This window comes from Lygodium microphyllum, chromosome 15, assembly GCF_053477565.2.
Source record: "Lygodium microphyllum isolate KBCC chromosome 15, Lygodium_microphyllum_v1.1.10, whole genome shotgun sequence".
NCBI lineage: Eukaryota > Viridiplantae > Streptophyta > Polypodiopsida > Schizaeales > Lygodiaceae > Lygodium > Lygodium microphyllum.
Window position 1 is genome coordinate 139,964,649 of NC_141149.1, and position 72,089 is coordinate 140,036,737.

Genomic DNA, 72,089 nt, shown 5'->3' on the forward strand with positions numbered 1-72,089 from the left:
ATATAACCTTTAATATTAATTAATATCTAATTATTTTAACTAATTATTTTCATGTAGAATTATCTTTCATGTATTAATTGTGTTGATGATTATTATAATACATACATTATAGTTATTAGTACTTCAATATAATTGATCATATGTATGATAATTAATATGTATAATGATAGAATAATGTAATTGCTTAAGTATCAATTATTAATTGTTCATACACCACTTAATTATTATTAAAAGATGTATAATTATATTTCAATTAACGTATTATACATATATATGATGTATACATGTTATTAATAATGAATTTTGAGAGAGAGAGAGAGAGAGAGAGAGAGAGAGAGAGAGAGAGAGAGAGAGAGGAGGAGGAGGAGGAGGAGGAGAGGAAGAAATTCTCAATCTAGTTTATGGGTTATCAAAAATTTGTCATGTTGTAGGCTCAATGTGTGAGGATATGCTCAATGTGAATAAAAATCATTATTAAATATGTTGGTATTTGAGAAATGGTTATAATGGTTCTTTGGAGATATAGCTTAGGCTTGAACTTGTTAATGTTGGTCTTCCACTCTCTATATATCAATGAGTGTTACATCCCTATCCCGGGGGGTCCACTAGGGTTTACTGTATGGTACCACATGAGTGTAAGGCAGGGGGTTATTTAAAGAAAGGATTGTACATTTTATAAGGTAAGGTCCCATAAATAGGGGGTAGATAAGGAGTATTTTTATATATTTTTTGCACGCAGTGTGACGTCTCCTTATTACTACTAGTGAATCCCTCGTGATCCCTATACATTGCATGTACAGGCATTTCATATTGTATTGGTCTAATTTGCCAATTGCTTTTAAAGTTCAGATTATGTTCCTTACATCAACCTCCCATGAATGCTCTTGGCCAATGAAACATGCTTTTGAATCACACCACAAGAATCTAGGAGTTAAGCACCTAGTATTCTTTATTTAGCCTTCAACCATAATCTTTTGAACCATTAAGGGTAGATGGTCGCAATGATGTAACTTATAAGGAGAGTCTCTCCCTCCCTCTCTCAATGCTAAGTGAGCAAAGTAGTATGAGTTTCACATTTTTAACCTTGCTAGTAGTGTTCACAAAAAACTAAGGAGTTGTTCCCGTGAGGGTGCGCTATTTAAAACAATTTTTAGATTGAGAACCAGCTTTTTAATTATTGTTAAGGCCACATGTGAGTTTATTAAAAATTCCATGATTTATTTTTTTAATGCATGTAATTTTCATTTTCGACGAAAAGACAATGGTGTATCTCTGCCATCCTGCATCACCACCTCCTTTCAAGCTGTTTGCTATTGCCTTCCCTTAGCCATACACATTGCAACTCTTAGCAAGCTTCACAAGTTGACATCACAAGCAAGTTTTGAGGTCCATTCCATAGGTCATAGCTACATGTTGAATGTCAAGCTCCACAACCATATGCTTGCATACACTTCCTTTGTTTTCATTCGTTTTCTTTTGAGATAAATGTAGTGGCAAAGATTATCATCGATTGTGAATCTTATTACTATATTATTTTAGCTATAGGTTCAGAAAGCTCCGAACCTCCAGAGGGCTTCCCAAACCTATCCCCTTTTCCAAACCTCCCTTTTTTAATCAAAACCCTCTCCCCTCTTCTCTTTCTCACGTGCAATATCTCATTTTCTCTTCCTCTTCCCTTTTTTCATAAAGCCTTTCGCCTCCCCCACCTCCATTTTTAAAATTAAAACCCATTCCCCTCTCTCTTGTTGGGGGTAAAGGCGCCTCCGCCGTGCCGCCCCGTGTATTACTATACTGACAGTACCCGCCACTGCACACTGCAGGTGGCGGGCGCCCGTCACGTCACTTTATTCTTTATCCTTTTAGTGACAGTTTGAATAAAGGAAGGCCCGGTCACACATTGTGACTGTTGGAGTTCCCATTTCTTGTCTCTCTCTTTCTTACTCTTGCTTTCCCGCCATAGCTCGCGTGCAAGCTTCGATCCTTCTCACCTTTCAACTGGTATCAGAGCTTGGCATTCTCTTGCTCGAGCTCGACTCGGTGCTTCCCGACCTTCGCATCGACTCGCTTCACGCATTGGGTCTCCATCCCGGCAGCCATATCCGATCTCCCCGAGCTCCCGTCACTCCCCGGCTTCCTGAGCACCTTCCCAGCCTATTGAGGCACCTTCAAGGCATTGATACTGAGGTATTTGATCATTCTTTCAGGGTTTTATTTCAGTCTACAGGTTGCAAACAGCAAGGGCAGCCATGGCTTCAAACCCTTGAAGCTTACTCCCCTCATATTGTGCCTTACATCTATCAAGGCTCAAAGAGGCTTGTCATAGGCCTTTGATAGGCCCTTCTTGAGCCCCCCATTACCCCCTTTTTAGCCCATGTGGAGCAGCAGCAAGTTCAGCACCAACATGGCAGATTGCATCATTTTTTTCCAGGTTGTTAGCACTCGTCTACTTCAGCTCCACACTTGGCCATTGCTTCTTGCTCTCTACCTTGATCAAGAGGGCTATAGACTTCATGTTTGATGTCATTCAAGCTTTGGGCATTGGTCTTGATCATTCGGGACTGATTTCTTCAGATTTGGGAATGTCATAAACTGTCATAACAGGCTGAAAACAGGGCAGCACCATTGGCATTAGCATTTGTTGCTTATACTCCATTCCGGTTGTGCTATTTGATGCCCGTATGCGGTCTACATGATGCCTAGTGCTTTGGGAATGTATGCACATGATTATGCCATGATTTTGGCCTGAAATATTGGCTGATTTGGGACTGTTATTTACTGTTATACAGTGCTGGAAACATGGCAGCCACACTTGGCATTGGCATTTGATGCTTATACTCTACTCCGGTTACCTTATTTGATGCACGTATGCGGTCTACTTCCTACCCGGATGTATTGGGGATGTATGCATTTGGTTTGACCATGATTTTGGCTTGAATTCGGGGCTGAATTCTACTGTTTAGAATAGTAAATACATGCTGGAATAACAGTGGGCTGAAGGTACTTTACATGCTTTGGCACTTACCTATCGATACCGGATGTATGCTTTGAGCTTTGGCATGATGTCTCTGACATTTGGGGACGGCTTGGAGCATATGTATGAGATTATGGGATGCTTTTGAGCTTCGCATTAGCTCCGTCTTCACTGGCATTTGGACCGACTTGGCATGCTCGTGGACCGCCTATGCCTCATGTCTCTGCTTGACAGTTAGGCTTTTGCATTACATGCTTTGGTTCGTGACATATGCTATTTGGTTCGTGTATGCCATACCGACATTTGGAGCTTGGATTTGGATGTATTTGAGCATTCCCAGCTTACTTGATCACTGATCTTGGTTGCTATTTGGATGTCATTGAGTTGACCGAGAGCTTATTTGGGCTTATGTATTGCTTCATGGTTAATACGACCGGTGCTTCATGTATGTCATGCTCTCTTGGATGCGCTTGATGCATTGGCAGGGTCACTTATCACTGGTGCTTTCTCTTGGGTTGTTTGAGCTTCTAAGCTCGCTTTGTACGCCTTTTGTGCCAGTGGGAGCATTTTACATGCTTGCTTGACCTTTGATAGTTGCATGCTATTGGAGCACTTACATGTATTTGGAGCAGTTTATGTCTTGAGCAGCTACATACGCATTGAGACTTTGGGATCATACTCCGATCTTTATGGATATGCATTGATGTAGTCTTGGTTCACAGGATGCTTATGAGCTGAGTCTCATATTTGGATCTTTCTCTTTGAGCAGACACCTATTTGTGTCAGGTTTTGGCAGTTACAGTAACACTTTGCCTAGAGTGTCTGGGGGTGTGCCTTTCACTGGCAGATGTTATTTTGACATGCTTCGGTGTTGAGCTCATGTTCTTTTCACTGTCATTGGCCTTGCTTATGTCCGTTTCATGCCGGCTTTGGACCTAGCATTGTTTGCTTGACATTGGATCCTATTTTTGGGACAGTTTGCTCTCTAGACTGCATACCTGCAATTTATTACAGCAAGCAGTTATTGGTGGACTGAGGTATACTTTTCATGCTGAAATATCCTGATTTGGTGTACCGCACCTAGTACTAAGTGGGCAGCAACTTTTGGCACACTCTGCTCGCCCTTTGGACCCCGTTTTGGTCATTTTTGGGCAATTTCTGCAGTAAAACAGCAAGCAGTCTTGGACTGTTTGGGCATTTCCAGCCTGCATAATGGTGTCATCTTCGCATGATAGTGCCATCTTTAACATTACAAAGTTGGATGGTACCAACTACTCTTACTTGAAGAGTCAAATTTGGCAGGTCTTGGTGCAGAAATCTTAGATTAAGCCATTTCGGTTGAGTGGGGAGCAGCCTGAAACTATGGACAATGACGACTGGCTTGAACTTGATGAGCTATGCAAGTCCACGATTGTATTGTCTCTCACTGAACATGTACATTATAATGTATTTGAGGAAGCATAGAGTGCATGGGATCTATGGAATAAGATCAAGAATCTTTATGATAAGAAAAGTCCGGCAAGTCAGATGTACTGGTTGAAGCAGCTTATGGATCTGCGTGCATGAAGGATAATGCGACTATGTCTGCTCACTTGAGCCAGTTCCATGCTATACTAAAGAACCTGACTTCGCAGGATATCACCTTTGGAGAGGAAGTAACTCCTCTTTTCTTGCTTGGGACTCTGAATGAGTCATGGAATGTTTTCCGTACTGCTCTTTGTGCCTCTAGTGCTACTCTAAAATTGGCAGATGTTGAGAGTGCTCTTCTTCAAGAAGAGGTGAATCGCAAAAACTTGGATGCCTCTCGTGGTAGTCATGCTTTGACAGTTAGAGGCAGGAATGACAGGTATGACCGTGGTAATGGCCGAGGCCGTGACTCGCAGAAGGGTCGGTCTAAATCTCGTGGAAAGTCGCGTGGGCGCAACGCTAATGTCACTTGTCATCATTGTGGGAAAAAGGGCCATATTAGACCACAGTGTCATGAGTTGCGCAATGAGAAGCGCAAGGATAAGGGGAAATATAAAGTGCAGGAGAAGTCCTCTGATCGCAGCATAGTACCTGCGAAGTCCAGTGTCAAGATTGAGGAAATTAATGTCACGCAGACTTAGGAGTCCGATGGTGGTGATGAGTTTATACTTGCAGCTAGTTTTTCTGATGCTTCACACTTGACTGAGACACCTAGTATGTATGCACAGTGCTGGTTATTGGATTCAGGTGCGTCCTTCCATGTGACGCCTTACCGTGAGTGGTTTCACTCTTACCGTACTGTATCTGGATCAGTCAGACTTGGAGATGATAGGTCTCTTGATATTGTGGGCTGTGGAGATATTCAGTTGCAGTTTTCCACTGGCAGTTCCTTTTTGCTCAGGGATGTACGTCATGTACCTGCGCTTACGCGCAGTCTTATGTCTGCAGGACAGTTGGATGATGCAGGGTTTCATGTCTGTTTTGGGGATTCTGCCTGGAAGATTACCAAAGGCAGACTTGTGCTTGCTAGAGGGGCCAAGGCTGGTAGCCTCTATCCTCTTGTTGTATCTGGGTCCTCTGTAGACCATGTTTTGGCAGTGGGCTCTATCTCACATGTATCACTTTGGCATGCCCGTTTGGGGCATATGTCTTTGAAGGGAATGAAAATGTTATCTGGTTTGCAGTATCTTCCGCCTTTGGACTATGCACGTTTTGACTCGTGTGATCATTGTCTTTATGGTAAGCAAAATAGGTCTATGCATAAGAAATCGAGTAGGCCATGCATGAGTGAGCCCTTGGCTTTGGTGCATTCAGATGTTTGTGGGCCCATGCGGTGTATGTCTATGGGTGGCGCGAAGTACTTTGTTACCTTCATTGATGATTTTTCTAGGAAAGTGTGGGCTTAGCCCATAAAGCAAAAGTCCGATGTCTTGGCAGTCTTTCAGCGTTGGCTTGCTCTTGTTGAGAACCAGACTGGGTATAGGCTGAAATGCCTTAGGACTGACAATGGGGGAGAATATGTCTCACGTGCTTTTGAGCAGTTTTGTGATGACAGGGGTATTAAGCGTCAGTTGACCGCCCCTTACACCCCCGCCCAGAATGGTTTGGCTGAGCGCATGAACAGGACTATTCAGGAGCGTGTCCGCTCTATGCTTAGCCATGCAGGCCTACCACAGAGCTTTTGGACTGAGGCAGTTAGTACGACAGTGCATGTCATAAACCGATCGCCTTCCAGTGGATTGGATTTCCAGGTTGCAGAGGAAGTTTGGGCTGGTAAGCCACCCTCTTATGCACATCTCCGTGTCTTTGGATGTGAGGCATTCTGCCATGTGCCCAAGGACAAGAGGAGTAAATTGGATCCAAAGAGCACTAAATGCATATTCCTTGGCTATGGTGAGTCAGGAGAGATGGGCTATCACCTATGGGATCCGCAGGCACGGAAAATAGTACGCAGCCATGATGTCGTCTTCCATGAAGACAAGATGCACAGGCAGCCTGAGAAGGTGGTTGAGATCCGCAGAGTGATCTTTCAGGAGGAGCCTAGAGCTCCAGCACAGCCAGTAGTACAGCCTGCAGCAGTTCCTCCACAGGGCCAGGGTGTTGGACAGGCAGTTAGACAGGCAGCAGAGCCTGCAGTGAGACGGTCTGCTAGAGACAGACGTCCACCTGACAGATTTCAGCCCTCTATGCATTATGTTTTGGTTACAGATGCAGGAGAGCCTTTCACTTATGATGAGGCTATGCGCAGGGGCGACAGTCACTCCTGGGAGAGGGCTATGCAGTCTGAGATAGACTCTGTGCATAAGAATGAGACTTGGGATTTGGTTGCCTTGCCTAAGGGCAAGAAGGCTTTGCCATGCAAGTGGGTGTACAAGCTGAAAAGTACCCCTGGACACCCCAAGCCGGAATACAAGGCTAGATTGGTAGCAAAGGGTTTTAAGCAGGAATATGGTGTGGACTTTGATGAGGTCTTCTCTCCTGTGGTTAAGATGACCACCCTGCGCTTGGTCTTGGCTTTGGTTGCACAGCTTGACTTAGATCTATATCAGATAGATATCAAGACGGCTTTTCTACATGGGGACTTGCATGATGAGATCTATATGGATCAGCCTAAGGGCTTTGCAGAACCTGGCAGGGAGCACCTAGTGTGTAAGTTGAAGAAGAGCTTGTATGGCTTGAAGCAGGCACCTAGGGAATGGTATCATAAGTTTGATGCCTTTATGCAATCACAGGGCTACAGTAGGAGTGCTATGGATCCGTGTCTTTACACGAAGAAAGCCCGTGATGGCAGTTTGCTTATCTTGGTACTCTATGTTGATGATATGCTGATAGCAGGGAAAGCTCATGATGAGCTAGATGCTCTTAAATCTCAGCTGAAGAAGAGCTTTGAGATGAAGGATTTGGGACAGGCCTCACATATACTTGGGATGCGCATTAAGCGCGATAGACATCAGGGGCTTTTGTATCTCTCACAGCGGGAGTACATTCATAAAGTCCTTGAGCGCTTCCGCATGCATGACGTAAAGCCTATTGGCTGTCCATTACCTTCTTATGTGAAGGTATCACAGGCCGATTGTCCGCAGACAGATGAGCAGAGGGCCGAGATGGCCAAGATCCCTTATGCTTTAGCCGTGGGCAGTTTTATGTATGCCATGATAGCCACTCGTCCAGATATTGCGCATGCAGTTGGTGTTATGGCACGCTATATGGCTACACCTGGCAACAGACATTGGGATGCCGTGAAGGGTATCATGAGGTACCTGAAGGGCACAGCAGATATGTGTATTTGCTATAGCAGCCAGGATACAGGGGTCGTGGGGTACACTGACTCCGATTATGCAGGACATGCAGATAGTAGAAAGTCCACTTCTGGCTATGTATTCACCTATGCTGGAGGGGCTGTCTCTTGGATGTCCAGGGTTCAGAAGTGTACGGCTTTGTCTACCACTGAGGCCGAGTATGTTGCAGCCACTGAGGCTTGCAAGGAGGCCATATGATTAGGCCGTCTAGTTGCTGACCTTGGGATTGATGCTACACCTACACTGCATTCGGATTCTATGAGTGCCATTCAGTTGGCTAAGAATCCGGTCTTCCATGCGAAGACGAAACACATTGAGGTGAGGTATCACTTCATACGTGGTGTCGTGGAGGACAGGTCTGTTGACCTTGTCAAGATCTCCACTGATGAGAATCCTGCAGATTTGCTCACGAAGAGCCTCACTACTGAGCGCTTTGCCTTCCTCAGGAGGTTGATGGGCATTGGATGAGATGTCGCCTTTCCTCATTCCTTGTACCTATGTACATTTGTACTGTCTTTTCTTTTTTCTTTTCTCTCTCACTAGGGCAGATTCGCCTTTAAGTGGGAGGTTGTTGGGGGTAAAGGCGCCTCCCCCGTGCCGCCCCGTGTATTACTACACTGACAGTACCCGCCACTGCACACTGCAGGTGGCGAGCGCCCGTCACGTCACTTTATTCTTTATTCTTTTAGTGACAGTTTGAATAAAGGAAGGCCCGGTCACACATTGTGACTGTTGGAGTTCCCATTTCTTGTCTCTCTCTTTCTTGCTCTTGCTTTCCCGCCATAGCTCGCGTGCAAGCTTCGATCCTTCTCACCTTTCATCTCTCACTTATAATCTCTCTCTCTTTTTTCCCCATCCCTTTTTTTCTTACTACTATATTATTTTAGCTATAGGTTCGAAAAGCCCCGAACCGCCAGAGGGCTTCCCGAACCTACCCCCTTTTCCAAACCTCCATTTTTTAATCAAAACCCCCTCCCCTCCTCTCTTTCTCACGTGCAATATCTCATTTTTTCTTCCCCTTTCCTTTTTCCATCAAAGCCTTCCCCCTCCTCCCCCCCACCTCCCTTTTTTAAATTAAAACCCATTCCCCTTTCTCTCACTTATAATCTCTCTCTTTCTTTTTCCCATCCCCTTTTTAATTAAATTCTTCCCCTCTCCCTCCTCTCTCTCTCATGTGTAAGGCCTAGGTTCACACACACACACACACATACACACACACACACAATTAGATTAAACGTTTTGATTTAATTTTTTAAATTAAATATTTTAAAAAAATTACTTTAAAGTTTTTCAAACATAGTTTTTTATACATTTTGAGAATGAGATAGAATAAAAGAGAGAGAGAGAGAGAGAGAGAGAGAGAGAGAGAGAGAAGAAGAAGAAGAAGAAGAAGAATGATAAAAATAAGAAGGGGGAGAAAGAGGAAAGAGAATAGTCTTTTTTAATTAAACATTTTTTTCTCCCTCTCCCCCCTCTCTCTCATGCGTAGGGCTTAGGTTCTCTCTCTCTCTCTCTCTCTCTCTCTCTCTCTCTCTCTCTCTCTTTGTTAGATTAAACTTTTTAATGTAAACGTTTTGTTTAATTAAAATAAAGAGAGAGAGAGATAGAGAGAAAGAGCAAAAAAAAAAGAGGAAAAGGAAGGTGGAAGAGAGAGGGGGAACAGAGAGAAAGAGAATTATAGAGAGGAAATATAAAATTTAAGAGAGAGAGAGGGGGGAAAAAAGGAAAAGAGAGGAGAGAGGGGGAGAGAGACAGAGAGAAGAAAATGAGAGAGAGAAAATAAGTAGAAAAAGAGAAAGAATTTGAACACAATGAGAGAATTATAGAGAGAGGAAATATAAAATTTAAGAGAGAGTGTGTGTGAAGAAAACAAAAAAGAAAAAGAGAGGAGAGAGGGGGGAGAGAGAGAAAGAAAAGAAAATGAGAGAGAGAAAATAAGAAGAAGAATTATAGAGAGAGAATTATAGAAAAAGAATTTGAACATAGAGAGAGAATTATAGAGAAAAAAATATAAAATAAAAAAAAGAAAGTTAAAAAAACTTTCTTTTTAATTAAAATAAGGAGAGAGAGAGAGAGGGGGGAATAGAGAGAAAGAGAATTATAGAGAGAGAAAATATAGAATTTAAGAGAGAGAGAGAGAGAGAGAAAATAAGAAAAAAGAAAAAGAGATGAGAGAGGGAGGACAGAGACAGAGAAGAAAATGAGAGAGAGAAAATAAGAAGAAGAAGAAGAGATAATATAGAGAGAGGAAAGATAAAATTTAAAAGAAAGAGAAAAGAAAAAAATTTAAAGAGAGAAAAAAAAGGAAAAAAGAGGAGCGAGAAGGAAAGGAGAGGGGAGGGGAGAGAGAGAGAGAAGAAGAAATAGGAAAAGAGGAAGAGAGATGGAAAAAAAGAGAAAAGAGAAAAAAATTTAAATTTTAAATATTTTTTGGGAGAGAGAGAGAAATGGAAAGAGGAGAGAGAATGTAAAATTTAAAAGAGAGAATGAGAGAAGAAAAAGATAAAATTTAAAAGGGAGAGAGGGAGAGAAAAAAAAGAAAAAATAGGAGAAAGGGGAGAAGAAGAAAAGGGGACGGAGAGAGAGGAGAAAAAGAGAGAGAATATAAACATAAAGAGAGAATTATATATAGGGAAAAGATAAAATTTACATACTTTAAGAGAGACTTTTGGGAGGGGGAGGGGGAGAAAGAAAGTCTTTCTCACATGCAATATCTCATTTTCTCTTCCCCTTCCCTTTTTTCATTAAAGCCTTCCCTCCCCTCACCTCCCTTTTTTAAATTAAAACCCCTTCCCCTCTCTCTCACTTATAATCTCTCTCTTTCTCTTTCCCATCCCTTTTTGTATTAAATTCTTCCCCCCTCCCCCCTCTCTCTCTCTTTCATGTGTAGGGCCTAGGTTCTCTCTCTCTCTCTCTCTCTCTCTCTCTCTCTCTCTCTCTCTCTCTCTCCCCTTTAATTAAATCAAACTTTTTTAAAATTAAAAGTCTCTCTCTCTCTCTCACAGTTAGATTAAACTTTTTAATTTAAATTTTCCTTTAATTAAATATTTTAAAAACTTTTTTTAATTTAAAGTTTTTCGAACATAGTTTTTCACACATTTTGAGGAGATAGAATGAGAGAGAGAGAGAGAGAGAAGAAGAAGAAGAAGAAAAAGAAAAAGAAAAAGGATAAAAAGAAGGGGGAGAAAGAGGAAAGAGAATAGTCTTTTTTAATTAAACATTTTTCTTCTACCTCTCCCTCCTCTCTCTTATGCGTAGGGCCTAGGTTCTCTCTCTCTCTCTCTCTCTCTCTATTAGATTAAACTTTTTAATGTAAACCTTTTGTTTAATTAAAATAAGGAGAGAGAGAGAGAGAAAGAGCAAAAAAGAAAAAGAGAAAAGGGAGAGAGGGAGAGAGAGGGGAACAAAGAGAAAGAGAATTACGGAGAGAGGAAATATAAAATTTAAGAGAGAGAGAGAGGGGGAAAAAAAGGAAAAGAGAGGAGAGGGGGGGAGAGAGACAAAGAGAAGAAAATGAGAGAGAGAAAATAAGGAGAAGAAAAGAAAGAATTTAAACATCCCCGAACCTCAGAGGGCTTCTCGAACCTACCCCCTTTTCCAAACGTTCCCTTTTTTAATCAAAACCCCCTCCCCTCCTCTCTTTCTCACGTGCAATATCTCATTTTCTCTTCCCCTTCCCTTTTTTCATTAAAGCCTTCTACCCCCCCTCCCCCCCCCCCCCCCTTTTTTAAATTAAAACCCCTTCCCCTCTCTCTCACTTATAATCTCTCTCTTTCTTTTCCCCATCTCCTTTTTAATTAAATTCTTCCCCTCTCCCTTCTCTCTCTCTCTCATGTGTAAGGCCTAGGTTTTTTCTCTCTCTCTCTCTCAGTTATATTAAAATTTTTAATTTAAAATTTTCAATTAAATATTTTAAAGCTTTTTTTAATTTAAAGTTTTTCAAACATAGTTTTTTATACATTTTGAGAAGGAGTTAGAATGGAGAGAGAGAGAGAGAGAGAGAGAGAGAGAGAGAGAGAGAGAGAGAGAGAGAGAGAGAGAGAGAGAGAGAAGAAGAAGAAGAAGAAGAAGAAGGATAAAAATAAGAAGGGGGAGAAAGAGGAAAGAGAATAGTCTTTTTTAATTAAACATTTTTCTTCTCCCTCTCCCCCCTCTCTCTCATGCGTAGGGCCTAGGTTCTCTCTCTCTCTCTCTCTCTCTCCTAGATTAAACTTTTTAATGTAAACATTTTGTTTAATTAAAAGAGAGAGAGAGAGAGAGAGAGAGAGAGAGAGAGAGAGAGAGAGAGAGAGAGAAAGAGAGAAAACAAGATGAAAGGGAGGGATGAACAGAGAGGGGGAATAGAGAGAAAGAGAATTATAGAGAGAGGAAATATAAAATTTAAGAGAGAGAGAGAGAGGGAAAAAAGGAAAAGAGAGGAGAGAGGGAGAGAGAGACAGAGAGAAGAAAATGAGAGAGAGAAAATAAGTAGAAAAAGAGAAAGAATTTAAACACAATGAGAGAATTATAGAGAGAGAAAATATAAAATTTAAAAGAGAGTGTGTGTGAAAAAAATAAAAAAGAAAACGAGAGGAGAGAGAGGGGAGAGAGACAAAGAGAAGAAAATGAGAGAGAGAAAATAAGAAGAAGAATTATAGAAAAAGAATTTGAACATAGAGAGAGAATTATAGAGAAAGAAATATAAAATTTAAAAGAAATAGAAAATAAAAAAGAGAAACTTTTTGTAAATTAAAATAGAGAGAGAGAGAGAGAGAGAGAGAGAGAGAGAGAGAGAGAGAGAAATATACCAAAGTGCAAAAAAGAAAAAATAGAAGAGGGAGGGAGAGAGAGGGGAAAATAGAGAGAAAGAGAATTATAGAGAGGAAATATAAAATTTAAGAGAGAAAGAGAGAAAAAGAAAAAAGGAAAAGAGATGAGAGAGGGGGAACAGAGATAGAGAGAAGAAAATAAGAGAGAGAAAATAAGAAGAATAGAGAAGTTAAAAACAGAGAGAATTATATAGAGAGGAAATATAAAATTTAAAAGAAAGATAAAAGAAAAAAATTAAAGAGAGAAAAAAGGAAAAAAGAGGAGAGAGAATGAAAGGAGAGGAGAGAGAGAGAGAGAGAGAGAGAAGAAGAAGAAGAAATAGGAAAAGAGGAAGAGAGATGTAGAAAAAGAGAAAAGAGAAAATTATTTTTAAAAGTTAAATATTTTTTGAGAGAGAGAGGAATGGAAAGAGAAGGAGAGAGAAGATAAATTTTAAAAGAGAGAGAACGAGAAGAAAAATATAAAATTTAAAAGGGAGAGAGGGAGAGAAGAAAAAAAGGAAAATTAAGAGAAAGGGGAGAAGAAGAAAACGGGGCGGAGAGAGAGGGAGAGAGAGAGAGAGAGAGAGAGAGAGAGAGAGAGAGGAGAAAAAGAGAGAGAATATAAACATAAAGAAATAATTATATATAGGGTAAAGATAAAATTTACATACTTTAAGAGAGACTTTGGGGGGGGGGGGGGAGAAAGAAAGTCTTTCTCATGTGCAATATCTCATTTTCCCTTCCCCTTCCCTTTTTTCATTAAAGCCTTCCCTCCCCCTCACCTCCCTTTTTTAAATTAAAACCCCTTCCCCTCTCTCTCACTTATAATCTCTCTCTTTCTTTTCCCCATCCCTTTTGTATTAAATTCTTTCCCCCTCCCCTCTCTCTCTCTCATGTGTAGGGCCTAGGTTCTCTCTCTCTCTCTTTCTCTCTCTCTCTCTTAGATTAAACTTTTTAATTTAAACTTTTCTTTAATTAAATATTTTAAAAGGTTTTTTTAATTTAAAGTTTTTCGAACATAGTTTTTCACACTTTTTGAGAAGGAGATAGAATAAGAGAGAGAGTGAGAGAGAGAGAGAGAGAGAGAGAAGAAGAAGAAGAAGAAGAAGAAAAAGGATAAAAAGAAGGGGGAGAAAGAGGAAAGAGAATAATATTTTTTAATTAAACATTTTTCTTCTACCTCTCCCCCCTCTCTCTCATGCGTAGGGCCTAGGTTTTTTTTCTCTCTCTCTTTGTGTATTAGATTAAACTTTTTAATGTAAACGTTTTGTTTAATTGTGTGAGAGAGAGAGAGAGAAAGAGAGAAAGAGAGAGAGAGAGAGAGAAGAAGAGGAAAGGGAGAGAGGGGGAACAGAGAGAAAGAGAATTAGAGAGAGGAAATATAAAATTTAAGAGAGAGAGAGAGAGAGGGAAAAAAAGAAAAAGAGAGGAGAGAGAGACAGAGAGAAGAAAATGAGAGAGAGAAAATAAGAAGAAGAGAAAGAATTTAAACACAGTGAGAGATTTATAGAGAGAGAAAATATAAAATTTCAGAGAGAGAGAGTGTATGTGTGAAGAAAAGAAAAAAGAAAAAGAGAGGAGAGAGAGGGGAGAGAGACAAATAGAAAAAAATGAGAGAGAGAAAATAAGAAGAAGAATTATAGAGAAAGAATTTGAATATAGAGATAAAATTATAGAGAAAGCAAAGATAAAATTTAAAAGAAAAAGAAAATAAAAAAAGAGAAACTTTCTTTTTAATTAAAATAAGGGGAGAGAGAGAGAGAGAGAGAGAGAGAGAGAGAGAGAAGAAATATATATAAATATATAAATATATAAATATATAAATATATATATAAATATACAAAGAGTAAAAAAAAGAGGAGGGGGGAGAGAGAGAGAGGGGGGAACAGAGAGAAAAAGAATTATAGAGAGAGAAAATATAAAATTTAAGAGAGAGAGAGAGAAAAAAAAGAAAAGAGATGAGAGAGGGGGGATAGAGACAGAGAGAAGAAAATGAGAGAGAGAAAATAAGAAGAAGAAGAGAGAGAATTTGAACATAGAGAGAATTATAGAGAGAGGAAAGATAAAATTTAAAAGAAAGAGAAAAGAAAAAAATTTAAAGAGATTAAAAAGAGAGAGAGAGAGAGAGAGAGAGAGAGAGAGAGAAGAAGAAGAAGAAGAAGAAATAGGAAAAGAGGAAGAGAGATGGGAAAAAAGAAAAAATAGAAAATTTATTTTAAAATTTAAATATTTTTTTTGAGAGAGAGAGAGAGAGAGAGAGAGAGAGAGAGAGGATCAAATTTAAAAGAGAGGAGAGAAGAAAAATATAAAATTTAAAAGGGAGAGAGGGAGAGAAGAAAAAAAGGAAAATAATTAGGAGAAAGGGAAGAAGAAGAAAAGGGGGCGGAGAGAGAGAGAGAGGAAAAAAAGAGAGAGAATATAAACATAAAGAGAGAATTATATATAGAAAAAAGATAAAATTTACATACTTTAAGAGAGACTAGGGAGGGGGGAAAGAAAGTGAAAGAAGAAGAAGAGAGAGAATATGTAGAGAGAATTATAGAGAGATAAAATATAAAATTTAAAAAGAGAGAGAATAAAAAATAGAGGAGAAAGAGAGAAGGAGAAGAAAAGCGCAAAGAGAAGAAAAGGAGAGAGAGAGAGAGAAGAAGAAGAAGAAAAAAAAGGAAAAAAGAGGAGAGGGAGAGAAAATGAAAAGAGAGGAGAGACGGGGGATAATAAAAGGAGAGAGAGAGAGAAGAAAAGCGGGGAGAGAAAAGAGAGAGAGAGAGAACCAAGAGAAAAAAAAAAAACTAAAATAAAAGGCAAAGAAAGAGAGAGAGAGAGGAAAAAAAATAGATATGGGAAATTTGGGGAGAGAGAGAGAGAGAGAGAGAGAGAGAGAGAGAGAGGAAAAAGAGGAGAGAGAAAGATGAAAAATGAATTGTTGAGCGAAGTTGTCATGCGCTTGTCGCTTTGAGACAGCAAAGCTGCCGCGAAATGGCCTAGCATTCTGTGTGCTCGAAGCACGCGCAAAACGTTAGTGAATACAAATTGGGAGACGGGGAAGGAATAGAGGACCAAATTCTAATTACCTTGAATTGACAGCTTTCAATAATGATAGAAATCAGGTGTGTGAGGAAACATGAGAAGTGGGGGCGGGGACGGGGAGAAGAGATGAGAAGTAGCAGGAAACACGCGCAATATCATAATCGGGGCAGGAAGCTGGCCTTGCATGTGAATGCCACGGACCTTTGAAACTTGCCATCTATGGGCCAAACAACTCCCCCAGTTGCATCATCGTATCGACGCAGTGATTGACGGCAATCGATACGATGCACTTACCAAATCGGTCCGACGATAATGGCGAATGACGTTTTCTAGGCTGCTTGTGAGCCCTCCTTCCCCCCTTCTCTCTTCCTCCTCAGCCTCTGTCTCTAGCGGGCAGAGTTAATAATCTCACTCTAATAACCAAACCAAACCAAACCAAATGAAACAGACAAGTGTGTATTAGTTACTAGTAACGATCAGATCTGTCTACAATGGAATCTCCCCCTCTTGATTTTCATGGTACAACTAGTAACTGTAACAGTGATCACATCAGTTTTGATAGTCGCAATGAATATGCAGACGTAGAGGAATTACCTCACGGACAGATGTGCGGTTCTGGTCGTAGCAGCAGCAGCAAAAGATCAGAATCACTCCGGCCTCACAGTTCGCCCAGCCATCGTCTGGACTCAGGTCCGGATATTGAAGATAACCATGTATCCACCATGACTAAACAGGTGCGCATTTGTGGTAGCTCCACGATTTCATTTGTTTTGTTGCGTCTGCTACGATCGTCTCTCTTTCATAGTAGGTAAGGTTATATGCGAGGATAGCTCGAGTACGTCTATATTTACCCAACTGTCATGATTATGTTCATATTCATTCAGATCAGTAAGCTGAGGACAGCTCAAATGTGCCTAGATATTCACCATTTATTCATAATGATCATGAGATATCATATCACTTCTTAGGATTCTGCAAAAGTCCTACACATTTTTTCTCATAAACAGGTCATAAGGAAAATTCCCTGTAGCATCTTGTATCATGAAATTAGTCTTATGAAAGCAGGCTGTAAAGACAAAAGCATGGCATACAGAGGAGTGAGAATCGAGTCCCTGTAGTCTGAATGAAGATTAATCACACATTCTTTGAAGCTCGATGCTTCAGGGACACAAGAGTAACAGCTCCTAAAGCTCGCCTCCTTCTGGTAATCCATTAGCCCCAATGACTAATATGCTAAACATCCATGAATCAGGATTGGTGCAGTGTATCAGCACAGGCAACACAGATATAGACTCAGTCATCAGCAAACCACAATGCATGAATATGCCGCTCTGAACTTTGAAGCTATCAAAGGTATAGCCAAAACTTTGAAGCTATCAAAGGGGCAATTCTCCAGGTCCCAGATCAGAAGAAACTTCTCTTGGATAATAAATTTGTCTTTGTCAAAACTTTTTTAGGAACTCTGTATGCTTGCGCTCATGAGTAGCTCAACGTCTAGGCTAAAATCATTGATCTTATAGATCCTTGTCATGTCAACACAAGCTTATTGACCATGGTTTTTTAATTCATGCAACAGTTGACGTTGTGACTTCCACATCTGCCTATGAGTACGTTGTGACTTCTACATCTCCCTATACTCATCATCGGTGCTCTTGATTGTGCCCCTTTCTGGTCCACCAACTGCCTCTTTCTAAAATGACAATTTAGATGAATAATGCTGGTGGCCATTACTTACCAGCTGCACAATGTAAGTCATAAATATGATTGGTCCATCATGATGCTCCATTAGTGTGCTATCTGTCAACCATCATATCCTGAATCAGGAGAATAGAATTCTCCATTGCAATTTATCATTGTTCTGTCTGACACCCGATTGAGACTTTCTTCACCTACCTCGATCCTACCAGCTAGCCTATAATCTATGGTATGAAAGTTGTGGCTCCAACCGCAGTGATACTCTAAACTTGGGAGGGTTTCTATCAAACACAATAGAAAAATAAATTATATCTTTTCTATTTGTTTGTATATTTATTTATTTATTAAATGTATTTCCTTTGCACATTCTAGATATAAAGAAAAATGCATTAGAGTTTGCCATTGATAAGTGGTCACAGGTTATGGTGGACCCACACAATGGGTTAAAGAAAAGATAGTACACACTTCTATCTATATGACCCAATTGGGTGCTAATAGACTAGAACTCAAGCATATTAGGGTCAAGCTCACACACAGAAATATAATTAATACATTAAAGTGTGGGCTAGATCTGGCAGAACAAACAGTTATAACCAACAAGACGGCATGATCATGAAATGTTTGTACTTTGTACATGAGTAGGCTAAAGCTTAAAATGCACATATCTTTACATGGAAAACTTGTATGAAAAATCCAATATTGTTTTTGGAATGTGTTTGTAAAGAGCTTTCATATGACACCCGTATTTGGGGGGCAAGGGAGCAAGGAGGGGGAGGGGGGAATGGTTTTCTCTAAATTTTTGGGATCCCTAAAATTTAGGAGCCTTAGTTGGCTTAAAAATACTAGTCCTAAAAAATAAGGATTATATTCAAAAAATAGTAAGTTTTGTGTTTTAGCAGTGCTTAGTAAATTTGGTTGTTTCTATTTTTGATTGTACTCAATCTAAAAAAGGAATGCCGTAGAGAAGAGACAAGTGTCAGGACACTTGTTACATAAGCTTTCAAGTGTTCTACCACTTGTCACACCCCATGACGTGTGACTGAACACTTGTCTTATGTTATTTCGCTTTTCTTTCTTGCACTAGCTTTCTCATTTTCCCTATAAAGAGAGCTTGGTTTTTTTCGTTCTACATTAGATTTCTTGATTGAAAACTCTTGTATAGCAATTGAAGATAGCCTAAAGTTGACCCCATTCATCTACATCATCATCCTCTACTCCTCCACTATCAAATACCCCGCTATTCTCTCTTCTTTCATAGTAGTTTGGGCAAATTTTTAGCAAGGAGATTTTAATTCAGATTATTCTATCAAAGATGGCTACATTTTTATAAATAATCGCCTTTGTGTTACTCTTCCTTTTTGACAAAAAGTGTTTTAAAAAAGTCAAGAACCTTCTTATGCAAGACATAGAGGAAGGGTGGTCTCTTTTAAGTGCAATTGAATTTTTTTAAATTGACAAACATTAGGAACATATACGCATAGCTTCATCGAGGCTTGTTTAGCATGTCAAAAATCCAAGTGTGACAGGAGTGAGACTTTAGGATTGTTGCAATCTCTTCTAGTGCTTGATACTCCATCTGAAGCTATCAAGAGCTCTTTTCCTTTTTAAGAATAAGAACCAAGCCATATTAATGAATTACTGTGATCAATGATGGCAAAAGGTTGGTTAGCACTTCAAGCACTGCCAAAAAGAATATATCACTCTCACTCTCTAGTTGTTGTAATTGACCTTTTTTCTGAAGGACTTGGATTGAGCAAAATTAAATTTCTTTCTGGGGAGATAGAAGGGGGGAGGAGAAGGGGGGTAGACCAACTTCAACTCTCAATCATGTCTCCATTACTTTTACATTTCCATAGCTATAAAATGTTGTATTCAGCTTTAAGTATTTTTTCTCTCCATTTCTTAAAATATTAAATCTTAAAATAAATAAATATTATAATTATTGAGTGTACTACATTATTTGGGACATCTATAGTTTCTATAACGATGGTATGTTCTACTAAAGAAGATATTTCGATCAATGAATCCATGATCATGTGGACATTGTCATTGAGAATTTAGAGCCACAAGAAGAAATCAAGAAATTGGAGGGTATATTTTTATCTCTAAGTATCACTCAAATTCTTGTCTTAGAGGAGTTTTAGAGTTAGAGAAGCTCTAATAGATATAATTGTATTTTGGATGGATAGGGGCTAATTAGGTCTATTAGATACTAGTAGTAGCCCAACATTTTGAATATAATGGTATTTCGTGATTTTTACTATGAGAGATGTAATATCTATACATATTATGTTTTATGCTTGTTTGGTGTCCAATAGGACTATGTAACAAGTCATGCTTTAAGCGTTGTACATATTATCTATATTTCATTGCTTTGGCATGTTTAATACTAATTTCTAGATCAGACTAATGTAATATAATTGGTAATCACTATACATGTTAAATTTTCAAAATCTCATACAAGTCAAAAGTTTTTTGACAGTAATCTACTATATTGTCATGTTGTAATGGAGTTGCTATCCAAGAAACGCTTACATTAGATAGCACATGGCCATATTAATAATATCATTATAAGACTGTCTCATCATGGGGAATTATCCATGCCATATTTCAAATTGCGGAATCTAATTCTTCCTTAGTAAGGAGCATCTCAATCAATCGGATTTATGTTGATCTAGAATAGGTTGCACATTTATGAACATACAATTGTTGAGGATTGCAATGGCTTGAAGAAAGCTTTGGAGAATCCTTGAACACTCAATAGCTCATGATCTGAAACTAGCCTTTAGAAACCCAAAGGGCAATAAACCACATTTTAGTAAAGACTTAATTTTAGCATAATAGTAAATTCAATAAGATAAATTTATAAGTAATTAGAGCTAGAGTGGTATTGCATTACACATGACACTTATTGGCCCTAAAGCTTGGAGCCCCTTTGGGTATTCTTTAGATTATTGGTGTTTACTCGAAATTAGTTACAAAATAGCTATAATATAGAATAACTTTGTAACCTTTAATACTTGTTAAACTCTAAAAAGGACAATAGGCGTAACTTTTTACTCGATGAAACTTTAGCTTAAGGCCTACTTAATAGCTTAAGTGCTCTAAGTGAGCTGCTTCTTAGGTGAAACTTTCAATGTAACTCTATTCTAAGGTGCAAACTTTCCATTTAAAGAAAGTTTCACATTGAATGTAATCAGCCTTTCTCCTCGAATAGGATGGTAAATAACTTGATTAACATTATTTACAGCAATTAACAAATTCACAAAACTGAAATGCACACTTTACTATATAATCTTGGACATTGGACACCCTATTGGCCCCAAAACTGGCGCCCCTTTCGGTATTTATTTAACTTAATTGAAGAAGAAGTTGATGTACAATGGGATTCTCCCAATTCCTTTTGGTATTTCAACTTCCCTTACTGCCAAAATGACGAGCAAGCCTTCAATTTGATTTGCCCCTCTTTGGTCAAGGTCTGATGGTTCCAGGGATTCCAGGGCCAAGGTGGCGTGGGGGACCATCATACGACATAGGTCAGAGGGAGGACTTGGGATCATCGACCCAGAGTATCAGAGTATGGCTCTCTTAGGCAAGCTAGTTGTTCGCGGTCTCACACCAGGCAGGCAGACCTGGAAGGTCCTATTGCAAGAGGGCCTTCAGGATTGTAGACCGAGGCTTGGCAGGGAGTGGAGGCCGTCCCTGAGATGGATCTTCACGTCTGCCCAGATCACCCCCCCTCCCCCTCCCCAAAGATCACCTTTTCTTCGCAGCTTACTTTGCATGTGGTAGGGCCTCCAAAAGGCCCTAATATAGAGGCCCCCATGCTGCCAGGAGGAAATCCAAGGTCACTTCATGCGCACTTGGGGCAGCCAAGGTCTATTCTTCGTAATGCAGGCAGGCAGCCCTAGTTGGCGATATCCCTCCCCCCCCCCCCCCAATGGCTTCTTGCCTCCATCTCCCCCAGACCGCCTTGAGAGGCTTGTATACATGATGTATTAGTGACTTTACATCAGCTCCATCTAGTCTGTTGAGCACGAGCACTCTGTTGTAATCAGTTTTTTGAGTAATATAATCAACCACATTTTATTGGCAAAAAAAAGCCATCAATTGGCCTTTACTTGCTTTGATGGAGATAGAAAATGCCCCAAATTCAATGACTTTTTGGTAATCGTGCCATATGATCAACCTTTATTTCCTCACCTGAATGAAATGGGCTTGTTTGCTAAACCTGCAAATGATAGTCCATATCCCATCATTCCTTGTAGGTGTCTTAGGAAGCTAAAAAATAAAGTCCATTGCAATGCTCTGCCAAGGTCAACAACTAGCACCAGATACCACCAAGTACTTGTGCGGCATAACTTATAACAACTTTTACCTTTGATATCCCACGATTTCCTCGGGTCCTAGGCTCGTAAATTTACTCTAACCCTAGTTACACCTCACATATGCAACATTTACTTAGCCATGTGATTAAAAATTAATCCACATGTTAAGTAAGGTTTCAAAAATATATGCCCTCATGACATTGCACCTTGTTATTTTTGCCTTGCTCTTATACCATATAGCTTGTACACTTTTTCACTACATGCCCAATGTCTAATCCTTCATTGCTTGTATAATACTTACCATGCCAAGAGCTAGGGGTACTAGAATTTCAATTCATTTTAATTAAAAATCTTCGTGAAGTTTAATTAAATCATTAAGTTCATTTCTCATTTGGGTGACATACCTCTCGCTTGAAACATCGCAAATGATCCTAATTGCACGTAGTTAAGATTGAACACGGCATATGAAATTACCAATACATAGTTTCCAACAACTAAGCATATCGTTGTTACTGCATGTTTTCCAACAACCAAGCATATTGTTGTTATTACGTGTATTGTCAATGTGTAGTTGTTCATTCATGTTTCTAAGTAACCAAGCATGTTGCTGATACATGTTTCGAAGTAACCAAGCACAATGTTGTTACTCCATGTTCTAGGAATGTACATTTTTTTCCAAGATGATAGTTACTCCACTAGTATACAACCAATCACAACTATATGAAGCCACAACTATTAAAATGGTACTCACTACACTAGTAGATAACCAAGCATAATTGTAGAAACTTACGTGTCTAGTAGATTGATCATACAAGTACCTGTATGGAATTTAAAAGATCCCCAAATAGCCTCTAGATACATGAGTATATGTGTATCAAGGAAGTAGGAGCACAACCTCCCTCTTGAGCATCATATAGTGCTTCAAATTTGCACTTTGCTAAGCCTGACTGAGTTGTTGGCTCCAATTGAAAACCATCAAGGTAAAGATGTAACAAGTGAGATGATTCTACCAAATCATTCTCATCCATCAATTTTGCATCAAATAGTGCATAGTTCTAAAACTTCTCCAAATAGCGATGGGAGACTTTAACCTTAGCCTTCCTTTCCTTATGTGCCGATATCTCCTTAGAAACCAAGATCTCATCAAGTTCCTCAACCTTTGGTCGCATCTCATAACTAATATCCACAAGCACATTCCCACGGAAAGGCCTAAGAAGATTCACATAAAAAGCATTGCAGATCTTCCAATAACTAGGTAGCTCCAACTTATGAGCCACCTCATTGATCCTTTGCAACACTTGGAAAGGCCCATACTACCTCATACCGAATTTAGAGAAAAGACACTCTTTACCTTTCATTTTCTTTAACTTGGCCTTTTCAAAGTGTAACAAGGCCTCATCACCCTTTACAAATGCCAAAGCTCTACAGCAACAATTAGCTACTTTCTTTTGCTTTTCTTGAGTGTTTTGGAGAGCTATCTTTACTTTAGCACAAGCTTCATTCATACTCTTGACATACATGTTAGTCTCAAAGATCTTATCCTTTGTATACAAAATGGGTGGGATTTTATTCCCTCCTTTCACAATCTCAAACATTGTCTTACAAGTGGAACTTTGCACTGTGTTGTCATAAGCACATTCAACAAGAGGCAAAAATATTTCCATTCAGTTTTATGCTCAAACACATACCATTTCAAAATATCTAAAATAGTATTATTTGCCTCTTCAGACTACCCATCTAACTATGGATGAAAAGAAGGTGAAAACTTTAGGATCATACACATATTCTAAAAAATACCTCTCTAAAGGAGACTTGTAATGCGAGGATCCCGGCTCACAATAGACTATGGTATGCCATGACATTTAAAGATGTTCTGCATTAAAAATATTGCCATGTAATCCACAATTAGCTTTTTTCTTACCGAAATGAAATGAGCCTATTTGCTAAACTTGTAAATAATGATCTATGTACCATCATTCCCTGTAGGTGTCTATGAAGATCAAAGATAAAACCCATAGCTATACATGATGAAATAATTAACTTGCATCTTACTTGTGTAAGTCACCTTTGCACATTTGATTAACTTTTAATCAAATGCCAAGCAAAGCATTTAAAATTCCATGTCTTCATAACAAACCTCCCCCTTGAAATCCTTGCAATCTTCCTTGATTGCACTACAATGTGCCAAAGCAAAAACATACAGCACTATAATTTTCCAAAAGGCATCATAGTGTTAACAACATTGGCCACTACTGCTTAACCATGCTATCAGCATTTGGTGACTCAAAACCATATGTTGAGTGCCTTTTAGTAGTGGATTCTTGTTCCTCATTCCTATTAGCGTGGTTGTGTGACATCTTTTACTATTTTTCCCTTGGTGTACATAGTTTTCAGTGAGTAAAAGCCTTGCTATAATTGAATTATAGCAAACCAAAATGCATGTGTTTGCTCCTCGCGACGACCACAAGCTCATCCTCATTAGAAAGATGGTGATGTCCTAGGAACGAAACCATGAAATTCGACCACATTTATCAAACACTCAATTCAGCTTAACAATGAATTCAACAAGAAAAATCCCCACACAATTGGAGCTAGAGTGCTCCTATACCATAGATGATACCTATTGTGCACTTTTGGTATTTCTTTAGATTATTGATGCATGCTCAAAATTGATTATAAATGGCCGTATTTCAACCATTTCTTGTGACACATCTAATCCTCGAGTGCACAATGACCTTGTCACCTTCAATGTTGGCTTTCAACCAACTATAGTGTTAAAAAATGTGAATGAGCATTTCAGCCTATCAAACACTAGAAGTTACAACCAACATTTGAACCCAATTTTACGAAGCATTCGCCTAGACAACTATCTTGTATAGTTTCCATGTAATCCCACGCTATTTTTCTCACCAATAGAGAGATTTCCTGTGATGAAACTTTGAGAATATTGCTTTCTTCACAACAAAGTTGTTAGAAAGTGCACTAGACTTGAGATCTCAAAGGAGAGGAGAAGAGAATATCTCAGCCCATGCCATTGTAGTAACCTATTTTTCTAATATTTAGTTCAAAAATAGTAATATACCTTGTTATATATGGAGTTACAAGGCTTTTCCCACGCCAAAACAAGAAGATATGCTACTCTCACAGTCCATCCTGTCAGAGTGCAGCGGTGCGGAAGCGTAGGACTGAGAGAGAGAGAACGCAGAGAGAGAAGGGAGGGAAAGAGACAGTGGACGATGAAGATCTGCTGTATATAGAATGCTGAATACAAAGATATACACGGGCGCAGTGCGCTGGACTGCGTGTCTCCACCTCGACGATGCGACCTGCTGTCCACCTCGAAGTCTGCTACAGTCTGCACTGTCTGTTGTCTGAAATCTGTGAACAGAGACAGAAAACTGTGCGGCACCGGTCTGTAATCTGCGTCAGAGAAGAGTGTGTAGACTGCTGAAAGTGTCGACTATAAATAGTCGAAAACTGCCACGAAATGGGGCGCCAGAAAATAGGGCGCAGCCTGGAAATAAGTCGGCTGCATTAAATGCAGCCGACTGGGCTGCAGACAGTCGGACTGCCACGTGGCAGTCTGACTGCACAGTCCGACTGTGCAGCTGCCTGCTGGTCCGACTGTGCAGGCTATGATCTCTAACACCCCCTCTCAGAGCCTGGACAGGGCAGAAGCCTGAGGGATCTGGAATGTTGCCGAAGTAGAGCCTGAGGAAGCGCCTTCGTAAACAAATCCGCAAGATTGTCCTCCGTCTTGCAATTCTCCACAGTGATGGTTTCATCCAGAAGCTTTTCGCGGATGAAGTGGTACTGGATCTCAATGTGCTTCGTCCGGGCATGAAAAACAGGGTTCCTTGCCAAGGCAATGCAACTTTCATTGTCACATCGCAGCAATGTAGGACGAGTCTGGGGGCACCCAAGCTCCTCCAACAATCTCCGAAGCCACACAACCTCGCATGTGGTGGAAGACGCGGCCCGATACTCCGCCTCAGTAGACGAAAGGGCTACCGTGGGCTGCTTCTTGCTACTCCATGAAATAACACCTGCACCCAAAGTAAAGCAGTAACCTGTAGTAGACCGCCTGTGGTCCACGTCACCGGCCCAATCCGAGTCGCTCCAACCTGCAAGTACAAGATCTGACCCATCTGTCCCTGCGGGGTAATGAATCCCTAAATCAGACGTTCCCCTCAGATACTGAAGTATCCTCTGAGCAGCCTGCCAATGCACCGTCTTAGGTTCACTCATGAACCCTGCCAAGAGCCCAACAGCAAAACATAGATCAACCCTCGTGTTGAGAAGCCAAATCAAAGACCCAATCAACTGTCGATAGCGGGACGCATCCGCCAAAGGAGAAGCTGAATGGGAAGTGGCCTTCCAGTTCGGATCCATAGGAGTAGAGAGGGCCCGACAGTCTTCCATCTCAAAAGACACCAAGAGCTCCTGTACATATCTCTGTTGGGAGAGAAAGATCCCCCTCTGAGACTGATAAATCTCATGGCCCAAAAAGAAATGAAGTAGACCCAAATCCGTCATCTCGAACGTCCGATGTAAAGCTGACTTTGTCTCCTGGACCTGCTGTGCAGCATCACCTGTGACAATCAAATCATCAACATATAGGACAAACAGCACACAACCATCCTCGGAAGTGTGTACATACAGCTGCGGATCGGCCTTGGACCGCCGATATCCCAACTGAGACTGAAGGAACGAATCAATCTTCTCGTTCCAAGCTCGCGGGGCCTGCTTGAGGCCATACAAGGCCTTCTTCAACCTGTAGACTTTCCCATCTGAAGAACCAAAGCCAGGAGGCTGCTCAACATAGATCTCCTCCTTCAAATCACCATTCAGGAAGGCCGACTTCACATCCAACTGATAAGCAGGCCATCTCCTATGGCCAGCCAAAGCAAGAACAGCTCTAATGGTTGCCATGCGAGCTGTGGGGGCAAAAGTGTCATGACAGTCAATTCCTGGGCGCTGGGCAAAACCTTTAGCAACAAGGCGAGCCTTGTGCTTATCCAAAGTACCATCACTGAGATATTTGGTCTTGTAGACCCACTTGACTCCAATCACCTTCTTCTTCGGGGGGCGTGGGACGAGTGACCAAGTGCCATTCCTCTCAATAGCCTCCAACTCAGCTTCCATAGCTTTCTTCCATGGGGCGGACTGTAAAGCCTCCTTCACGGAGGTGGGCTCTCGATCCTGCATAACACGGGACATCAAACACTAGTTGGAGCAAACAAGCTCCGAAGAATGTGCCTGGTGCCTCCGTGACCGCCGCGGACCATCCTGCGGTCCCCACTCCTCAGGAACCCCCTCGATCCCTGAATCACGGAGTGTGTCACGGGCCCAGCGAGGAGGAGGCCGAACCTCCCCTCGTCGTTCTCCATCGGCAGAAGACTCTGGAATATCCACCGGTGGTAACTCCTCAGAGGGGTCCGGTGGAACAGTAGACTCTGTGTCAGAAACATAATCATAATCAAAAGGCACGGGCTCCAGTGGAACTGTAGAAGGAGCCCAACTCTCCCCTGGATCTCCAAGAACGGGATGCTCCTCACCCGTTGAAGTAGTCGGAACCTCCACAAACCGCACATCACGGCTAGTGTATACATCCCGCTTGACGGGATCATACAGTCGGTAGCCTTGGGACTGGGAGCTGTAGCCAACAAATACCTGTTTTCGAGAAGCCGCTTCAAATTTATCACGGTGAGCCTTGGGAATGTGAACATAGGCATCACACCCAAAGACCCGAAAGTAAGAAATATCTGGCTTCGTCCCAAAATAAGCCTCAAATGGAGTCATCCCTTCCACGGCCGAAGTAGGGGATCGATTAAGGATGTGGACTGCAGTAGCCACAGCCTCGGCCCACAGAACCTGAGGGGTCTGTCGGTGCTCCATCATGGTGCGCGCCATCTCGATCACACTGCGGTTCTTCCGTTCAAGAATACCATTTTCTTGAGGAGTATTGGTATTGGCAAACTCCTGGTGAATTCCTCTATCTGCACAAAACCGAGCAAACTCATTAGACACAAATTCACCTCCCTTGTCGGATCGCAAGGTCTTCAACTTCCGGCCTGATCGGTTCTCCTCAAAGAGAAGCCAATCCTTGAAGTGCGAGAAAGCTTCTGACTTTAGTGCCAAAAAGTAGGCCCATGTCATCCTGCTGTAGTCATCCACGATCAGCATGAAGTACGAGCTCCCACGCAGGGACTCATTCCTCATAGGGCCACATAGATCCGTAGATACTAGCTCCATCGGTGAAGTAGACCGCCGCGAAGCTGTGTGGGGAATGGCATCCCTATGCTGCTTCCCCCGTATGCAGGAGACACATGGCTGCTGGCTCACCACTATATCCGACAACCCTCGAAAAGCTGTCCATGTGACGCCTTCCGAAGATAGTCATAGTTCAGGTGACCAAACCTAGCATGCCATAACTTTGACTGTGACTGTGAGGTAAGAAGAAGAGTAGAGAGGGCGGTGGAAGACTTTAGTTTGTAAATGCCGTTCTCCTCATATCCAGATGATAGAACCTTCCTCGATTCACGATCAAGGACTCGCACTGTAGTACTGTCAAACTCCACCAGAAGACCAAGGGAGCAAATCTTATGAACTGAAAGGAGATGGTACCCTAGTCCTGGTACATGCAAAACCTCTGAGGTATGGATACCACCTCGTCCATCTGGAATAAGCTGCATCTTACCCCGACCTGCAACAGAAACTGAAGAGCTGTCGCCAATGAGAATCTGCCCACGCGAGGGTCGCAACTGGGCAACACCATCTGATGAAGGAGTCATGTGCCGTGAGGCACCACTATCAACAATCCACTCTCGAGCCTGGGGGGCCGTCATCGCAGCATCAGAAGTATTCGGTGAAGCGTCCTCAATGACAGCTAGATGAAGAAATGCAGCTGATGAGGGTGCAGCCACTGCTCCAGAATCCTTGGTTTCCTTATTCTTGGTGTCCTTCGTGTCTTTGTCAGGGCAATCCTTCTTCCAATGGCCAGTCTTTCCACAAATATGGCATGTGGAGTCTTTGTCCTTGTCCTTCTCCTTGTCCTTCTTGGACTTGTTATCCCCCTTCTTCTTCTTTTGGTCCTTCCCCTTCTTCTGAGAGGCTTGACCTGTCAGCGCCTCCGTCTTGGAAGCATTCTGTCCCTTTAACTGTTCCTCTTGGTCCAAGACCATAGGAACCAACTCTTCCCTCCGAAGAGTAGACTCTCGCCCAGAAGCAATGAGGGCAGAGTAAAATGTACCGAATCGTGGCGGCAACTGGGACAGTAGTGTGATCGCCATGTCTTCGGAGGAAATCGGCTTCCCCGCATTCTGAACCTGCATTTGTAGGTGCCTTAGCTTGTTAATGTGCTCCCGTAGCAAAGAAGACTTATTTACGGACAAGGTCCGCATCTGTACCTCCAAAGAAACCCTCTTCATTAGGGTCATCCGATTGTACATTTGATCAAGCTCCAGCCATATCTCACGAGCCACCGTCAAGTGCTCAATGTGAGCGATCACGGCTGTAGTGCATGATAGAAAGAGAAAGGATCGAATCCTGGCATTTAGTTTGTCCCAATGAGACTGGGCCTTGGCCAACTCTGCATGAGCATCGGAAGAGAGTTTGGACTCATCTCTTACCGAGGGCCGGTCAATCTCCTCCTGTACCAACTCCGCCAAATCATAGGACTCAAGAATGGCCAACATCATGACGCGCCAAATGCGGTAGTTGTCGCCGTCGAGCTTCTGATCTGTAGGAAGAGCCGGTAAGACAGGCACCTTCCGGTCCATAATCGCCTGGAACTCCAAGTCCATCTCTGTAGACATCTTCACTTGCAATGCCTTCACAAACGCAAAAGCAGCCCCCTCTGACTGGGAAAACTCAGCGTGCTAAGGCTCTTCCGCGTCCTGAACCTTCGTCACCCGCCGGAGGCGATGAAAAAGCAAAACCTGCACTTGTAGGCTGAAAACTCAAACTTCCTCCGCGTCAAACAGCAGTAAACAGTAGCAAATCCACCACTTGTACTCCTTTCCTGTGCGCCCACACTCGTTTCAGCCTTGTTCCAAGGCGCAGCCCTCCTGTCTGCCCTTAAACGCAAAAAACGCAAATTTGTGTTGTGATGGAAACTCCTCTTCAGGTAGATTCTGCGCTCAGTCAGCCCTCAAACACTGCTCTGATACCATGTCAGAGTGCAGCGGTGCGGAAGCGTAGGACTGAGAGAGAGAGAACGCAGAGAGAGAAGGGAGAGAAAGAGACAGTGGACGATGAAGATCTGCTGTATATAGAATGCTGAATACAAAGATATACACGGGCGCAGTGCGCTGGACTGCGTGTCTCCACCTCGACGATGCGACCTGCTGTCCACCTCGAAGTCTGCTGCAGTCTGCACTGTCTGCTGTCTGAAATCTGTGAACAGAGACAGAAAACTGCGCGGCACTGGTCTGTAATCTGCGTCAGAGAAGAGTGTGTAGACTGCTGAAAGTGTCAACTATAAAGAGTCGAAAACTGCCACGAAATGGGGCGCCAGAAAATAGGGCGCAGCCTGGAAATAAGTCGGCTGCATTAAATGCAGCCGACTGGGCTGCAGACAGTCGGACTGCCACGTGGCAGTCTGACTGCACAGTGCAGTTGCCTGCTGGTCCGACTGTGCAGGCTATGATCTCTAACACATCCATGTTGTCAACGCATGCTCCATGGTTGAAATCTATCATTTTTGCAACAAAGAAGAGAAGAATGGTTCTCTCTAAGATTGGGCTGTTTAAAGTGAGAAAAAAAAAGCCCCAAATAGCCCATATAAGCTTTCCAAATGAGTAAGCACTTGCTCCTTACTCAAATATCTTTTTTTATTAAGGGATAATTAATGACTTGATCATTAATTATAAGTACGTTGCTCACCAAACAAAACTTTAGCTCAAGGCTTGCTTAATAACTCAAGTGCCCCAAGTGAGCTACTTGGCGAAACTTTCAATTGGATGAAACTTTAGCTCATAGCTTGCTTAATAATTTAAATGCCCTAAAGTAAGTTGCTTATTAGGTAAAACTTTCACTGTAACTCAATTCTAAAGTGTAAACTTTCAATTTAATGAAAGTTTCACATTGTACCTTGTTACTTTTGCCTTGCTATTGTACCATATATACTTATGATTAATGACCCAAGAATTTGATTAAGGAGTAGTTGGTTACTCATTTAGAAAGTTGATCTTTGTCATTTGGAGTCTCCTTCAATCTCATTTAAGCAATCCAAGTTGGAAGATGACTATTTTTCTATTCTTTGCTATAGAAATTATAGGTTTCAAGAGGCAAATGCTATTGTCTTAGACTTTTGAAATGTTATGTGTTTGAGCATAAGACCAAATGGAAATTTTATTTTTTACTTATAGAATATTCTTATATTAACACAATGAACAGCTCCACTGTGTAAGTCACTGTTTGATATTGTGGAAGGGGAATAAGTTGAAGCTACCTAACCTATGAAAGATTTACAATGGCTTTTATATTAGTCTTCCTATGCCTTTCCATGGCAATATGCTAAGGATATCAGCAAATGAGATATAACTAGAGGTTGAGAAACTTGATGGGAACCTTGGTTTTTGAGCAAATATTGGCACATAAGGAAAGGAAGGTCAAGGATAAAGTTTCTTGTTGCTATTTGGTAGATTTTTAGAACAATGCACCAATCGATGTGACATAGATGGAGGAGGATGATTGGATAGAATCACCTCATTTGTTACACGTTTATCTTCATGCTTTTCAGTTGGGCCAAGCTCAAACAAGCTCAACAGAGTGCAAATTTGGAACATTGCACAAAGTTGAAGATGGGGGTGGTACTTATAGTTCCTTATTATAGATATATTGATGTATCTAGAGATTTTCTAGAGATCTTTTAGATTCCATAAGGCACTTTTATGATCAACCTTTAGCCTATCAAGTACTTGTGTTTCTTCTATGCTTGGTTATTTACTGATGCAATTTGTACCATTTTGATAGCTGTGGATTTGTAAAGTTGTGACTAATTGTATTCTAATGCAATAACTACCATCTTGGATAAGTGTATATTGCTAGTACATGGGACACAATATGCTTGGTTACTTGGAAATGTGTATGGATAATTATACATTGATAGTAAATTGAGTAATAATAGTGTACTTGGGCAACTGAAAACGTGTCAATAATTGTGTATTGATAACACATGCAATAATGATCCAATAATTGGTTAGTCCTTAATCCAATTCAAAATTTTTTAAAGAAGTAGCTGCTTACTCATTTAGAAAGTAATATTAACTATTTAGAGTCTCCTTCTCTCTCATTTGAGCAGCCTAAGTTGGGAGACAATCATTCTTTTTTTTAATGTTACAAAAGTTATAAGTTTTAGTCATGGAACATGAGTTGACAACATATATGAAGTACGGACAATAGCTAATCTTTGTCTCTTAGCATGAGGAGTCTATTAGGCATCTTTGTATAGTAGCTCACTTAGGGCGCTTAAGCTATTAAGCAGTCCCTAAGCTAAAGTTTCATCTACTGAAGAGCTCACTTATGATTAATGACTAAGGCACTAATTAGTCCTCAAAAAATGAGATCTGATTAAGGAACATCAGGTTGCTCATTTGAAAATCTTATCTTGGCTATTTAGGGCTTCTTCTTTCTCACTTTGAGCAGCCCAAGTTTGGAGACACGGATTCTTCTCTGCTTTGCTGCACAAATTGCAGGTTTCAGCCATGGAATATGAGTTGACAGCACATATATGGAGTGTGGACAGTAGCCAATCTTCTCCTTGTGGAATGCAGATTTCATTGGGTAGCCTTGTAACTCCATATACAATAAGATATGTTGTTGTTTTTGAACTAAATATAAAAAAAACAGGTTATTATAGCACTGTAGGCTAAGATATTCTCTTCTCCTCTGAGATCTCAAGTCTTCTGCACTTTTTGAGTAACTTTGTCACAAAAAAAGCAATAATCTCATAGTTTTGTTATGAGAAATCCCTCTGTTGATAAGAGGAACAACATGGGATTGCATGGGAATTATGCAGGATAGTTCTTGAGGCAAATGCTCCATGAAATTGGGTTCAAAATTACTTGTAATTTTTAGGGCTTGGTAGGCTAAAGTATGCATTAGCATTTTTGAATGCCCTACAATTGGTTGGAGGTCAACATTGAAGGTGACAAGGTCATTGTGTACCCATGGATCAGTTGTGTCACGAGAAATCGCTGAAATATACTTATTTGTAATCAATTTTAAGCATACATCAGTAATCTAAAGAAATACCGAAAGGGGCACCAAGCTAGTGTAGAGTACTCTAGCTCTAGTTGTGTGTGGATTTTTCTTGCTAAATTCCTTGTTAAGCTAAATTAAGTGTTTGCTAAATGTGATCTACTACCCTTTCAGCTTCCGAAGGTAGGTTTCATATATACATTGTGTAATGGAACCTTTATGCTTCATAATTACATGGGGCTTTGCATAATACAATGGAAACTATTGAAGCACTCCTGAAAATTTCATGAATGAGCTAATTAGTGGGAGATTGATCCAAAGCTTGTTTACGTGAGAGTGCAAAGCAAAAATGAGCAATGAACATGAAGTGAATAGGGGAGGAGGAGAGAAGAGGAACATAGTGAAATAAAGGAATTAAATTGATGGAAATTTGAATGACACAAGGCTAGTCTCAAACAATGCCTACAGGTAGGATGGAGCATCAATGATGCTGCTAGATTGTATAAGTAGGATCAAATGCTAAAACTACAAGGCATGGATAAAATGCCTAAAATGCTAGATGAAATATACTAAATGCTCCTAGTGGCCACTAAAACTACAAGGCATGGATAAAATGCCTAAAATGCTAGATGAAATATACTAAATGCTCCTAGTGGCCAAAATAATATCCAACTTGCCCAATGCAAAAATGCATTTCTAGAAATGAGGGAAATAGGTTGTCGGGTGTCAAATGCAAGAGTGGACCTTCACCTAAAGCTTCTAGGATAGATGAATTGATGGACAAATACACTATCAAAGCTCTTAATGTTCTTGTTTGACTTAGATTGAGATGCAGTGGCAGAAAGGTAGATGACTTGTATAGAAGATGGCACAAATTTTTTTAAATTTGATAAAATAAAATTCTATTAATAACACATTGGAGAAAATCCCCCTAAGGTAAAATACAAAGTACAAGGAACTCTGTAAAGAGTATCTAAGTATATCACACAGCCAATCTTTGGTGACGAGATGTGACAATAGCATCAGAATAAGGCCTTCTAAAGCCACAACCTTTCCTACTGATGCAAGCTCATCTCAAATATCCTCCATCTTATTAATGTGGTTCTTTATCATAAGGGAATCTACGATAGAGATATTCAAACCTGATTTAAGGGTGCCATTGGGGGCTAGACCTTTGTGGCAGCGTGGATACGTCTTGCATACACGATCATAGAATCTATAGCTCAAAAAGATAAATGAGTGGGCTCTGACATTGAGCCAATCCCATAACACTGTTGAGTCTTGGGCCAATCCAACTTAGGGATCCATGGTAGGTGGGTGATGAGGGGGTGTGATGAACTCCCAAAGGTCAAAAGTGTCGAGAATGCAGTTGATTTTGCATGACCACGGCAAATAGTTGGTCCCATCTAGCTTTTTTGAAGTATGAAGAGAGAGGGTTAGGAATCTAGGATGGGCATCTAAACAAGAGGTGCTATAAATCGCCAATCGTGCACTCCAAGCCAAGAATGGGGAATAGGGAGAGAATGGTATGAAGGTGATGGGTAGGGAACCCGACCATGGTCCGCTTGTCAATCCACATCACGATCTCTGTCTTGCTCTCAGCTGTCTTGGCTGTCTCTTCGCTGGTCCTCACAGTCCCGATCCACATTATATTGGTCTGCCAACTAAGTTCTTCGTAATACCTGCAAAAAAACAAAGAAAGAAAATGGCCTGGATGCTGTAGGAAATCTGCAAAAATGATGACATCAACCTAAAGGAGGGCCTGCCTAACTATTGTACAGGAGAGATGGGGTGGTTAAAGGATGGATCTGATTATCATAGCAAGAAAAGGGGCCGCCCCGCCCTGCTTGAAAATGCAGCTGATAAACTTGGATGATGTTGTCTAGCAATCTTTGCTATGAATAGTTGCTTCTCTTCGAACAACTCTGGCTTCGACCAAGGTGAATCATACCATGTGGGAGTGCACAAGGGAAAGGAAATAATGGACACGGAGTGAATAGAGAAGAAGGAGACAAGAGGAACAAAGTGAAACAAAGGAACAAAACTGGTAGAAATCGGAATGATACAAGGCTGGTCTTAGGCAGCCCCTATACATAGCACAGAGTGTTCGTGAGGGCACTAGATGGATGCAAGACATAAAGATGATAAGGAGGGCTGGCAGAAGAACTGAATAACTGACTATGGAGTGAGGTGGGCCAGCTATAGATAGGACCAAATGCTGAAACTGGCTGACCTGCATTGTCCACCCTGCCCAAGGCAAGAAACGCCTGCCCATAAATAAGGGAAACAGGCTGCCAGGTGTCAAATGCAGGAGTGGACTTCCACCTAGGGTGTCTGGGACAAATGAGTTGATGGACAAATACACTCTCTGAGCTCCTAATGTCCTCGTCTAACTCAGACTACTCACAAGTAGGAGATGACCATACATGTGACACATTATTGCTAACAGTTTAATGGGGTTTGTTTAGGGCCCCAGTGTCTGATCACTCATGAAAATCAGAAAGGAAAAAGATGGGAGAATTCAAAGTCTAGTCTTTGCATCATTCACATGCGACTTGTGTGTTGGATTACATTCATTGAATAGACATAGAGCTAATGCATTTTTAATGCCTTGCTTTGTTTTGGAATCTCTAGATGTGGCAGTAGGAGGAGAAATGTGAACAAGCTGGGAAAGGTAATGATGACACTAGTTTTTCAAAATCTAACTATCTCAAAAACCAAGTAGATTATTTGGTTTTGGTTTGAGTTGCTGCTTCTCACAAGTGTTACATGTAGGTTTTATAATGTCAGTCTGTTAAAATCTCTTTGTCAAAATCTGAGTTGCTGCTTCTCACAAGTGTTACATGCTTTTATAATGTCAGTCTGTTGAATCTCTCTGTCAAAAGCTAACTAGTTTGAAAACTAAGTAGATTATTTGGTTTTGGTTTGAGGTTCTTCTTTTTACAAGTGTTGTGCATAGGTTTTGACCAGAGCACTCATACTCCTGCTAGCATATCAAAGCATTGGTGTCGTTTATGGAGATATAGGCACTTCTCCTCTCTATGTCTTCAACAGTACATTTCCAGAGGGAATTAAGGAGCGGGATGATGTGCTTGGAGCTCTGTCATTAATTTTCTACACTTTGACCCTTATTCCTCTCTTAAAATACATATCCATTGTGTTGTATGCAAATGACAATGGAGAAGGTATGATTTAGCCTTAATGAGTGCATTTATGCAATTCTGGTATACTATGTGCTGTGCACCCAATAAACTTTTATGCATTTTGGCAGGTGGTACATTTGCTTTATACTCACTAATTTGTCGTCATGCAAACCTTAGCCTTATTCCAAATCAGCAAATGGAAGACCAAACTGTGTCAATGTACAATCTTCTGACACCCAGTAGAAAACTGAATAGAGCAATGAAACTCAAAGATGCCATGGAGAGAAGTTATATTGCAAAAACTGGATTACTGCTTTTAACAATATTGGGAACCTCCATGGTGATTGGAGATGGTATATTGACACCATCTATATCAGGTGACTACTTGTCTTCTTCTGTGCACTTGGAGCCAAAACTCTAGTGTTGTGCTGGCAGTGAGAGTGATGTTTTGTTATGGAAGTGGGTTAGACAATTCAGAATATGTTTATCTAATGAGTATTACATTGCTCTTGCAGTATTATCAGCTGTGAATGGAATCCAGGAAGCTACACCTAATTTGGGAAAAGGTAATGAAAAAAATGGTCAGTCTGTGTACTCTTATGTCAGAAGTGGATGTTGTTATTTGAAGGTTGAAAATGCAAGGGAATTTCACCGGGGTGGAAAACTTTCTTCTTTTAGTAAAAGTTGAATTATCTTGCAGAACATGTAGTGATGATTTCAGTCGCTATTTTGGTGATAATATTCATGATACAGAGGGTTGGAGCCGCAAAAATTGGGTTTATGTTTGCACCTGCTGTGCTTTTGTGGTTTGGCTTAATTGCAAGTATTGGTCTCTACAACATTCTAAAGCATGATGCTCAAATTTTCCATGCTTGGAATCCCAAATACATCTATGTTTATTTTGAAAGGAACAAAAGGGAAGGATGGGTTTCATTGGGAGGCATTGTCCTATCAATCACAGGTAGTCTATATGGTCAAGATACCTTTTGACCATGCCTTTTATTTCCAGAAGATTTTCCTCTGATTGTAAAAAGCATTTTTAGCCAAAAACTGGTAATTGATTACAGGGACTGAAGCGATGTTTGCAGATGTAGGCCATTTTTCTGTGGCTTCCATACAGGTACTCATCTGTGTGACCTAGAATAGGTAATGTCTTTAATGTACTTGTGTTTATTAGTAAGCTGATGAGTTGTATTGCTGCAGATTGCATTCACCTTGTTGGTCTATCCTTGTTTATTGCTAGCTTATGCTGGCCAAGCAGCTTATCTTATTCATCATACAAATGATGTTGACCAGGCCTTTTACAAATCTGTTCCAGGTAATGCCATTCAAACAGTTTTCTGCTTCCTTATGCTCCATTTACAATCATGCTTGTTCACTAAATACTTACCAGTATTGTCATTTTTGTCCTTGACAGCACCACTTTACTGGCCCATGTTTGTTGTGGCTCTGTGCGCAGCAATTGTTGCTAGTCAGGCCATGATTTCAGCCACGTTTACTATTGTGAAGCAGGCATGTTCATTTGGCAGCTTTCCACGGGTAAAAGTTCTGCATACATCTACAGAAGCTGCAGGGCAAGTTTATATACCAGAAATGAACTGGGTTTTAATGATCTGTTGCATCTCTGTAACAGCATACTTTCAAAGTCCTACTAAACTCGGAAATGCCTACGGTAGATATCCAAAACCCTAAATTTCTCATAAATGTGTGATTAGGTTTCTATGTCCCTAGTCTGTTACTGTTTCTCATCTGATTTTTAGACCAACAAATTGGAAAGTAATAACTGGAGCTTCACCACCTTTCCCCTTCTTTCCTCTTTCTGGGACATAAAAGCATATTAAGTTTCTTCAGCAATAATCATCATAAAGGTAGAAAGACAGGACAGACCCAAATACATGAAAGCTTAAAAGCATAGACAATAGACATCTAACTGGCTGGTCCCTCGGAAGGGAGAATGCCTAGTACAACACCTGACAAAAGAGCTAGTCTGGCGGCTGGTAGTGTCAAATTATCTGGGGAATGGTGTACTTCTCCGTGTAGTCTCTCCATCTACCTCCAAGAGTACAAATGTACAATGTAACTGCTATATATGAGCTCCCATTTGTGGCCCATCTGTGGCAGTGTCCTGCAGCCCACTTCACTTGGTTGGAATTTGGAGTGTGGATGACCCTCATTTAGTGGCATGACATATGAAAAGAAATGCTTCCTTTGGAAATCCTTATAACCACAAGTTGGTCCTTTGTGTATAGTAGAAGCCATGCTCTCCAAGTGACTACCATATCCCTCAAAGTTCCTTGAAAGACAAGCATACTGAGATCCCCTCCAGATGTCTTGTAGGCAGTCCCAAATGCAGCAATTCTAGAGTCTCTTCAGTTGCCCCACATCTTGCGCATGCTATTGGAACTTTGCCAAAACCAAGGTCCTTCTGCCACACTCTTATGAGCTCGAAGCCAAACAAAGAGTGTGATCTTCCTCAGCCTAAAGTGCTCCAACCTCCAAATGTCTGCTATTAAAAGCAGAGTGTTACTGGTTGTAACAATTGTATGCAGCAGCTCGAATCAGTGTGATCTTAGTCATCTAAATCCTCCTGCCAAGGCTGGTCATATACTAGGAGAGGGGATGTTTGGACCCATGTCCTGAAATGGATTTCTCTGTTTTGGGTCCCACCAAGTCTAAAAACTCACGGTGAAAATGGGCCTTGAAAAAGTGATGTCAATTTAAGCATAAGATCCAGTTCGCCATCTGAAGAAAAAAGGGACAACACTATTGTGCAAGAAGCCATCCCTTTACCTTTGCGCAAATTCACCGGTCCCTTCTCATCACAAAACGCTCCTATCTATTAAATTATTGATCTCACCAATGCAGGGCCAAATAAGGGCAGCAGCTGGTTAATGGACTCTCCTTCTCACTAACTCAAAAATGTAACCCCAAAGCAGCTGTTCTAGTGGGCCCAATGACAATGATCTCTCAAACAAGTGAGATTGTGAAACAGTATCAAAAGCCTTCCTCAGGTCCACAAAAGCAGCCATCTTTAATGATGGCCTTTGGGTAAATATATGATCAAGAGTAGAGAAGAGCCTCTCCTAAGTACCCCACATTCTTTGCCCTCTTTGATGATCTCATCCTCTTTGAAATTGCACCAAACAATTGTGCCTAGCTAGAATCTAGCCACCACCTGTATGATGCTAAACTGCCAGTGAAGAAGACCTCCTAGTTGGGCAATATGACTACATAGTCTGGAATGAGAATTAAAAATAAACACATTCTGGATAGTCCACTTTACGCCAGCATCCCTAGAAATACTAAATGTGGAAAACAATCTTCAGATGTGGCTGCTCAGAATCTATCAATTTGGGTTTTCCAAAAACCCAATCCCATGTATGCATGGTAGCTCTGACTACAAGACACGAAACCTTGGACAAAAGAGACTATCTTTCTTGCTACTGGGCAAGAGAGAAATCAATTATGACAGGTCTCCTTGCTTATAGTACGAAAGAAGCGAGAACCATTGGAAATATTGTGACTTGATGGTGCCAAAGAAAGAGGAAGACCACCTACCAGCATTCTCCATTAAGCTAGCTTACTATCACCATGGATTTCCACCAAGCTTTGCCTTTGTTTAGATCCCAAATGGAATTGATCTTATGTGCCAATCAATCCTAATCCTTAATAAGCAAATGATATATCTGGTTGATTGATGCATGCTCCAACATTAGCTGCCCTTTGATTCTCTAGGGGTGATCTAGGTGTAAGTGGGGAAAGGGCTGCCAAGCATACAAGAATACTGAAATGGTTGCTCATAAGTTATAGTATCCTCTAGGGCCATGAAAAATCCTGCAGACTAATTAGAATGACATCAAGGTTTGCCACGCAGGCAAAAGCATATCAACAATAGAAATGAGCCCAGCCATTGCCATTACGTTCAACCGTGGTCTTGCTTGTTGTTTCCATTCCCACGAAACAATCTTAGAAATAACCAGCAATTGAGCTTGGAGAGGATTGACTTGGAAACAATCCACACTTGAATTCTAGGAAGACTTCTCAAGCACTACCTTCCTAGAATGGACTAAGTGAGTCGATAACATGGAGGAATTGAGGACTCAGGATGATAGGCTGATCAATGTTAATAACATGTGACCATGAGGCCTGAATTTTGGTATCTCCATACAAACTACTCATGCCTTTGAGAAAGAATGCTTAGAAACCCAAGGCTACTCACCAACACACACAACTTCAAACAAAGACTATTGAAGTGCTAACATGTGAGTCTCCACATCTAATATTGCTTGGTCCCCATTCTTTTAGGTGTACAAATACGATTCCAATAAATCCAAGAAATGCCAATGCATATAGTACTTCTTTCGAAGCATGAAATTAATAGATTGTGCAACTTTCCACAAATTGGTCTTCGACCAAGGCAGCAATAGTAAGTAATATGAAATCATGGGCAACATAATTATCTGAGAAACCTAAAGGCGCACATGAAAAGGCCATTCCTGTGATTTCCAATCGACAAATTTATCACAATGCATGTGGAGATTCAATCAAGAAATTTCTTAGATAAGACGTTCACCCTCAAGGGATAGCCCGAGTGTCTCACAATACTACCCTTAGTTACCACCTTCCCTTTGTCAAGAAAAGTGACGAAACAGTATGCTCTTATACCATATTAGAGAGAGACAGTAGGGTTTGCAGGGAGAAACATAGTGTACGACAAACCCTAAGAGAAGAAAAACTCAAAAACTCAGAAGAAGAAGAGTGAAGAAGATGATGAATGATGAATCATTGAATCATGTTGAGTGAATCAAGATGATACAATGGAGCAAAAGCTCGAAGATGACTGCACTGTCCTAGCTGATCAAGTGGCAATATCTATAGGGAACCTTCACTATGAAGGGAGTGAAAACCAATCCTGTGGGTAGTAGGATATTGAAGGTAATGCTGAATTGTAAAGGAAAGGACAGCTAGCTGTAGAGTAAAACGTAGTCTGCAAGGGCCATTGAAGTTGAGGAAGAATATCACCAGCAACAATTGCAAACTCGAGAGGGTGGTCATCAGCAGGGCAGCCTAGCAAATGCTGAAACGTAGCGTGTGTGTATTAGTGCAATGACATTGCGTGTGCTCATGTGCAATAGGTTGATTTTGATGTATTTATTAGAGAAGACAAAATATTATATTTGTAGAGCTATTAGAATAGAGTGTGTTTGATTTATTTGCACAAAAGCAGGTCATGCGAGGTGAGGAAAAGAAAAAACTCAAAAAGGATGCTCTCGATGTATTTTGAGCACATAAGCTTAATTGAATATTATAAATACATGTACGGGGGAGATGCGGGCCATAATATCTTGGTACTAATTTAGTTTTTGGATTCTTTTCAATAGATGGAAGTCTCCTCTTTTCAATTCTTAGCCAGACTAAATCATTTTCTTGAAAGTCAATAGCCTTGTGTCTTTTGTTAGCTTGGGTTGTGCACCTTAATTGGGCTTGCTTAATCTTATCGATAGCTTCGTCTAAAATTTTTCTATGGTCAATATCCAAAGAGTCGGTAGCTAGAATATAGCTAGCAATGATCATCATAGGGATAGACAATTTTTTCCCATAAACCACTTCGAAAGGAACTCTACCAATTGCAGAATGTGGGGTATTGTTGTAGGCAAATTGAAGAATAGAGGTAGATGTTGGTCCCAATTACTAGGGTGGTGAATTGTATACGATCTAAGGAGGTCAAGAATCATACTATTGGTTGCTTTAGTTTGACCATTACTCTCAGGATGAAAATCTAACATAAAATCCATCTTAAAACATAAATTTTTAAATAGAGCTACCCAAAAATGATTACAAAATTGGCCATCACATTAGACAAAATAACCTTAGGAAACCCATGATGAGGACATATGGTACTAATAAACAACTTAGCAGCTTGTGAAGCAGAGAGTCTATTTGTAGGGAATCAAATAGGCCTGTTTACAAAATCTATCAACAATGGACTAGATTATATCATGATGAGAGGGTGTAGTAGGAAGACTAGTGATGAAATCCATAGAAATTTGCTCCCATGGGCCTTTAGGAATTGATAAAGGCATAAGCAAACCATACGTTTTCTCATGGCGATGTTTAATTTGTTGGCACACAATGCACTCAAACACAAACTTTGCTATGTTATGCTTCATAGAGCAGATCAATAAAAATACTCTTTGCATGTAGCTATTGTAGAAACCCTTTGAACAAAACTACAATATATATGATAAAGAATTATTAGCTTTAGTTAATGCTTTGGATATTTGGAAACATTATTCAATGGTTTTGAAGTTCTTATAAAAACTGATCAACAAACCATAAGACATTTACTGAACCAATCCTTAATTTCTGACCAACACATTAAATAGGCTTTCATTCAAAATTTTCACCCTATGATCCAATATTAGCCAAGTCATGTTAATGTTGTTGGAGATACATTAAGTTGTAGGCCACACGAAAGTATTGCATCACATTATCTACTTGGATTTGATAAAATCAACAGTGTGTATTTAAATCATATTTCTATTGTTGAAATTCAAATCTTTGATGCTATGATTCTTACATATGTTTAAAATTCAATTTTCTCTTTTATTTGGCAACGATTCAAGAATATTAATACTACTCTTTTTGATAATTACTCTTATGTGAATGAAATTTTATATTATCAAAGAAAATTGTGTATTATCGTGCCTTTTAGACATATTGCTAGCCTTCATCATATAATTGCCAATAATTGAGAGAAAAATAAGAAGAGAACAAATAGCATAAGAGAAGAAGGCTCCAAAATTTGTACGACACAAGAATGGGTACAATATCTCCCTATGCATGGGTGAGGATCTCACCCATGCATGTAGTTATAATATTGAATTAAGCTCTTGTGTTCAAAACACATTGAAAGCATTGTGTTGAGTTACTGCATTTCCTCACCTTGCATGACTTGCTTTTGTGTAAATAAATCAAACATATCTTGTATTTTATAACCTCTAATAAATACATCATAATAAATCTATTGAGCATATGTGCATGCAAAGTCTTTGCGTTAATAGGCACATATAAAATATAATGTTTTTGATAATATTTTTACACACTATGAAGTGCATAAATTTCACGTATTAAAGTACGCACTTCAAAATAATAATTCCATTGAATTCCGTCTAATTATCTGCTCACCACAATATAAAACACATTAGTATCCTTCCATCTATTTACCAAGCATAACACGACCAGTACTGTATGTACGTATTCACATGATAAGTCATAGATTATGCAGCAAATAGATAAAATCCATAATAATTAAAATCATCTGAAAAGTAAATATAATTCCATAGCATTTCCTGGAGATTAAAAAGCAATTGTTCCGAGTTGATAACTCAAAGAAAAATATGCAAGGTTAGCCAACCACATACTGTTGAGAGTCATTAGTCATCTCCTGTGCCACGTCAGCAGTGCCATGTGGCACTAGTCAGATTGTTCGACTGTTCGAGTGCAGTGCAGTGCAATGCAGTCGACCTGATTATTTCGGGTTTTTTTTGAGGCATTCTTTTCAGCCTTATAAGGCTGAGTTTCCAGCAGTCTTGGACACTTGTATCTGACAGATTTCAGCTTGCTAGTGATGGAGATTGCATTCGGAGCTGGCGGAGATTGAGGTCCTCAAGGTGGAGACATACATAGATATTTTCTCTGCATTCGTGTATAATTCTGCATCCTTATACAACATTCTTCACTGTAGATTTTCTGCGTTTCACCGTCTCTTTCTCTCTCTCTCTCTCTCTCTCTCTCTCTCTCTCTCTTCTCTCCTTGTTCACTCTTTGTCATGGTCATTTGCTTCTGCATTGCTTCACTCTGACATGGTATTAGAGCATTGAAGGAACGGACCTATCTGAAGAGGGGTTTTCAGTGCGACACAAGGCTGCATTTTCAGCATTCAAGTGCGAGCAAGTGGGCTGTGCATCAGAATAAGGCTGAGGCAAGAGTGGGCGTACGAGAAAAGAGAAGATTTGTTGAAGTTGTTGCTGTTAGAGAAGGAAGAAGGTTGCATTTTTTGCCTTCAAGTGCACATTTTACATTTTCATTGCCTTCAGCGGGTGAAGAAGGAATAGGACGAGCGAACCTCAGCCCTAGCAAGTTGTATTTTCATAGTCAGAGGAGGTTACTTTTTGTGTTTTGTGCAGGCATTGTAGGTGAAGATGTCTTCTAAGGCCGAGACAGAGTTTCAGGCGATCATGGACCGGAAGGTGCCCGCCGTCCTACCGGCTCTTCCTTCAGATCAAAAGCTTGATGGTGAGAACTATCGCATCTGGCGGGTCATGATGCTTGCCATATTGGAGTCCTATGATTTGGTGGAGCTTGTTACGGAAGCTATCAACTGTCCTTCTTCGTGAGACGAGTCCAGACTCTCTTTCAGTGAGAAAGCAGAGTTGGCAAAGGCTCAGGCACATTGGGATAAACTCAATGCACGCATTCGCTCGTTTTTGTTTCTCATGTACTACAGTTGTTATCTCTCATATAGAGCATTTGACAATGGCTAGGAAGATATGACTGGAGTTTGATCAAATGTGTAATCGGATGACCATCATGAAGCGTGTGTCTTTGGAAGTGCAAATGAGGACTATGAGTGCCAACAAGTCATCATCCATGCAGGAGCATATCAACAAGCTAAGGTAGCTTCAGATGTAGGTTCAAAACGCAGGGAAGGTGATCACTTCAAAGATATGGTGATAACTCTTCTTTCACAGTTATCGCCTCGCTTCAGTGGTTTTTTTTCTGCCTTGATTGCTTCAGGGCGGTCTGAGACTCTTTGGTGGGAAGAGTTGGTTTCTATGGTCTTGGACCAAGAGGAGCAACTGAAAGGAATTAATGCTTCGAAATTTGAAGCTTTGATTGGTCAATTCTCTTAGAAGAAGGGGAAGGACCAAAATAAGAAGAAGGAAGATAAATCTCGTGGTGGTGCCTATGCATCTGAAGTACTTTATGTGCCGGCTTTGGGGTATCATCTTCTCTCGGTGCACAAGATTTGTGCCCTCGGCCTTTTGGTCGAGTTTGATGTGGATTCTTAATTGAGGATCAAGAGCAGTTCTTTCTTCACGTTATGAGGAGAATGGAGTCTACAAGTTGCGGTATTCTTCTGCCTTGACTTCTCTTCTTCTTACCTCTAAAACACAGTCCGAGCTTTGGCATGCTCGGTTTGGTCACCTCAATCATGAATACCTTCGGAAGGTGTCTAAGGACTAGTTTGTTCGAGGTTTGCTAGATATTGTGGTGAGTTAGCAGCCTTGTGTATCTTGCATCCGTGGGAAACAGACTCGTGATGTTGTTCCCAGCAGGCTTTCGAGGCAGTCTTTAGCACACCGATCTTTGTGGACCGATGAGGACGGATTCCCGAGTCATTAGTCATCTCCTGTGCCATGTCAGCAGTGCCACGTGGCAATCTGCTACGTGGCAGCAGTCGGATCTGATTATTTTGGGTTATTTTGAGGCATTATTTTTAGTCTTTATAAGGCTGATTTTCCAGCAGTCTTGGACACTTGTATCTAATAGATTTCAGTCTACTCGTGATGGAGATTGCACTTGGGGCTGACGGAGATCGAGGTCCTCAAGGTGGAGACATACGCAGATATTTTATCTGCACCCGTGTATAACTCTGCATCCTTATACAACATTCTTCATTGCAGATTTTCTGCATTTCACTATCTCTTTCTCTCTCTCCTCTCTCTTTGTTCACTCTTTGTCACGGTCATTCGCTTCCGCATTGCTTCACTCTGACACATACAAGTGTTGACTCTTGTAGCAAATTTGCACCGTATACTAGTGTTGCTTCATGCGATAAATCTGCACTACAAAATTCTATGGATTTTACATGAAACAATGCCTAATACGGCAAATTTGTGTCCATGGATATTTAAAGCGGTTGTGAGTGGTGGGCATTAATTAGATTATCATATTATGGAGTTAGCGCTAATTTCTAAATCCATTGTAATTCTTCTACAAATTAATTTCTGTACTTGACTAAATATCTATGGTATTGATTATCCTACCGAAGAAATGTTATGAATTATATTTATTGATTTTTATTGAAATCAGCATTTTTTCCCTGGATGGGTGGTAATTCCTTGATTACAACTTAGTTACAACATCAACATTTATTACAAAACCGAGAAATGCAAATTAACTCATAATCTTGGACAATAGATACCATGCTGGTCCCAAAACTAATGCTCCTTTTGATATTTCTTTAACTTAATTGAAGAAGAAGTTGATGTACAATGGGATTTTCCCAATCCATTTCGGTATTCCAACTCCCCTTCTTGTCCAAAATGATCAACAAGTCTTCAATCTGATTTGCCCCTTGATTCAGGCAGTCAATTGGCCTTCATTCGCTTTGATGGAGATGGAAAATGCCCCAAATTCATTGATTTGCTGGTCCATTCACTTGAATTCGATTGAAAACAGCTTCGGCCTTGTTGAATCCAAGTCTTCAAGCTTCCAATTTTTGGTGTAGTTCTTGAGGTTGCTACCCTAATTTTTGCTGTAGATTAGGATTAACAACAGAGAAATCTGAAACTTCTTAGCCTTTGGTGATCTCAATGTTGTAATCTTCGGAGCAAGGTTGTAGAAAGGTTGGGAGATGAGAGAATGTTGAGGAGAGAGAAAATTTAGACTTCCTTTGCGAAGAACTATTGTTGCCCTGTCTCAATAGCTTGTAGATGCTTTCGCTTGTCGTAGATTGGTCTTCTCCTGCCCATGGCTACCTCAGAAGGTCCTTCAGTGGCTGTAGATCAAACCAACATTATCTCCTCTCTCTCTCTTGTAAGGTTGAATGCACAAAAAGGTATCTCTCTAGTCTTTAAAGACGTTTTTCAGACTTGCATGGGCATTTTTGACAAGTGGCAACCTTTCCAAATAGTTCTTCTAGCATTATCCATAATTAAATATTAATTTTTAATCTTTAAATACTGAAAATTAATCTAATAATTATTTCAATGCCCAGAAAAATAATATGACTAGCCAATAATTAAATTGACTAGGCAACTTCCATTCTTTAGTGTCTCTTTGCTATTTTTGATCATCAGATTGGTGTTAGGTACTATTAAATGCTACTTTTTTAGTGTTGCCAAAATTGACACTTATGGCGAAATAAATGATCCAAGCCAACAACTGGCCCCAAGTACCTGTGCATAATAATTTGTAGCAACTTTTGCCTTTGATATCCCGTGATGTCCTCGGGTCTCAGGTTGTAAATTTACTCTAACCCCAGTTACACCTCACATGTGCAACATTTACTTAACCATGTGATTAAAAATTAATCCACATGTTAAGTGAGGTTGCAAAAATACATGTTCTCATGACATTTATTATAATGGATTTTGTCTGTTTGTCGCATAACCCATGAGTTATCGTGCGAACACGTGCATACGGTACTAGTCGCATTATGCTTGGTAGACAGATAGAAGGATACTAATGTATTTTGGGTTGTGCTAAGCAAATAATTAGATCGTGACAGATGGAATTATTATTTTGGAGTGTGTATTTTAATGGTGGAATTTATGCACTTCATAGCATGTAATTTATATGCTTCAAAGTGAGAAAAATTATTATCGAAAACATTATATTTTGTACGTACCTATTAGTGTAACGACTTTGCATGTGCTCATGCACAATAGATTTATTTTGATGTATTTATTAGAGAAGACAAAATATTATTTTTGTAGAGCTATTAGAATAGTGTGTGTTTGATTTATTTGCACAAAAGCAAGTCGTGTAAGGTTAGGAAAAGCAAGAACTCAAAAAGGATGCTTTCATAAGCATAAAATTGACATAAACAAAAAATTTAAATGTTACCACTTAATCTTGGACAATGGATAGCTTATTGGCTCCAAAATTGGCGGCCCTTGTAACATTTCTTTATCTTGAATTGCAATATGGATGGAATACAATGAGATTCTATGAATCTCCTTTGCTCTCTCCAATTATCTCTTGCTGCCGTGAATGAGCAGCAAGCCTTCCAATCAATTTTCCCCTTGGTTTGCTTAGGGATTGACCTTCAATTGTACTCCTTGGGTGACAAATCAGCCTTAAATGTTTGTTGTCTGAATGGCCACTTGAATCTCTTGAAATTGTCCCAATTTTAATGATTGAAATTCAAGTCTCTAGGCCTACAAAAATTTTAGCCCGTTTTTGGAGGTGGCTGTCAAATCCTAATTTCTGCTGTAAATTAGGGTTTGTACTGGAGATTAGTCAAAATCTCCACCTTCAATGGTTGATTTTGCTAGAAATTGCTGAGGAAGGATGAGAATAGGCTAGAGGATTTTTCCCACTTACATGGGCAAGCCAAGTGGCAGCCTTCCAAAATAATTTCCAGCACTATCCCACTTTATTAAATTAATTTTCAAAATATCAATTTTGAAAATTAATTTAGTAATTATTTATGGCTTCGAAAAATAATATGATTGACCAACAATTAATTTGGCTAGGCCAATTTATCACCCAAGTGATCCTAAGCACTCATTAGCCTAGAATCAACATTAATTAATTAATTTTCTCGCAATCCTTTTTATTATTGTTGGATAACTAGGTATATATTTCTAATAATTCAAAGAATAGAGATCATGGCTATAGACTTATCTTGCTTTACTTTTGAGAAGTTATGAGTACTCTATATTTGACCTTCTTTCTTGCATACAGAAAAACCTATGATTTTTTGCACCAATTTTCCATGTATTGATGGCCTTGATAGTTCTAATTTCAGACATATGAAGAATGAAGGCATCAGCTTATGCAAATATTTTCTCATTGGCCTATTTTATATGTTAATAGCTTACATTGTTCGAGAATGTAAGTGAAGAAGCTGCACAAACACTCCATGAAATTGCCATATCTTAAACTCATAATATCTTAATAAGATGGAAAAAGGTTGGAACAAAGTTGATGCCTTCAAATTTGCTTCCATGCAATGCTTTACTTTGATTTATTACGTTAGCTATACATCACTTACAACACCATGGAATCGCTATATCTTCAAAGTCAATATCTTCTAGGTGTTCTAATCAAATGGAGTGTGAGTTGGAATGGAAAGAATTTGTTTACATGTCTACACTAGGAATATAAGTGAAGAAGCTACACATTACTTTAAACACCATGGATTGCCATGTCCTAAAACACATATTGTGCACTGGGTGTTTTAATACAGTGGAAATAATGTTTGAATAAAAACTGATCCTTCAAATTTTGCTTTCGTGCAGGTATCGCAGTAGTGGGTGTGATGGTGGTGACTACTTGTCTCATAACTATAATCATGATATTAGTATGGCAACTTCACCTCGTTCTCATAATTAGCTTTGTGCTGGTCTTTGGCACAATTGATCTTCTATATTTTTCCTCAGTGCTCTATAAGTTTGAAGAGGGTGGATATCTGCCATTAGCATTTGCAGCCATTTTGTTGTTTGTAATGTGTGTGTGGCACTATGTATATACCAAACGGTATCTTTATGAAGTTAAGAACAGAATTTCAACAGAATACTTCCTTGAACTACTCTCCAAATCTTTGAGAGTATCTGGTGTAGGACTTGTGTATACAGAATTAGTACAGGGAATTCCAAGAATTGTCTCACACATGATGGAAAGCCTCCCTGCTTTGCATTCTGTGATGATGCTTGTAACTGTGAAATACTTGCCTGTAAACACGGTTTTGAAGGAGGAGCGCTTTGTTTTTTGGAAAATTGGCTCCACAGAGTATCACATGTATCGGTGCATAGCCCGATATGGTTACAAGGATGCACATGAAGACACAGACACATTCCAGAGAGACCTGTTAGCTGGACTAGCGAACTTCATAAGCTGTGGAAGACAATCAGGTAGACTTGAGGAAATAAGACAAGGTAGAGAGACTGGAGGATTGGCTACCAATTTTGTGGAATCTGTTGATGGAAGAGGAGAGAGCATATCTGCCGAGGAAAAAACAAAGGCAGTGTGGGAATCTGTGACAAGCTGCATATCTACTGCCAGTAACAACAACGATACAGCAGAGGCAGGGATAGAAAACATGGAGAATCTAAGTAGCCCAACAACCGGTCTAGTGACTTCTACTGGAAGACGAAGAGGATTAGCCTTGAGGCATTGGAACAAAGCAGTTGAGGCAGGTACTGTGCTGGAAGAGCTCAAATTTCTGGAAGAATCTGTAGCTGCAGGGGTGATATATTTCCTGGGTCACTTGGATGTGAGAGCAGGCCGAAAGTCATCCTTCATCAAAAAGTTTGTAGTCAACTATGCATATCAGTTCTTAAGGCACAATTGCCGCAGTGGTAGCTCTGCTGTCACCATTCCACATGAGCAGATGCTAGAAATTGGCATGATCTATGATATCTGAAGCCTGGTACAATGCTGGTCATTTTGAGTCTGAATTATGCCTCTGTGTGCGCACAACTTTGGAAGAAATTATGCATAAATTAATAGAATTCATTGGTCCTAGTAGCCAAGAACCAATATGGATTGCAGTGAAAGATATGAGATGCATTCTCCAAGTATGGGGTTTCCTCAATTAGGACAATCATTTTACTTTGCTCAAAGTTTTTGGTCAAACGACTCACATGGCACATCATTGAATGTGGATATCTTAGAGGTAGATCTGAGCTTAAAGAATACTTTTGCGAAGTGTATATGTGACATTTGTCAATATGCATCGACATTTTTGGGTACATTCTAATTGTTTGGTGATCTCGAATATTGTTTGGCTAACAATTGTCTCCATTTCTTGCATAATGTGTAGAAAAGTAGACTACAAATTACATGCTTCAAGCTCCAGGGCGATGTGGTCTTAGCTTATAACCCTATATGCCCAATAGTATTATAAGCAAAATGCAATTTGGTTCATTGAAGATGATGCTTCCAATTAGATTGGCAATGGAAGATATGCATGAGGCATATTTAAAAATTGATTATGTTTTCATTGATCTTGAGATTGTTGTGCATAAGAAAGAAGAATATTTCCATGGAAGTTCATTTTCCAAAAGTGACTAGTGAGCTATGGTCATGGACTCTCTTATCAAGCAAACTATCTAGCAAACGGGTCTCCCTTGTGAGATTGATTGCTAGAAATAATAGCAAACAAATGTTGAATCCTAATTAGGGAGTGAAGCAAGGCTTGACAAAGAAGCCAATTTGTGGCTTTGCACGGTTTGTCTAAGGCCAGTGACACACTGGACAAAAGCCCCTACTTGGCCTCAAAACAGTTCGTCTATTTCTTTACATATTGGGCAGGAATAATCCCTTCCAAAGGTGTAGATGGCCCACTAGTAAGAGGTTGAGACTTGGAACTAATAGGTCAAGGGTTCAACACTTGTAAGATGCTTTGTGATTTCTTTTTAAGAAAAGTGAAAAGTGAATTGTCCTCTTTTGACTTGGGCATGCACTCATCCTTAGGATAGGGGGATCCCCCACCCAAATTTGTCTGTCAAGCAAGATATGCATAATCAATCATTTTCTTATACGTTATCTGAACACCCGCTTATTTTGGATTTGGAACTCTCTTCAGGCCTGTGTGTAACCGGCCTAACAAAGACAAAATAGGCCAAGAATGGCTATTGATTCATGCTATAGCATCTCGCACTAAATATGCTAGGACAATTGCAAATTTTCTTTTAAATAGGCATATCAATTTTACTTTTCTTAGAAGTAATCCATTGTTGATGGAATACATTGCTTTGTGTGTGTGTAGTTAGCTAACAAGTGTCCAGATTGTGTAGGTTCTACAATCTAAATGTTTGGCCTTGAACTAGGTGTTGAATCTTACCAAAATGAGGATTTGTTTTGGCAATGCCCTATTAGAGAAAGTAGTAAGTGCATATTTTCAAAAAATATAAAGGCACATATCTCAAAGGTGCTAGAGAAGATGCAAGAAGTGGTGGTCCATTGATATAACTAATCCAAGTATTGCATGACGCTAAAGTGTAAGTGCATGGATAACCACGACCAAGATCTTTTCAAGTGTGGTGCAGAATTGAGTGTTGGTGAGCTTACAACTCTGTTAATAGGATAGATGAACCATCTTGAAGCTTCCATGCTTGTACTTTTGCACTTAACAAACTAAACAATTATGGTGATTGGATTCATTTGGATCTTTATACATTTAGCAACACAAAAGATAGGTAATTTTATTCACTAAAGTCATTGTTAAGTAAAACAACTTAATGGTTTGATCAAGTGTGCGTGTCAAATGAGGAACATGATGACAATTTAGGCATCCATGTGTTAATCAAACAAATCTCGAAGTAAAAAAAGAAAGGGATAGTTGAGATTTGTTTTTTAGATACCTTGGAGCGTCAGGGATAGCAGGAGTTGAAATCCTTTATTGTTGTAACCTTTTTTTAAAAAAAGTTGTCCACATACACTACGTTGGATACACTAGTTTTTTTAAAAATAATGCATAGAATATATTAAAGGTAGTTGAATATGTAAAAGACCACACATTGTAAGATCCACCCTTAAGAGTTTTGAAGAGCTTGGAGTTGGGCTTAAGGCTACTATCAACTTTAAAGCACTTATTAAGAAAGTGGTAGCTATCTAATTTAAATAGGGCATGCAAGCTAATAGGCATGTCATAGAGAACTTTTAATTTTCAAAAGACAAGGTTGTTCCTAAGGGACCAAAGGTTCAAAAGAGCTACACCATGCACAATAGACCAAAATTTCTTTGAAACCTCATTAAAGTTTCCATGATCCTCAAGAAGGATTTGCTTGTAGCTGATAAAGGTTGACCTTATACATAGAGGGGGTAAAGGCGTCTATACCTAGCCGCTCGTGTATTAGTTACATTGATAGTATCCACACATGTATTAGTTACCTGCACACTTGTACATTGAAGGTGGTGGGCACCCATCACTGTCACTTTATTATTTATTCTTTCAGTAACATTTGAATAAAGGGAAGGTCAGTCACACATTCTAACTATTGGAATTTCCACATCTTCTCTCTCTCTCTCTCTCTCTCTCTCTCTCTCTTGCTCCTTCCACCATAGCTCTTACTTTCACTCCATGCTTCCACTTCAGGGCTCACTCCCTTCAGCAAGTATTAGAGCCATCTTCCTTTGAGAGCTTGCTCACATTTGAATACCTAGAGTAGAGGTTTCATGGTAGCCATGGCTTTAGTACGATACAATATGTGTTTACCCTCCCCACTCCTTGACTTGTTTGGCATTGCTTTAGGCCATTTTTGAGGCTACTTTGAAGCCTTATTAAGCATCCCTATGACTAAAAAGCACATTAGGGGCTTAGTGTGTACTCAAGTTGTTGGCGTCTGATAATTGGACATTATAAGTGCATTCTTCAATTGCTTTGGTTGACATTTGGGCTTCTTGAACTCTTTGTCTTCAACCCAAGGCTTGTTTAGAGTCCACACTGGCACTCCCTTGTGACCTCCCTCTCCCTACTCTTTAGCATATGTCACAACCTCCTTCAGTCAGCACACAAGTTGAGAAATTTGCACCTGCTATTCAACTGATCCTCTAGGTTATCACTTGTAGCTCTTGCTCATTACTTTTACAGCTTGTGAAAGCTTTTAGCATTGGCCAGTACTCTTGGGCATTGAGTCTTGGGATTTTGGCATTATATGCATTAACTTTGAGCTCCTGTACTTCAGTTCATTGTTGTATACAACAATTGTATTGCTGAAACCTATTAGGGGCAGTGCACTTCTCCGTGTTTGGAGCTTATATAATGATGTCATTGATGCCCATATACACTTGCTTGATGATAGGATGTCATGTTAATGTTTTGCCATGCTTTTGAACTAATCTAAGCCCACATTTGGCTCAGTCTTATAGATATATCACTACTGAAAATAGGGCAACATGCTAGTTACTCATAGGGGCAGCCATTAATTCATCTAATGAGCTTCATTGATGCTTATCGTGGACATGGCTATGATGCTGGATGTTATGACAAGGCTTGGACATGCTTTGAGCTTCATGTTGGGCTGTTATGCAGAGATTTCTACTGTTAGTCATTTCTTCTAGCCTATCACTTACTTGGGCAGCTCTATGTATTGAAGCACTTATGGAATTTGAGGATTACATTGGATGCCATTGATGCCACATGTTTGGCTATGCTATGGCAAAATTTGAGCTTCATATTTGGGCTACATTTGAACTTTTTGGGTTGGAATACATTGCCTTGGATGCCATGGGGACTGCCACTTACTGCATGGGTTATGTTTTAATACTACATTGATTTACACCTATGAGCTTGAGGTTACCTTGAGGTCTATGCTTCTATCACATGCTACATGAACTTGGATGTATGGACGGCTTCCCCATGATGTTTTGAGCTTTGTTTTCTCGTTTGGCATTCGACTTTTGTTCCAGTGGAAACTGATTGATGTTTTGTTAGGGTATACTTAGTGTTTGGCTGATAGGTTCAGGGCCTTCCTTTCATGTGATCCCTCATAGAGAGTGGTTTCACTCCATTGCAGTTTCACAAGATTTGTCCATTTGGGTAATGACTTGGCACTAGAAATAGTTGGTATTGGTGATGTTCAGCTACAATTTGGTTTAGGTTGCACATTTACTCTTCATGATATACATCATGTACGAGCTCTCAGAAGAGTCGTATCTCTCTGTTGGCACTTTGGATGATGTAGGTTATGCAGTTACTTTTGGTGATTCCTCATGGAAGATTACCCACGGGAATCTTGCCATTGCATGTGGTGCTAAGTCCAATACTCTCTACCTCTTGATTGTATTTGGGTCAATTGATGATGTTTTGGCATTGGATGCAGTTCCAGATGTATCTCTTTGGCATCGTTGCCTTGGGCATATGTTCTTGAAAGGAATGGAAATGCATACCCATTTGCAGCATCTTTCACCCCTTGACCCTCATATGTTCTTGGGCATATGTTCTTGAAAGGAATGAAAATGCATACCCATTTGCAGCACCTTTCACCCCTTGACCCTCATATACTCATTTTTGTGCCTTTAGTTGTGAGTTTTTTTGCCATGTTCCCAAAGTTAAGCACAATAAGCTGGATCCTAAGTCTAGAAAATGCATCTTTCTTAGTTATGGAGGTGCATGTGAAATGGGCTATTACCTACATGATCCGTAGGCTTGAAAGATTATTTGCAACCATGATGCTATTTTCCATGAGGAGAAAATGCATAAGCAGCCTCAGCATATCATTGAGGTATATAGGATGATATTTAGGAGGAGCCTCTTCCTATTGTACAACTAGTTAGCAGCTAGCCAGCTCAATAGTGGTTGATGATCCAATGTCCCAGATCCTTGATGCTCCACATGATGTCTAGGTCCCATAGCCTATTTTGAGGTGGTCTACTAGAGATAGACGACATCCTACACGGTTTAAGCCCTCTATGGATTATGTTATGGTGACAGATGTTGATGAGCGTCTTACTAATGATGAGGCCATGCGTAGAGGTGGTAGAGGGTCATGCAATCAGAGTATGACTTACTATAAAAAAATCATATGTGGGACTTAGTTCCTTTGCCTAGTGAAAAGCTTGCTTTGCTATGAAAGTGGGTGTAGAAGTTCAAAAGTACCCTTGGATACCCCAAGATGGCATACAAGACCGGCTTGGTTGGTAAAGGTTTTAAGCACGAGCATGGTGTGGACTTTCATGAAGCCTTTTCTTCTATTATGAAGATGACTACCCTTGTTTAGTATTGGCTTTGGTTGCTCAACTTGACTTGGATCTTTATCAAATGGATATCAAGACTGCTTTTCTTCATGGACAATTGCATGATGAGATTTACATGGAGCAGCATAAAGGATTTGCAAAACCTGGTAGGGATCACCTAGTGTGCAAATTGAGGAAGAGCCTTTATGGCCTTAAGCATGTACCTAGGGAATGGTACCACAAGTTTGATGCTTTTATGCATTCATAGGTATATTCCCACAGTGATACGGATCTCTGTCTATATAGGAAGAAGGGTCATTATGTTAACCTTATGATGATCCTCTATGTGGTTGATATGTTGCTTGTTGGGAATGCTCATGATAAGCTGGATGCCTTAAAAGGTCATCTCAAGAAGAACTTTGAGATGAAGGATATGGGATAGGCCTCACATTCTTGGGATGCGCATTATGTGGGATCTCTCTAAGATGTTAAGATATCAAGTGGTTTCATATGCAAGATGTTAAGCCTAATGGCTATCCTTTACCTTCTCATGTGAAGGTTAGTTAGGACAATTATCCATAGTTTGATGAGTAGAAGGCCGAGATGGCCAAGATCCCTTATGTATTTGTAGTGGGTAGTTTGATGTATGCCATGATAGCCACTTTCCCTAACACAACATTTGTAGTGAGAGTTGTGGCATGTTATATGGGTACACATGGCAAAAGGAATTGGGATGCCATCAAGGGTATCATGTGGTACCTGAAGGGCACACCAACTATGTGCATTTGTTATGGTGGCCATGATACAAGAGATATCAGACACATTGACTCTGATTATGCAAGACATACAGACAGTAGGAAATCCACCTCTGGCTATGTGTTCATCTTTGCTAGAGGTGATGTTTGTTGGATCCAGGTTGTAAAAATGCACGGCCCTATCTATTACAGAGGCAGAGTATGTTGCAGCCACTAAGGCTTATAAGAAGGATCTTTAGTTAGGATGTCTAGTGGGGCAGACCTTAGCATTACTAATGTGGTCCCTATACTATATTCAGATTCTATAGATGCAATTTAGTTGGAAAAAAATCCAGTCTTCCATGCAAAGACGATGCACATTGAGGTGCGTTACCACTTTATTTGAATGGTTGTTGAGGACAAGTCCATTGAGCTTGTCAAGAGATTGTCAAGATCTCTATTGACCAAAATCTTGCAGATCTACTCACTAAAAGTCTCTCAGTGGAGCGTTTAGTCTCAAAAGACACGCTTAACAGCTTGCCAATGTGACATGCGTGGCTCATGCATATATCTACTAAGGGCTGAAATTGCAAACTGTATGTCCGGCCTAGTCTTGCATAGGTAAATAAGACATCCAACTACTAGAGCATATGTGCATATATCAAATTTTTATTGCAAAGTGAAGGAAGCAAAAATCGAGGCATCAACAGGAAAGGCACAAGGCAAAAAAAAGAAAAAGGTGCCCTACAAGAGAGTGGACACATAAGAAATCTAAAAGCATGGGAACAACCACCAGGAGTATAAGATGCAACCATGGAAGCCGCAAAGCAAGAAGGCGCACCTTTAAATATGAAGGTGTAGCCAAAACCTCTATAAAAGAGCGCCAGGCTCTTACATGTGCAAATTGTAAAGGTAGATGGGTGGTAGGAAAGAAGCTAGGAAGATAGGAGAATAATAGAAAAAAGGGCCCTAGGCTATGGCTGGCCATGTAAAAGGGGATGACCGCACCCAATGGAAAGAGGGCTTTGTATATAAGGTTCAAAAGTGAATGAGAGCTCATTCTTTGGTGCGTGGCAAAGTGGATTCTTCTTCTTCTTCTCTTCTTCTCTTCTCTTGCTTACTGGTGAGTGCTTGAGCGAGGGAGTGTGAGTGAGTGAGGGAGTGAGTGTATGTGAGAGTGAGGGATCTTGGAGGTGAAGCTCTCTACTACTATCTCCTCTCTTCTTCTTCTCTTCTCAACCTCGTGCGTGGCTATGGAGGATGGAGCTTGGAGGAAGAGATTTGGGATGCTTGAGCTTGCATCATGAATCATGGGGTTATTGGAGTGCTTGAGGGAGGAAGCAACTCAATCGAGCATCAAGGTAAGCTCACTACACTTGTAGAGAGGGATAGTGTGTCGGCTATATGAGAGGTAGCCATTAGTGCTCGCTTGAAACGCTTGAAAGAATAAGTGGTCCATGGGTCTTGGCAGTTGAGCTTTAGCTCGCCACTACATTTTGGTTCCGTTTTGCTGGGACCAACGGATTCAAGCTTGAGCGCTTGTGCACTTCAAATCGAGCATCGAAGTAAGGGTTTCATCTGCAAATCGAAGCTTGAGGTAGATAGGAGATTTAGGCATTTCAATCGTCAATACAAGTAAGTATTTTTGGTTTCTGATGTGTAGATGAGTAGGCTAAAGAAGTAGGAATATTGTCTTATAATTTTTGTTTGCATTTAGGTAGGATAGGAGCAAAATAGGGTGAGCACACAGTAGGGTCTCTACTACTGTATAATAGGCTGAAACATGGAAAAAGATAGGCTTTCAAGCCTAATGACTAAGGAGGGTGAGTTGGGAGGTAAGGACTGAGTAAGGCAGGACCCTAAAACCCTAAGGATAGGGGGAAGGAGATCGATTCTGCACACTGAGAGTGAAAGAGAGAGCTTGTGTGTGAGAGAGAGAGACCTGCTGATCACAGAGGAGATCACGTGCCTGACAGAGCAGGAAGCTTTGGACATGGAAGAGGTCAGCTTAGGCCATAGAAGCAAAAAGAGCTGGACTTAGGCAATTTTTTGAGGGCTCCAACAGTTAGTGCACAAGTACGATGTTCAAACCCGTCTAGAACACTGTGGTAGACCTATAGAGGATGTCATAGCAGACCTTGAGAAAGAGAGGAAGCTGGCTCGCAAGGCTCTCCGAGGCCTAACTGCATACAGCCATGACCATCAAACTAGGAGCTTGCGCCAGAGTTTGGAAATGCGAGAGATCCAGAGAGTGCTAGCCCTAGCAGGAACAAATCGATCGGATAGCGAGAGAGTGCTGGAGGGAGAGCTCACACTGAGCAAGCTTTTGACAAAGTGAGTGCTAGATAACATGATAGCAGAGTAGAACGCGGTAGCATTAGCAACATCACTACTATCAGGGTTAGGAGTTAACCAAGGCTCTAAGAGCCAATCAAGAATCCTTGTGGTGGGACAAATACCAAGAGAACGATGATTCCCAAGCTTTCAGATTGTGCTTAGGTGACAAATGCTAGCTTGGTACACAAGTTTGGATGTTGCAGAGCGTGCCAATTTCAATAGCTTGAAAAATCTCTTCATTAAGAGATTTTCCGAACCTGGGTACCTTGATAACTTACTATGCGACTCATGAACGTTAAGCAAAGAGAGAAAGAGGATATTCGAGATTACACGACCCAGGTGAGGAGCCTCTTCAAGAGAATCCCAATGGGCGAGAGATCAATTGAAAGAGCAGTATCCACGGTATTCATTAGCAGAATACAAAGTGAAGAGCTCTACAAAGCCTTGGCCGGCAACTCAAGCTTGTAGCGAGACGCACTGGCAAGGGTCTTTGAGGAAGCTATTAGAATGGATGACCAGCTCAAGGAAAGAAGCTCCAAGTGCTTGAATCAAGAAGAGTCCAGTACCAGGAGTTTCGAGAGGGCCTCAACGCAAAGTGAGAGAGTAGGCCTAAGCGTGTAGGACAAAGGGAAGGGCACTGACTTGGGACATGAGCTAGCGGAAATTAGGATGGACTTAACCAAACTGTAGGAGATGATGAGATGACCAACACGTCCACATGTCCAATGCGTGCATTGTGGCAGGAACCACTTGCCAGCTGAGTGCCAGGACCCTAGGTCACGACCTTGTGTTGATTGTGGTAGGTTCGGCCATGATGCCAGTCATTGTAGACTACCTTGGAGTCTCTCATACCCGTAGCCTTACGGTCAACCCTACCTTATGAACATGCCACCGAACTTCTTTGGAAGGGGAGTCCCATTGGCTCTCCCGGAACCTAATGATGCTAAGCTGCCCATCCTTGGGATGGAAATAAATCCATTAGGTATCCCTAGGCCATTGGGACCCTACGTAAACCACCCTCTAGTCCACTATGTGGATGAGCCTAGCAGTGACGAGCCTTATGTAAACCCATACATGTCGTACGATGAGGAAGGCAACAAAGTCCTTATGGACTATCGACCAGTACCGGTGATGACATTATGTAGAGGGAGAGGTAGAGGCCTAGGAGGGAAAACCTAGGAGCCATGTTGGACTTGTGGTTACCCAAGACATATTTCTTCATGCTGCCCCGAGAGGGAGCAAGCAAATAGAGATAAAGCAGACCTGAGATGTGCTGAGTGTGGAATCACTCACCTCTTTGTTGATTGCCCTAGGTGGAGACCATCTTCTAGTTCGACAAACGAGCCATCGATTCCATTGGGGTTGTTTGGGGTTGAGACACTCGATGGGGAGGCCACACCTATCCCATTGCATGTCACGACCCACGCGCAGACAAAGCATGCCGGCATATCATTGCCAGGGCCTAGCAACCTTGAGGCAACCTCGGTTGGAAAGAAGAGTTGGAGATGAAGGAAGAAAAGACCACCTGCTAAGGTCGCCCTCAAAATTGAAAGTGTCATGACACTGCTAGGGAGGGAAAGTCATTGATGCAGAGGAAGAAACGTCGGTCCCACGGACGGTTGAAAAAGAAAGTGCTAAGGTTGGAGAGTACCCCAACCCAAAGCGCCAACTCGAAGCCATCAAGAAGGTAAAAGAGTTGGTGAAGGAGGCCCAGGAGCACCTAAGGGACATTGAACCCATACTAGAAGACAAGATCGATGATCTCTCAAGCATGAGCACACAAATCTCTCTACCATGACCAAGATTAGGGGAGGTGATGGCACCACAAGTTGGGCCACCTAGACAAGGGCTAAATGCTTCGAGCAAGCAAAATAGTCAATACTATTGGCCAAGAACCACGGACTTAGGAGAGAGGCAAGTGATTAGCAACCTCCTCAATACACTAGTGACCACCCTTGTGTTGAGAGTGGAAAAAGACTGAATTTTTGACTGATTTTTGTTGTTTTTGAGGACTGAATGATTGATTTTTGGTGGATTTAGAGTGATGTATGATTGTTAATGGAAGTATCTAAGAGTGTTTTGGATGATATTGATTATGTTTTGGAAGTTCATGATGATTTTCAGTGGAGATATGAGGTTCTGTGATGTTCTGATAGGTTCTGTATATCTTCTGTATAGCTTCTGTTTTATTCTGATTGTCTTCTGTATGAAGCATGGATTGATGATTGATGAAGATCGAGATCTTGTGAAAGCTTATTGAATAGTTTTTTAGATTTTGGAATGGTTTGAGTATGAGTTATGAGGTTTTGATGACCTTCTGTAATCTTCTGTAGATCTTCTGTAGAGCCTCTCTCTCTGTTCTGTCTCTGTACTGTAACTGTATTGTAGCTGTTCTGGTGCTGTACTGTGACTGTTCTGTAGACCTTCTGTAAGTGTTCTGTAGAATGTATGTGTGACTTTGGGAAAGTTTTCTAACCTTTGGAAAGGATGAATCTAAGTTCAAAAGAGCGAAAACAGGTGGAAGAAATAGCTGCTGAAGACTGAAGAGAAGACTAAGTGACAGTGACAGTAGTGAGCTGTGAAAAGACACTGTAGTGGCTCTGGTGACTCTTCATATCAGACATACCTCTTGGGAGATGCATCCACGACCTAAAAAGGATTATTGAGGGTTATTATGAGAGTATTGTAGTGAGGATATGATGTACTATGGATGGAGAGAGAGAGAGAGAGTCAGAGATAGTCAAATTTATCAAAACAGTGTAATTGTATATGAGAGATTGAGAAAGAGAATTATGAAGATATTGAAGATGAATAATATGTTATTGATTCCATTCAAAGATGGTGTATTCCCTTGTATTCTTTGTTCTATTGATGGATTTTGTGAAGATGTTGGAGAATATGGTTGATTCTATCAAATCTGTGGAAGAAATCTACTATGATGCTACGTGAAGAATTGTTGTTTTCTTTGTTTTGATGATCAAAAGAATGAAATAAAAGCTTGTTGATGTTACAAGATAGATTTTCTTGCAAGAGAATTCCCTTTTCCTTGGTGTTCCTCTCGGGACTCCATGTTTTTGATGCGCAGTCGCGGAATCTTGCCATCAACAAGCACCAGAAGAGGCTGAAAATGAAGGAAATGGCATTGCCAAGAAGAGAAGAATTCAATGGATGTTTGTAAAGTTCCTTCTTCCACTGAAGAGTTGGAATTTCTCATAATCAAAGCCACTTTCCACAAGAAGTTCATCCCACAATGGTGGAAACATATCACCATCATGATGCATGCTCTATGTGGTGGACTGTTTCCTCTTCCTGTTGAAGTAGCAGAAACTTGCATCTTGGTGGCAAACTGTTTGGGAACAAACTGAAGAGCAGAAATAGAGAGAATGACCATCCATGGAAGATTTGACATTCATTGAGAAGTTTCCAGACATCATCAAATGAAGACTAAAGCCCTCTCGGATACTATCCTGTTGAGTCCAGACCAATTGGTTGAAGCCAACCCCCTGATGAATGATGCAATAAAGAGGCAAGCGTTAGAACGAGTCTAGAGGTACGTGAGAAGAGAGAAGGCAAAAATCAAAGCTGAGAACGAGCTCGCAGCAGAAGCTTCCTTTGATGCCCTAAAAGCACTCTTTACAGAAGTCCCCATGGCGACTCAAGGTCCCCTTCCTAGTCAAATTCGTCCTGGAAATATTGATGATAGGCCAGCAAATGTAGTCCCATTGCCAGTTTTTAAGGGAGAGTACAATGAAGACCCTGATCTTCATGTAGCAGAGTTTATGGTAGCATGTGTGGATAACAATGCCAGAACCCCTGAGCATTGTTTAGCAATATTCCCCGCCACTTTCAAGGGCGCGGCGTTTCAATGGTATGAGAGACAAGCAGCAGGAACTTTTGGCACATGGGACAACCTAAAGTTGGCATTCCTCACTAAATTCAGGCATGAAGGTTTTGAAGAGCAGATGCAAGAGGAGTTCATGAACCTAAGTCAGTTCTCTGGAGAAAGAGTAGAAGCTTATGTCTCACGAATGGAATCCATCCTGAAGAGATGGACTAACCATCATTTGGATGAAGGTATCCAGAAAGGAGTGTTTCTCAGGGGCCTACAACTAGAAGTTCACAAGTTCGTGGAATTGAGAAGACCAGTCAATTTGCAAGCTGCAGTGGAAGGTGCAAGATTGTATGATGAAGTTGAAGCAAGGCTGTCAATGACTCCAGGAAGAGGAGTCTTACCTCCTCCTATGCCTGGAATGGTATACTCATCAAATGCGGTCTCAGGGACAGTTCCCTACCCCTATCTCTAGATGCAAATAGTGCCACAGTATAGTACACCTAATCTAGTGTGGTCACCGCAGATGACAGTGCCTCAGATGATGGTTCAACCACAACAACAGTGGCCTCAAACAGTTCCTCCAATGGCGACTCAACAACAGTGGAACCCTACCAACTGGAATCAACAACCCCAAGTCTCAACAGGAGCTCTGAATCAAAGCCAGAACCGAGGACCGTCTGGATCTACCCAACCAGTTTATGCAGTAATTACAGAAGCTTCCCAAAGCCCTACCACAAGCACTTCAGGAGGTGAAAATCTGAAGGACTACTTATCCAACTCAGTTGCCAGTATCAAGAAAGAGTCGGAAGAGATGTGATCCAATAGCAGTGACTGAGTTGGGCATCCTCCCATATGTAAAAACAACCCTTGCAGGAAGAGACTATTGGCTGACATATTTGGTGGTCAAACCAAATTCTTATGGGACCTCATACCCTCTGCTGTTGGGAATACCTTGGCTTTTTGAAGCAAGAGCCAGGACGGACTGGTTCAAAGGAACCCTAACCCTAGGCAGAGGACCCAATAAAGTGGTGTTAAAGTTGTATGGATCGCAAAAAGGCAATGGATCCACATCCATTGAAGTCATAACTGACTCCTCTAACGAGGTAACATATGGTACATCAGGAGATGAAGAGACTGTTAAGCAAATCTTTCCTAATAAAAATTTCCTAAGAAAATAAGAGATATGGGAGGATGCCCAACAGTGACTACTTATCCAACAACAGTTACAGATGTTGAAGGTGAATACCGCCAATATATCCACTCTTGCAGGAGCCGGAAGAGATGTGATGCACTCTAATACCTGGTGTGGAAAGTGTCATCAAGTGGGACATTTAGCCACTGAATGTACCCGAAAACCAACCATTCCTGGAGCCTTCTGTTCTTATTGTTTGCGGAGGAACCATACAGAGGATATCTGCTCTCTGAAAGAGATGCATGAACGAAGACAGAAGGATGAAAATGCAAGATTCAACTTGCTAGAATCCAAAATGACCACAAGATATTGGACCCAAGCCTAGAGAGTTTGGTCCTAATTTCGGTCGAAGGAGGTTTTCCTCTCAAAGTTATAGAGGACGATAGTCTGGCGATGGTCAGAGATCCGAGGTGGAATGTTATAGGTGTGGAGAAAAGGGACATATCTCCCCAAATTGCCCAAACCCTAGACGATCAGTGGATTACAAGCCCTTATGCAGTCGGTGCAAGGGAGAAGGCCACACTGCAAAGGACTGTCCCAGTCCAGCCCTTGTAAAGGCCAACATCACTGATAGCCAACAGAAGGTACAAGAACCTGCTTCCAATTTGGTCGAGTTGGAAGTTGCCGCTATGACGCGCACCAAGAAGAAGGAACCAGTGGTTCAGAATGGAAATGACTCTCATGCCAAGACTGAAGTTCAACCTACCTACACAGGGACAGAGCAGTACAGAATAGTACAGTACAATATAGAGCACTACAGTGCCATGGAAGGCTACAGAGACAGTCCCAGAGACAGGACCAGAGGCCCAATAGATAGATGATACAGAAGCACTTCCAGAAATAGAAGAAGTGCTGATGCAGCAATTGTTAGCAGAAAAAGGGAAGATGAAAATGGGTGTAGCCCCATTCCCTAGGCGGCTGGAGAAGCCTGTGGATCCTATTAAAGATTATGACTTGGTCAAAGACCTAGATACTTTTAAACCAAACTTAACATTCCGGCAGTTGTTGATGCTGTCTTCCAGCTGCCGAAAGAGATTCAAAAGCATCTTGACACGAAGGCGTGAACTAAGGATCGCTCCTTCAACAACGACCAAGACTAATAATGCCTCGGAGCCTGTAAAGGAAGTAGATGTGGCTAATGCCTTTTTAGATCCTGGAACCCCAGAGATTAGTGTATGGATAGAAGGATGCTTCATTTCAGATGCATTGATTCATGGAGGCTCATAAGTAAACATAATGACAGATGTCACCATGAAGGACTTAGGGTTGCAAGGAATTCAACCTACACAGTGGCTCATCAGATTGGCAGACCAAAGTAGAGTCAAACCATTGGGCATCCTCCTATATGTAAAAACAACCTTGCAGGAAGAGACTATTGGTTGACATATTTGGTGGTCAAACCAAATTCTTATGGGACCTCATACCCTTTGCTGTTGGGAAGACCTTGGCTTTTTGAAGCAAGAGCCAGGAAGGACTGGTTCAAAGGAACCCTAACCCTAGGCAGAGGATCCAATAAAGCGGTGTTAAAGTTGTATGGATCGCAAAAAGGAAATGGATCCACATCCATTGAAGTCATAACTGACTCCTCTAACGAGGTAACAAATGGTACATCAGGAGATGAAGAGGCTGTTAAGCAAATCTTTTCTAAGAAAACAGAGGCACAGTCCCTAACAGTGGGCACTGTAAGCCAACTGCCAAGGGAAGTAAAATACTTGACCATGGGTGAATATCTCCTACCAAATTAGAATTAACTTCAGAAATCACCTCTGATAGTGAAATAGAAGCATGGATGTACTGTTCTCCCTGCTACATGACAGTCACAGAGACAGAGCAGAGTCAGTATAGAGATAGTACAGTTACAGATCAGAGACAGTATAGAGGCAGAGTAGATACATAGCATCTACAGAACAGAGACAGTAATAACAGATACATAGCCAGAACCAGAAGCAGAAGTAGAGTCAAAACTGGTGACAGAAGCAGAAGCAGATGCAGAGGCAGACGATCTGTTCTTCTCCTACAGAGCCTCTACAGAGGCCGAGGCAGAGCCTCCAAAACATGAGAATGAAACTGGTGAGGAAGAAAATGAAGTAGGCTATGGAAGTGCAGATGAAGAATTTCCTTTGATAGAGGATGATCTGGTTGATGTCCCTACAGATACCTCAGAGGCCGAATATCTCAAGGTACTGGATGGAATGACCATGGTTCCGTTTGGGTTGGTCAATGGACCCCAAAGTATGGAGAATCTATATAAGCAATGGATTAAAAGCATAAAAATTAAGTTCACCAGTGGCTCCTGTCGCCCTGACTGTTTAGTCCAAAGAGAAGATGATGATGCCCCCTGCCAACAAAAGCCCAAGCCATCAAAGTCACAGCCTCTAGCAGGTCTGTGCTATGTGACATTCCTGGATGCATCCTTTGAAGATGAAGCCTTGAGTCTTGAAGAGGTCACCACTCAAACAAAAGCAAATAAGGCTCTGATACCCTTTCAACAATTTAAATAGACCAATGAGTCATCTGTTCAGAAGGAGGACACTGGTTCTAGTGGGACATCAGACGAGGATACGACTCTCTTGAAGGAGTCAGACCTCTACCCAGAAGCAATTCGTGGGACATTTATCCGCAAAGTGGAAGGTGAAAGACAAGTAATGTTCTTGGATGCTGAGGGTACTGAACGTCACCTGAAAGTGGGTCTCAATCTTCCAGAAGAAGAACTGGTGGTCCTTCGAGACCTACTCAGGGAGAACTTAGATGTGTTCGCTTGGTTCTACAAAGACCTAAAGGGGATTGATCCTACAGTATGCCAACATCACATTGATTTAGAGCCCGATGCCAAACCTGTAAGGCAAAGACAAAGACGGATGAATCCTAATTACTCTGCTCTAGTGAAGGCCGAATTATTGAAACTCCTTGAAGAAGAGTTCATCTATCCCGTGGCTAACAGTGAATGGGTTTCGCCCATTGTGATAGTACCCAAGAAGAACGGGAAACTTCGAATATGTGTTGACTTTCGAAAGCTCAATTCGAAGACGAAGAAGGATCATTTTTCCATCCCTTTTACAGACCAACTGTTGGACACAGTGGCAGGCCATGAGCTATATTCCTTCTTGGATGGATTCAACGGATATAACCAAGTCCAAATCGCAAAAGAGGACCAATCTAAAACAACCTTCACCACGGAATGGGGGACCTATAACTATAGAGTGATGCCATTCGGGCTCTGTAATGCTCTTGCCACCTTCCAACGAGTAATGATGGCGGCCTTCCAGAACCATCTGCATGATTTCATTGAGGTGTATCTTGATGAATTCTGTGTCTATAGTTTGATCCGTGAGCACTGAGGACACCTAGAGCAATGTTTTGACAGATGCTGAGAGTATGGGATTTCTCTCAACCCCGACAAATGTGTCTTTGGTGTCTCCTTAGGAGTTCTTTTGGCCATATTGTCTCTGCACAAGGAATTGCAACAGACCTGACAAAGATTGAAAAGATTGCCACCTTAACAGCATCGACAAACCTCAAACAATTGAGAGGATTTCTTGGCCATGTGGGCTATTATAGAAGATTTATTGCACATTTTGCAACTAAGGCAGCCCCTCTGCACAAGCTCCTAAGGAAAGAAGCTGATTTCCTTTGGACGGATGACTGTGAAGAAGCCTTTAATACCCTAAAATAATACCTGATCCAGGTACCTATTTTACAGCCTCCTGATTGGACGAAGGAGTTCCATGTGCACATAGATGCATCAGTTGAAGGGCTAGGTGCTGTCTTATGTCAAAAGGGCCCCTCCAAATTAGATCAACCGATATATTATGCAAGCCGAAAGTTCATTGATAGGAATGGAACTACACAGTGACAGAGCTTGAGTGCTTGGCAATGGTGTTTGCACTCGAGAAGTTTCGACACTATCTATTGTCCACACATTTCAAGTTCTTTGTGAATCACGAGGCCCTGTCCTTCTTGATGAACAAAGCAGACGTGAAAGGACGAATGATGAGATGGCTCCTTCTATTCCAGGAGTTTGACTTTGAGGTAATTACCAAACCTGGTCGTTCCCATGTTCTGGTTGATCATATGTCGCGTATCCCACAAATTGCAGACGAGGAGTAGGGTGATCCAGACCTCCCTGATGCTTCCCTATTCCTGGTAGAAACTGTAACCCCTTGGTATGCAGACATTGCCAATCTGCTGGCAACCCAACAGTACCCTCCTGGCATTTCTAGTCAGGAAAGGAAGAAGCTTATGTTAGAATCAGCCCTCTACACCCTGTTAGGTGGTGCACTATATAAGAAAGGCAAAGATGAAGTGCTCAGAAGATGTGTTGCAAGAGATGAGATTGGGATTGTTTTGAAGGCTTGCCATGACGAGCCATGTGGAGGCCACTTTGCAGGAGAAGCTACAGCCAGGAAGGCTCTACTAGCAGGATACTGGTGGACGACCCTCCACAAGGATGCATATGATTATTGTAAAAGATGTGATGCTTGTCAACGAATGGGGAAACCCACCAAAACAAGTGCCATGCCATTGCAATCTATCCTTCCTTTGAAGCCGTTTGAGAAGTGGGGCATCGACTTCGTCGGCCCAATCGATCCTCCCACCAGAAGAAAACAGAACAGATACAACCTGGTATGTACGGATTATGTTACTAAGTGGTGTGAAGCCAAAGCTCTAAAGTGGGACGATGGTAACAATGTGGCCCTGTTCATGTACGAGAATATCATCCCATATTTTGGCAGTCCCCTAGAGCTGGTAAGTGACAGAGGCACTCATTTCATTAATAAAGTCATGGAAGAGTTGACAGAGCTGTATAAGATCCGCCATCGCAAGTCCACACCTTATTACCCCAGAGCCAACGGCCAAGTTGAAGTCATCAATCGCATCCTCTGCTCAATTCTGACAAGGACGATTGCCGCACATCCTCGTGATTGGGATGATCGACTTACAGAGGCCCTCTAGGCGTACAGGACCTCCCATAAAGCAGCAATAGGACAGACCCCTTTTCAGCTGGTGTATGGTATAGAAGCTGTTTTCCCTGCTGAACTGGAATTGCCCTCTTTACGAGTGGCTATCAAAGAGCATTTGGGGGACGATGATTCACTGCAACGCCATCTCCTGCACTTAGAATGTTTGGACGAAACTCGCAGGATGGCTCTACAGTGCATGGAAACCACGCAAGCTTGACGTAAGGCTTACCATGACAGCTTCATCAAGCACAAGGAGTTCAAAGAAGGTGATTTGGTCCTAGCCTATGATTCACGATTTGGCAAGTTTCCTAGCAAGCTTCAAAAGCGGTGATGGGCCCATATAAGGTACTTGCTGTCAACCCTAATGGCTCTGTTCAGGTGCAGACCGTTGATGCCTCTAATGATCCCTTCCTGATTAATGGCTATCGCCTGAAGAAGTACTTCCCTCCTTGGGGATCTTGACAATCACGGTCACCTGATCCTTTCCCCCATTGGCGTGACACTGTAACTCTTATGATGCTACTTCTGATAGCCATTCTTCATCCATTCCTGATGAGGTGGACGCAACCCTCTGTCCCCTCAGCCCCACTTCCCACCCCTGATCTCTTATCCTCTATTTTCCACTAGCGGCAGTTTGCGAGGTTGGTTCTAACAAATGGTATTTCTACCATTCCCTTGCTTAATTCGGAAAAAAGGAAAAAAATATACATATCGGCATGGGAGAAAAGGACTTTGGTCCCTGTCATGCCGACCTATTCTTCGAGAAAAGGTGGAGACACCCTCGGGAATAGAAGAAAAAAAAAACAATAACAAAACATGAAAAAAAAACAAGAAAAGAAAAGAAAAAAGTTATAGGAGAAAAGGAAGAAATTCCCTGTCATAGCAGGCCTCGTTCCAAGAAAAGGTGGTCAACACCCTTGGGCGGGAAGCTGGCTTTGGAAAAGGTGGCAACACCCAGCAGTCCAGAAAGTGGATTCATCAATTGACATCCCCAGGATCCAGTTCTGAAGCTGCCTCCCTTGGTACGCTGTGTCAATGCCTTTCTGCAGAGCGTTTGACAGTCCTTTAGCAGATGCCATGTCCTATGTAACACAACGTTCGACATCTGATGGCTACCTCCCTGGGTACGCCTATTCAACAACGGACGACGCGATCTTCATCGACAATAAACAATTGAGTGACATGAGCTTTCATCCTCACAGGATGAGGATGTGAGTATGGGCTGCCCTCAGTATCTATCATAGAGTGAGACAGAGGGTGGGGTGAGTGACCAGTCTTTCCCTTTAAATCAAATGAGAGGTGAGATGTGTGAATGGAGTGTTGCATGCACGGGATGGGCCTCTCAATGCACAAAGCATGATTTGTTCTTGTGCACTGCACCATAAGGCTCCCTGGCCTTCCTTCTTGCACTGCATGCCGGTACTGGGCGGGATGCACATGTGCACCATCAAATGCGCACAAGGCATACAACTTTTGCACAAGTGACCGTGAGGATTACCTCAACGGGTTTCGGGGAATGGCTGCAACAGAGCATGAGACAGAGGATGGGCTGAGTGTGACTGGAGTTTCTTCAATCAATTACCGAGAGGTGAGGATTGAGGGACGTTACGACCTTTGGAGTCAGGTACGTTTCTGTTTCCCTATGCATACATGGGCTGGGTTTCTGCCATCAACACATGACACATCATTCTACTTTATACACTGCACTATAAGGCTCCCTGGCCTTTCTCCTTTGCACCTATGCCAGACGGGTTGGACGCACTGATGCACCATCAATTGTGCACCCTGGCATACTCCCTCTGCACCATTCCTTTGTCGCTTTCTAAACTGGGTGTGAGATATAGGTTTTCATCCTGATTTCCTCGAGTGATATTAGTAATGGGGCGAGTGACTGCTCTTTCATTCCATATGAGTGATTGTGAGTTGAGTGTAATATCTCTCACTATCAACGAATTTCCTGCGCTTCCTTCAACCAGCTACCTCCCTGGGTGCTGCTGCATGGTCCCTGCCATGAAGGATGTGTGTTGTGAAGATACCTTGGTACCTCCTGCAGCCGACAACGATAGTGGACGTGCCATCGACAGTCAACCTTGATTCTCGATAGCATGGGCCAAGTTTTTCTAACCCTACACCTTCTGTTGTCAGTGACGGTCATGTTTTAAGTGTGGGGACGTTAGCGATTGGTTTGTTGTGTGGTACTAGGTCCCTGTTGCTTGGTTAACCCTATCCGTTAAGGTTTTAAGTGTGGGGACGCGTCCCTGTGCATCTACATTGCATACCTCTCTGCATTTGCCTTAACCTGATAATGCATCTATGCTTGCCCTGCTTTTACCTTGATAGGGTCCCTTCCCCACTCACCCGTCCATTTTCAACCCCCCCTGGGGCCGTTTTCTTGCTGTTTTCCTTAATTCCCTGATTTTGCTATCCTTCCATGTGAACGCATCCTATATTCACCGCAATTCAAATCCAACCTTATAGCCCTATTCATCCCTTTGAATTGACCATTTTTCCTTTTTACCTACCCCTGTTCCGACATACGATTCTCAACTTATTAATTTTTGAAGTATTTTGCGTAAATTAGACAGTTTTCCATGTGAATGCATCTTGCTTGCTTCGGAACTCGAATTTGATGCATCAGGCCTGCCCTACCCTTTCTCCCTGACATTTTTTCTTTTTACTCCCTATCATTCCGATGTATGGTTCATCTGTTATTAATTTTTGCGCGTTTTTGAGTCTTTTTCGTACTTATTTTTCACAATTTTCCATGTGAACATGTCCTATTTTCACCGGAATTCCCGTTTGATTTGACAGCCATGTCCTACCAGCCTTCCCCCCACTTTTTCCTTTTTTCCTCCCCCTTTTCCGACTGTCGAATTTTTAGTTATTAATTTTTCAGAGGGTTTTTAAATGCATTTTTTGCGTTTTTTGCATGTGAACCCCTCCTAATTTCCTCGGAACTTAGGTTTGATGTGACAGGCTTATGCAACCCCTTCCCTCGCACATTTTTTCTTTTTTCTACCCTCTGTTCTGGTGAACCGATTTTTTGTTATTAATTTCTGACCTCGTTTTCAGGTGCCATTTTTTTATTTTTCCCATGTGAACGCATCCTATCTCGGTCGAAACTATGTTTTGATGTGATAGGGTTGTTGAACACGTTCTTCTGCACCTTTTTCCTTCTTTCTGCCCTGCATTCCGGCGAGCGGATTTCCCGAATTTAATCCCCGTATGTGTCTTCGGGCCTGTTTTTTGTATTTTTCCCATGTGAACGCCCTCATTTTCCTCCGGACACCCCGTCTTATTTTTCCATCATGTTCCACTCCTGTCTCGGCCCATTTTTCGTTTTTACAGATTTTTGTTCCGACGAACGATTTATGAGTTATTAATTTTTCTTTGTTTTTTCGTGCTCTCGAGTGCCTCGCCTTGCACGTGAACGTGTGCGTTTTTGTTTTCTCGTGACCCAAGACGCCCCC

The 72,089-nt window shown here is 41.1% G+C and overlaps 1 protein-coding gene across 6 annotated transcripts; it reads left to right on the forward strand.

Annotated features, from left to right (window-relative positions):
* Positions 1–15,617: 15,617 nt before the first annotated feature.
* Positions 15,618–50,669, forward strand: LOC148025137 (potassium transporter 19-like). Of its 6 annotated transcripts, XM_087694866.1 has the most exons (11): positions 15,618–15,897; positions 16,137–16,291; positions 35,745–35,970; positions 36,057–36,305; positions 36,444–36,494; positions 36,629–36,889; positions 36,996–37,048; positions 37,132–37,246; positions 37,346–37,467; positions 37,562–37,600; positions 49,185–49,332. In XM_087694866.1, the coding sequence occupies exons 2-11, from the start codon at positions 16,163–16,165 to the stop codon at positions 49,194–49,196; spliced, it is 1,257 nt and encodes a 418-aa protein (XP_087550992.1). In that variant the 5' UTR covers positions 15,618–15,897; positions 16,137–16,162; the 3' UTR covers positions 49,197–49,332. The 6 variants fall into 6 exon arrangements, with proteins under 6 accessions (XP_087550992.1, XP_087550993.1, XP_087550987.1 ...); XM_087694867.1 differs by lacking the exon at positions 37,562–37,600; XM_087694861.1 differs by having other exon boundaries at positions 15,622–15,897; positions 37,346–37,600; positions 49,185–50,669.
* The last annotated feature ends 21,420 nt before the right edge of the window (positions 50,670–72,089 follow it).

What these genes read in the sequence shown, in the direction of transcription:
- LOC148025137 (XM_087694861.1), top strand. Translation starts at nt 16,163, where the DNA reads ATGTGCGGTTCTGGTCGTAGCAGCAGCAGCAAAAGATCAGAATCACTC. An exon ending in TACACCTAATTTGGGAAAAG is followed by an intron (nt 36,495 to 36,628) that starts GTAATGAAAAAA and finishes ATTATCTTGCAG; the next exon opens with AACATGTAGTGATGATTTCA. An exon ending in CTTTTACAAATCTGTTCCAG is followed by an intron (nt 37,247 to 37,345) that starts GTAATGCCATTC and finishes TGTCCTTGACAG; the next exon opens with CACCACTTTACTGGCCCATG.